The following is a 72089-nucleotide window of genomic DNA, read 5'->3' as shown; positions in this document are numbered from 1 at the left end:
TTGTTTTTCTGGCTGCGACTCATCTTTCATTCCTGCACCCAATATCTCCCACTGGGTTAGGTTGATTGGCCATGCTAAAAAATTGCCCCTTAGTGTCCTGGGATGCATGGATTAGCGGGTAAAATATATAGGGATATGGGGGTAGAGCCTGGGTGGGATTGTGGTCGGTGCAGACTCGATGGGCCGAATGGCCTCTTTCTGTACTGTAGGGTTTCTATGATTTCTTTCTATGATTTCTATGCCTTTTAGCTTTGACAAAGGGTCATCTGGACTCGAAACGTCAGCTCTTTTCTCTCCTTACAGATGCTGCCAGACCTGCTGAGATTTTCCAACATTTTCTCTTTTGGTTTCAACACCCTTTCTTGTTGGACTTGCTGCATACTGGCCAAAAAGGCTCTCCCAAATGCACATTAAGAATTCTGTTTCCTCCACTCCTTTCGCAATAAAATTATCCCAGTTAATATTGGGATAGTTAAAATCCACGACTTACTGCCCTATTGCTTTTGCACTTCTCAGAGATATGTTGACGCATTTGCTCTCCTAACTGTCTGTGGGGTCTATAGCACACTCCCAGTAGTGTGACTGCCCCTTGTGTGTTCCTAAACTCAATCCATGTGGCCTCAGTTGATGATCCTTCTAACATATCATCCCCCCCCTCACAGCTGTAATTGCATCTCTGTTCACATAATTTACTTAAACCGCATTTACTGGCTACTGCACACAGAAGGTGACAAGTTCTCCATCTAACTGACATTTGGCCGGTCTAACCTCACTCTCCGCACTACTTCTGGGACCAGTTCCGCCGATCACATGTTCACCTCTATGCCGGCAGGTCAAAAGTTCAAATCGCATTCCAGAATTTGAGCACCTGATAGAGGCAGACACTTCACTGCGGCACTGAAGGAGAATTGCACTGTCAGGTAATCTGTCTTTTGGACGAGATGTTAAGCCAAGGGCCATCGTCTGGAGGTTGCCCAATTTGGTCAATATTCTCCTCTGAACCAAAATGAACTTCAGGAGGAAGTTAGCACACAAGAGAGATTGAAACCTTTGGACTTTCTTCTCTTGAACCTCAGTGTTGCCTGTCCACACTCTTCACCTTAAGATCCAGAGAAACAAATGCTGTGACATGCTCAAGCTCAATGGTGCCAGGGTCGCAGACTGCCAAAGTTTTAATTGAACACAACTGACTGCAAATGGACTCGCATAGAGTCTGCAGACACTGCACCCAGTCAGGAAGAATGAGAGGGGGGATCCAGGCCAAGACTGAAACCGCAAAAAAAGAAACGGCAAAGTCATAGAGAAAAGGCAGCTGTGTATCATGGAATGGAGGGTAAACAATAAACAAAAATACTACCCATGCTGGAAATCTGGAAACAATAGGAAATGCTGGAAATAATCAGCTGGTCAGGCAGCATCTATATAAAATATACACAGGAAACTGTCAACGTTACAACCCTGAAAATCCACAAGGCCCGAAAACATTGACAGACTTCGACACCCCCCCCCCCCCCCCCGCCCCCAACCCCCCCCAAACCCCAAGATGCTAACCAAGTCTCAACAACATTTTCTGTTTCCGATACAGGATCCGGCACTGTGAAAAGGCACAGCAGTGCCCTGTAAAAAGATGCATTCATGTGTTTTACTGTTTATATTAAGACATTGTAAAGATGAAGCACGAGATCTGATGAGCATGTTCGGGTCCCTTGACCTTGATGGCAAGAGTGATAAGAAGTCTTTATTGGGAACAAACTGCAGCTGTAAAAGTTACGATCGAAGTGACTTAGTGAAGATTTAAGTGAGGGGTCAGACAGGGGTGTGCTTTGTCCCCAGATTTATTCAGCTTGCATAGCGAAAATATTCAGTGATTGAAGAGTTTCCTAGTGGTTACAGCTTTAATAATATACGCCGATAATAGTGAGTGGAAGCGAGGAAAAAGAGCTGAACATCAATTATAAATAAAATATCTAGTCCTGTCCACGAAGAAAATCACACCAGAATGTAAGAACATAAGAAATAGGAGCAGGAGTAGGCCATCTAGCCCCTCGAGCCTGCCCCGCCATTCAATAAGATCATGGCTGATCTGAAGTGGATCAGTTCCACTTACCCGCCTGATCCCTATAACCCCTAATTCCCTTACCGATCAGGAATCCATCTATCCGTCATTTAAACATATTCAACGAGGTAGCCTCCACCACTTCAGTGGGCAGAGAATTCCAGAGATTCACCACTCTCTGAGAGAAGAAGTTCCTCCTCAACTCTGTCCTAAACTGACCCCCCTTTATTTTGAGGCTGTGCCCTCTAGTTCTAGCTTCCTTTCTAAGTGGAAAGAAATTCTCCACCTCTACCCTATCCAGCCCCTTCATTATCTTATAGGTCTCTATAAGATCCCCCCTCAGCCTTCTAAATTCCAACGAATACAAACCCAATCTGCTCAGTCTCTCCTCATAATCAGCACCCTTCATCTCTGGTATCAACCTGGTGAACCTTCTCTGCACTCCCTCCAAGGCCAATATATCCTTCCGCAAATAAGGGGACCAATACTGCACACAGTATTCCAGCTGCGGCCTCACCAATGCCCTGTACAGATGCAGCAAGACATCTCTGCTTTTATATTCTATCCCCATTGCGATATAGGCCAACATCCCATTTGCCTTCTTGATCACCTGTTGCACCTGCAGACTGGGTTTTTGCGTCTCATGCACAAGGGCCCCCATGTCCCTTTGCACAGTAGCATGTTGTAATTTTTTTCCATTTAGATAATAATCCAATTTGCTATTATTTCTTCCAAAGTGAATAACCTCGCATTTGTTAACATAAGATCACAACAAAGAATGAAAAGGTTAAACAGGCAGACAAATTTTGTTACCTCGGAAGTATGTTAACATCGGATGGAGAGTGTGACCGAGTATTAAGACCAAGGTTTGGAATGGCCAAAGAATAGTTTCAAAATATGAAAAAGATTAATGATCAACTCAAAATTAGCCAAAACCAGTGTTTACAGCTCAGTATTTCTGAGAATACTGCATCATGCCAATCCATCACGCCAACTTTGTCACATGGAATTGAGTGTTGGGCGATCACTGAAGCAATGCAGAGAATGAAACTGCTTAGCACTGCTGCCTCACAGCACCAGGGACCCAGGTTCAATTTCCAGCTTGGGTCACTGTCTGTGCAGAGTTTGCACGTTCTCCCCGTGTCTGCGTGGGTTTCCTCCGGGTGCCTCCCACAGTCCGAAAGATGTGCTGGTTAGGTGCATTGGTCATGTTAAGTTCTCCCTCAGTGGACCCGAACAGACGCCTGGATGTGGCGACTGGGGGATTTTCATAGTAACTTCCTTAGTGTGAATGTAAGCCTACTTGTGACTAATAAACAAACTTCAAAAAAGACGAATCGAGGCTGCAGTGTTGTGGTTTTTGAGGCAAACAACGAAGATATTTTGGATAAGTCACACTACCAATGAAGAGATGCCAGTAAAATCCGAGACCTGCTGACCAGGATCAGGGAGAGAGTTGGAGTTTCTTGGGCACATAAAAAAAACCATGATCTTGACAGTCTGATGCTGATGGTAAAGATTGTTGGTAAAAGCGATCAAGGGAGACAAAGAATGATTTTTAAGAGCCTCGCGAACTGGGATGTTCGCACCATTAATAAAGATAATCACACCTCCGGAGCTAGATTAGCATGGAAGCCCATGGTCACCAACACCCTCTGAGGGTGTGGTGCCTGAAGAGATAATGTGTCTGTGGTCATGTGAAGTGTTGTCAAAAGCAGTGCTTACATCCCAGCTAAGCTGAATGCATGATAGCTCAAGTGGACATTATGAAAAAAATCATGTGCTTCTCATAGTACAGTTATAGGTCTTGTCTTCCTGGATTTGGACTGTGCCGAGAGACACCATTATGACTTATATAGCATTTGATGCATACATGCAGTGGTAATATTCAAAGCAATATAATTGAATTAACAGCAAAGATGCCTGTTGCTCAACATTAAACCACATTGGCTTCTGTATGTTCCTTCCTACACTGAACCATCACTAAGAACTAAATAAACATGGTGACAACATCCCTACATCAGGTTGTCCAGTCAGCAACACAGGAACTCAGCACCTTCACAGGATAAAGATCGAGATGTCAATCTCATTCCAGAGTTACTCAAGAACTTAGGAAGGTGGCCTTGTGTTCTAAGCAAGTACAGTGTTATTGCCAATCTACTTTCGCGGTCACTGCTTTGTGCAAAGTTTATTCACAGGGTTGAATCAGGTTCCTGCTGAACAGAACAGCCACACGTTTATCTACATCGTGTTAAGCATGGAACCAAAGCGTTAATATTTCAGCAAAATTGCTCAAAATTCCAGCCTATTGATTAGGCCTCTAGTAGACACGGAAACTGCTCCGGGCGGCAATCCACTCTTCCTGGGTTCAAATCATGAGAGTATACCATCTATTGCTCTTCAGAATAAGTTATCCTGTGGATGCACAACCAAGAACATAATTTCCTTCAAAATGAAGGAAAAAGGAGACCCAGAGCTTTTTGTGATTCAGGGCTGCGTGTAAACAGGTTTCATAGCTCTTCTGTTTTTGCAAGAAGATGGTTAACTTCAGATAAATGAAAGCTAAGATGGGCAATAACCTCATGGCTTTGACTGCACATTTTCAAAAATAAAATCAGGGATACCAACTTTGTATCACTGGTGGGCACTGCTGCCTCACAGCGCCTGGTACCCGGGTTCAATCCCGGCCTTGGGTGACTGTGTGTGGAATTTGCACCTGCGTGGGTTTCCTCCGGGTGCTCTGGTTTCCTCCCACTGTCCAACAGATGTGCAGGTTAAATGGATTGGCCATTCTAAATTGCCCTTTAGTGTACAAAGATGTGTAGGTTAGGGGGATTAGCGGGGTTACTAGTAGAGTAATGGGGATAAGGCCTGGTTGAGATGCTCTGTCAGCGAGTCGGTGCAGACTCAATGGGCCGAATGACCTCTTTCTGCACTAAGCGTGCAATGAACATCTGACATCATTACTGTAGCCTTGGGAGGAAAGACAGGAAACGTGCCATTTTTATTACAGCAGTGTGAGGTTTAATCCGAATAACTGCAATGGTAATGACATTTACAACATATAGTGTTGAGAGAAGTATATTATTCCAACCATAATTTAACATATGGTTGATGAGTTCACGATTATTTGATTGGAAATTATTAAGACACAAACTCTTTGATCAATTCCTTCTAAACGCCAACATGAAGAGCATTCACAATCAGACATGCATAAATTTTCATCCTTCGGAAGCAAAAAAACAGATTGCAGGCGCTCATTTGTGGCAAGATGTACTCAGCGAGACCAAAACAGCATCAATGGCAGCTAAATAGTGTCACAATCGAAAACTGCCAGACTAATGCGATAACATGTTAAAAACCATCCATAGGGGTCGGCGAGAGAATTATTTAGCAAGTCAAAAATCTACATTTCAGGGTTATTTTTCAACGTCAGTGCTGCCGGTGGGGAGCCTCCCACGTATTAGAGACTCAGGAGTGTGCGACACGTGAGCTTTAACCATGAAAATTAAATGGTAAGGAAATCCCACGCGCCGCCATCTGCTCTGAGTCAACAAGGCTGCCCGGTGGATGAACAAAATCAGAAATGTACCATCATGGTTCACGTAGGAGAACAAATAGTTAACCCCAATAGAAAAAACATCGGCATTTATACCAGATGTCCCAAAGAGATTTTACAGCCAACAAAGTGTAGTTACTGTTGCAATATGGGAAGCGTGGCAACAAACAGCAATGTGACAATGACCAGATAATCTGTTTTTGAGATGTTAGGGACCAGGACGCCAAGGATAACCCCCCCCTGCTCTTCTTTGATATAGTGCCATGAAATCTTTCATGCCCACTTGAGAGAGCAGGTAGGGACTCAGTTTAAGATCTCATCTGGAAGAGGGCACCTCCGACAGTGGAGCATTGATTGGGCGGCACGGTGGTTAGCATTGCTGCCTCACAGCGCCAGAGACCCGGGTTCAATTCCAGCCTCAGTCACCGCCTGTGCGGAGTCTGCACTTCCTCCTCCATGTTTCTGCGTGGGTTTCCTCCGGGTGCTCCAGTTTCCCCTCTCAGTCCAAAAATGTGCGAGTTAAGTTGATTGGCCACGCTAAATTGCCTCTTAGTGTCAGGGGGATTAGCAGGGTAAATGTGTGGGGTTACGGGAATAGGGCCTGGGTGGGATTCTAGTCGGTATAGACTCAATGGGCCAAATGGCCTCATTCTGTATTGTAGGGATTCTATGATTCCCCCCCAGCTCAAGGCCCACAGAGGGATTTGAACTCAGAACCTTGTGACTCAGAAAATAGTGTGCTACCAAATAAGCCACGGCTGACACTATATGATTAATAAGTCAATAGTTAATCTCAAGGCATTGTGGGGGTTTGGCAATACCATTAGAAGGAAGTTGGAACAGTTTGCAAAGATAAGGCACTGGATATTGCAATCAAATTTAACAGATAATATGTATCATTCAATGATGCATTGGTAATGGCATGGTGGTGTTATCACTCGACTCATAATCCAGAGACCCAGCGTAATTCTCTGGGGGACCCGGATTCAAATCCCACCAAGTTGATGGTGAAATTTGAAGGGGCTGCCCATTTAATTTGTCCCTCAGTTTGTCCGATTTATTTTAATTGGTTAATTGATTTTCCGCAAAATGGGATAATGAGTTCTGTTGCTGGAGGCCAACAGGAGGGGGAAGTCCATAAAATATTACAGCATTTAAACAGGTGTTTGATTTCAGTTAGAAGAGGTTGTTCCAATAGAAAGTAGTAACATGACAACTTGAAGCACATTTTCCTCAAATAAGTAAAGAGGAGGTTAGTGCAGTTCTGGTCACCACACTACCCGAAGGACGTGGATGCTTTGGAGAGTATGCAAAGAAGGTTCACCAGGATGTTACCTGGTCTGGGAGAGGGGGGGGGTTTAGAAACGAGGAGAGGTTGGATAAATTTGGATTGTTTTCACTGGAAAGACGGAAGCTGAGGGGGCGACCTGATAGAAGTCTGCAAAATTATGAGAGGCATAGATGGGGTGGATAGTCAGAGGGTTTTTCCCAGGGTGGAAGGGTCGAATACAGGAGGAAACAGGTTTAAAGTAAGACGTGGTAAGTTTAGAGGAGATGTGCGGGGAACATTTTTCATAAAAAGGGTGGGTGCCCGGAATGCACTGCCAGTGGAGGTGGTGGAAGCAGGCAAGTTAGAAACTTTCAACGTGCATCTTGATAGACACAGGAACGGTTGACAAACAGAGGGATAGAAACCATGTATCAGCACAGGCTTGATGGGCCGAAAGGCCTGTCCCTGCGCTGTATTGTTCTTTGTTACGATCGCCAAGTGTGCAGAACGAACACCTTTTTAACTTACACCCGTTGAATACAAAGTTGCACAAAGATGTACAAGAACAGATGAAAAGGAGAACTTTGTTCTACTCAATATGCTTTAAACTGCAAATTCAAAAAATTAACTACCTCGATGATAGTCACTGTGCTGTCTGATGTTAGACCTCAGATAACTCTGAACTTTCTTTGAGTTCAAAAATCATTAAAGCCAACCAGTTCAACGTTGTACATCTAATATCAGTTCCATTTCTTTCCTTCCTCAGGCTGAACTCAATCATACATCTGACCCATACGGCATAGCCAATCCATTGCCAAAACTGCTTTTCACCTCTGCCGCTACCGAACCATTTAAAAATGCAGCCATCCCAACACTTCAGTTATTTGAACACCATCCTCCCCTTGTCAATACCTCAACTCACCGCTGATCTGAGTCTTGCTCGCTTGTGTCCTGGAGGTCTTGTGGCACACTGGGTAACGTCCCTGCCTCTGAGCCAGAAGCCCTCAGTTCAAGTGCCACCCCAGGACTTAAGGCCATGGAAAGTCTGTTGACAACGCAGTCAAAGAGGTTGATTATCAACTTTAAGACCTTTCCAACGTACACCAATGACAAGCGGTCAGAGATTCCTGGTCAGCCATGTGATTGAAAGAAATTGGAGCATCTACCGTCGCTATCCTTGCATGTAGAAGTGTACGTGGCCACAGCAATGCTGACTTTTTTTTTGAAGGCTGGTATAGATCAGATTAGTGCAAACAGCACAGGGTTTCCGATCCAGCGGGGATAGATTCAGGACACGACTTCTTGTTCATTTGATTCCAGGGATGAAAGAGCTGTCATACGAGGAGTGGTTGAATAGCTTGGGGTTGTACTCGCTGGAGTTCAGTAGAATGAGGGGACATCTGATTGAGGAATATAAAATGCTAAAGAGGGTTGATAAGGTGGACGTTGAACAGGTGTTCCTCCTTGTGGGACAGTCTAGGGTAAGAAGTCATAGATATAGAGCGAGAGGAGGTAGGTTCAAAACTGAGGTGAGGAGAAACTACTTCTCTCAGAGGGCTGTGAATCGGTGGAACTCACTGTCCCATAGCGCGGTGGAGACAGAATTAATCAACAGATTCAAGAAAGAGATGGATATATTTCTGGTGAAAAGCAGGATAAAGAACTATGGGGAACAGGCAGGAAAGTGGAGTTGAGACCAAGATAAGATCAACCATCATCATATTAAATGGCAGAGCGGGCTCGAAGGGCTGAATTGCCTACTCCCGCTCCTAATTCTTATGTTTGTTCTACCCCTGATAGAGATCACAACATTGTGGGTCGGACATGCCTTCAAGCAGAGTACTCAAGGAGAAGCACTTTGTGTCCTGCACTTTTTTCTGATCTTTAGACTACCGTGCTTGCATTCCTCACACCTCTCTCTTCCTCCCACAACCCCAACTGCTAACTCCACTATCAGTGGAAAAGCCACTAGCCATTACATAGTCAAAGTGAGTAACAAATTACTGGCAGTTTTGTGCTGTACACCCATAGCCATGGAGGTCCAGAGCATGCTTCCTCTTACAGCCTTTCCAATGTTAAACAGCATTGCCACAATGCTGGTTAATCACCTTTCATATCAACCAACAATTTTGTCTGGATGTGCCCAGTGGTTTTATAACTCAAGTACACCACATCGACAGCCCCCCTTTAACCAATTTGCTCGCCACTTCCTCAAAATAAATTAGCAAAACGCAATTTCCTTTTTCACAAAACTACGTTGACTCTGCTGGCTTGCATTGAGATTTTCCAAGTGCCCTGCTATAACCTCAATAATAGATTCCAGCATTTTCCCTATGAGAGATGTCAAGCTAACTGGTCAGGAGTTTCCTGCTTTCTGTCTCCTTCCTTTCTTGAATAGAGGAGTTCACATTCACTATTTCCCAATCTGATGGGACCTTTTCCGAATCCAGGGAATTTTGGAAAATCATATCTACAATCCCAGCAATCACTTCTTTTAAGACCCAAGGATGAAGTCCATCAGGACCTGGGGACTTAGCCTTTAGTTCTAATAATTCCTTAGAACCAGAGGTCACAGTCTGAAGATTCAGGGTGGACCATTTAGGACAGGGATGAGGAGACATTTCTTCACCCAAACAACGGCGAACCTGTGGAATTCATTACCACAGGAAGTAGTTGATGCCAAAACATTGAATGTATTCAAGAGGTGGCTGGATGTAGCACTTGGGGCGAATGGGATCAAAGGTAATGGAGAGAAAGCAGGATTAGGCTATTGAGTTGGATGATCAGCCATGATCGTGAAGAATGGTGGAGCAGGCTCGAAGGGCCAAATGATCTCCTCCTATCTTCTATGTATGTTTCTATCTACCCTTTCCTTGGTAATTGTAGCTGTTTTAAATTCCTCCATCCCTTTCATCTCTTGATTTGTTGGGATGTCATTTGTGGCTTCGACAATGACGACAGACACAAAATAGCTGTTCAACGCATCCACCAATCAGTTCCCCAGTCTCATTCTCTTGAGGACCAATGCTCACTTTAATAATGCTTTTGCTTTTTAAATACAAAAAGAGCAAAGAAAAGTACAGAACAGAAACAGGCCCTCCAAGCCCAACTTGGTCCATATCCCTCTATTCCCTCCTTATTCATGCACCCATCCAGAAGCCTCTTAAATGTTGCCAGTGTGCCTGCTTCCACCACTTCCTCTGGCAGGGCGTTCCAGGCACCCACCTGCAGAATCTCTTACTATCTGCTTTTTATATTTCTAGCCAGCTTTCTCTTGTACTCTAACTTCTCCCTTTTACATCATGCTTTGCTTCTTTCATACTTGTTCAATTTTTCAACCTGCCACTAATCTTTGCAGAGTTGCACACTTTTAACTTCCTTAGTTAGTCATCAATGATGTGTCTTTGACCTAGAATCTTTCTTAATTGCTGGAATTTTTGATAAGTGTTATGGAATACCTCCTTACTTATCTTCCACTGCACTTCTACTAACCCTACTCCTTAACCTAATTTTCCCTTTTTACCTTTAAGTTTTAAACACTAACTTTAGACCCACTCTTCTCTCCTGCAAACTGAATACAAAATTCAATCATGTTATGATCAAAGGTTGCCTTTACTATTAAGCCATGAATTAATCCTGCCTCATTATACTTTAAGAAGTTTAACAACACCAGGTTAAAGTCCAACAGGTTTATTTGGTAGCAAAAGCCACACAAGCTTTCGGAGCTCTAAGCCCCTTCTTCAGGTGAGTGGGAATTCTGTTCACAAACAGAGCATATAAAGACACAGACCCAATTTACATGAATAATGGTTGGAATGCGAATACTTACAACCAATCAAGTCTTTAAGAAACAAAACAATGTGAGTGGATAGAGCATCAAGACAGGCTAAAAAGATGTGCATTGTCTCCAGACAAGACAGCCAGTGAAACTCTGCAGGTCCACGCAACTGTGGGGGTTACAAATAGTGTGACATGAACCCAATATCCCGGTTGAGGCCATCCTCGTGTGTGCGGAACTTGGCTATCAGTTTCTGCTCAGCGACTCTGCGCAGAGTCTTTGAATCTCTTAGAATCTTAGAAACCCTACAGCACAGAGAGAGGCCATTCGGCCCATCGAGTCTGCACAATCCCACCCAGGCCCTATCCCCATATCCCTACATATTTACCCATTAATCCATCTAACCTACACATCCCAGGACACTAAGGGCAATTTTAGCGTGGCCAATCAACCTAACCCGCACATCTTTGGACTGTGGGAGGAAACCGGAGCACCCGGAGGAAACCCACGCAGACACGAAGAGAATGTGCAAACTCCACACAGACAGTGACCCAAGCCGGGAATCGAACCCAGGTCCCTGGAGCGGTGAAGCTGCAGTGCTAACCACTGTGCTACCGTGCCGAGTCGCTGAGCAGAAACTGATAGCCAAGTTCCGCACACACGAGGACGGCCTCAACCGGGATATTGGGTTCATGTCACACTATTTGTAACCCCCACAGTTGCGTGGACCTGCAGAGTTTCACTGGCTATCTTGTCTGGAGACAATACACATCTTTTTAGCCTGTCTTGATGCTCTATCCACTCACATTGTTTTGTTTCTTAAAGACTTGATTGGTTGTAAGTATTCGCATTCCAACCATTATTCATGTAAATTGAGTCTGTGTCTTTATATGCTCTGTTTGTGAACAGAATTCCCACTCACCTGAAGAAGGGGCTTAGAGCTCCGAAAGCTTGTGTGGCTTTTGCTACCAAATAAACCTGTTGGACTTTTACCTGGTGTTGTTAAACTTCTTACTGTGTTTACCCCAGTCCAACGCCGACATCTCCACATCATTATACTTTACCAGGCCTAGAATAGCCTACTTTCGAATATACTGCTCTAAGAAACTGTCCTGAAAACACAGGCTACCCTTGTCAATCTGTTTCATCCAATCTATATATAGATTGAAATCAACCATGATCATCACCATCCCTTTATTATAAGCCTGCTTTATTTTTTCCTCTGTGCCCCATTCTGAAAGGTGGAATTGGATTGAAACTCAAATTTCAGGGGTCTAGTAATCCAGAGGTTTGGTCTAATGATCCAGAGGCATGACTCCAAATCCCACCATGGCAACCAGAAAATTGAACAAGAAATGTCTCAGAAATGGTAATCATAAAACTAAAGTTTATTTATTAGTCACAAGTAGGCTTACATTAACACTGCAATGAAGTTACTGTGAAAATACCCTAGTCGCCACACTCCGGTGCCTGTTCTGGACATGGAGGGAGAATTTAGCATGGCCAATGCACCTAACCAGCACGTCTTTCAGACTATGGGAGGAAACCGGAGCACCCGGGAGGAACCCACACAGACACAGGGAGAACGTGCAAACTCCACACCGACAGTGACCCAAGCTGGGAATCGAACCCTGGTCCCTGGTGCTATGAGGCAGCACTGCTAGCTACTGTGCCACCCATACTGTACCACCGTGCTGCCCTTGGCAAAACTACCATGCCATTGTAAAAGCTCATCCGGTTCACCATGTCCATTAAGAAAGGAATTTTGCTATCTTTCCCCGCTCTCTCCTGTATATGCCTCCAGGCCCACAGCAATAAACTTGACCATTAGATGCCCCTGAAATGGCCCAGCAAACCTTTCAATTGCAGTCAACAAGGTGACTCACCACCTTCTCGGGGCAGGCAATAAACACTGACCTTACCAACTATGGCCACAACCTAAGAACAAATAAAGAGAGTGCCAATGCAATACATCTCCCCAAGAGCCATATATTCAGAATTAAAGCCAGTGCTTAAAATTAATCTGTTAACTTTGGAAGTAATGCCAGGAAATGTGCCCTCAAAAAACAATTATTACACCATTAAGCCTGAATAACTATATTAGTAAGAGATCTGACATTACATTATGTAGCATTGAGAAAAGCATACTATTCCAACTTGCGATATTATATCACAAGACAAGTTAATGATTATTACTTGAGGAGAAGCTACTTTCACTTAAAAAGCCAAATCCCTTTAAAATTACACAGTTGAATCACCAGATTATACAAATTGAGTTTGTTCATCAATTACATAAACCAACTTTAAGGCTTGGGTGCCACAGAGGTTAGCACTGCTGCCTCACAGCGCCAGGGACCCAGGTTCAATTCTGGCCTCGGGTGACTGTCTATGTGGAGTCTGCACATTCTTCTTGTGTCTGTATGGGTTTCCTCCGGGTGCTCCGGTTTCCTCCCACAGTCCAAAGATGTGCAGGTTAGGTTGATTGATCATGCTAAATTGCCCCTTAGTGTCAGGGGATTAGCAGGGTAAATACCCGGGTTATGGAGATCGGGCCTGGGTGGGATTGTTGTCAGTACAGGCTCAATAGGCTGAATGGCCTCCTTCTGCACTGTAGGGATTCTACGATTCTAACACTTCAAGGGAGGTGCAGGTGTGGATGCTATTTTCCGATATAACGTGGTTATGATCTTTCTCAAGATCAGCTGCGAACAGGGTTTCTTTTTGTGAGGTTCAGAGGAATAGGAACCAGCTGCTGAGGTAGGCAAATTCAATCCTTCGAGCCTGCTCTGCCATTCATTCAGATCATGGCTGATCTCTCCCTGGGTCTCAAATTCACCTCCCCACCTGTCCCCCATATCCCTTTTTTTTAAAAATTAGAAATATAGCTATCTCCTTCTTGAAACCATTCAAAGATGCCTCATAACTTAATAGAAATAATACATGTGTGGACAACACAAAGTCATACTCACACAATGTATGGGTTGTAATCTATGACTCTAAACATGACTGTACTGTTCTATAACTCTATGAGTAAGAGGCCTATGCTGCCATCATTTTGAATGGACCTACCTGGTATGAAGTTGCTCTTTCTCTATAGGTCAGTGTAAACAGGTCAATGTAAACAGTTCCCACCCCCCAATATCACACACCAACAGAAAGTTATCTCCTCCAGATATTAAATGAGCAGCCTGGAGGCCAGTGTGTGCGCGCTGGCAGCTTACCATGTCAGCATAGTTGCGGTTGCCAGCGGCCAGTCGGGGGGACATTCACTCCTCACCCGGGGCCCCGCTGCCGCAGAAAGGGACAAGTCCAAGTTTGAGACGGCCGGAAATGACGCGCCAGGATCACCGCGCCTGCGCGTTCGCCAGTCTCTGATCGCGGACGCCGGGGGGTCAGACCTTACTCCCGATGGTCGCACACCGATGACGCCACTGAAGGGGGGGGCCACGCGCGGGGCTCAGCACACATGCGCAACTCTTATGAACCAGTAACAATGATGGCGGCGCCCAGACTTTTGTGCGCATGGGCGCTACGGTCAGAGTCGACGGATGATGGGAATGGCTGGAGGGCGTGGGGGGAGGGAGATGCGAGCGGCCGGGTTACCCGCGGAGGAGAGAGAGAGAATGGGAGCCGGCCTTTGAATGGAATTGCGGGGGAGGCTGCGGATTAACAAAATCGGGAAGGTTCTCTCTGTGAGGTTAGAGACGGCGGGACAGACTGTCAGTAAACGGATGAACGGGGGGGCGGGGGAAGAGGTCAGAGTGTGGGTCACGTGAGGGGGGGATGGGTAGAAGTTAGGGGAGGAGTCACGGGGATGGAGCTCGAGGAGAGGAGCGGTTCACATGAGGGGGGCGGTGCTAGCTGCTGCTCACGCGGGAGGGGCGGAGTTAGGGAGTGGGCTGGGCTAGCGGCGGATCACGCGGGAGGAGGCGGGGCTAGCGACTGGTCACGCGGGAGGAGGCGGGGCTAGCGGCTGTTTACGCGGGAGGAGGTGGGGCTAGCGGCTGCTCACGCGGGAGGGGCGGGACTAGCGATTGGTCACGCGGGAGGGGCGGGGCTAGCGGCTGTTCACGCGGGAAGGGTGGGGCTAGCGGCAGTTCACGCGGGAGAGGCGGGGCTAGCGGCTGTTCACGCGGGAGGGGTGGGGCTAGCGACTGTTCTCGGGGGCGGGGCTAGCGGCTGCTCAAACGGGAGGGGGCGTGGCTAGGGGAGGGGCCAAGGGCCGGGTCACGCGCATGCTCCCATTGTTGGCTGCAGACACCAGGACGGAGGATGAATGATGAGGAGCAGAGACCCTTATTGCAGCCAGCTTCCCACAGCGAGCCTGAGGAGCAGCAGCATCATCTCCTGTGAGTGTCCCAATTACAACTCATACACACTGTCCAGCACTCTGAGTGTCAGAGTAACTGAGGAGCAGCTGCTCCCAGTCAGGGTGCAGAATGTGGGGGCTCAGATTGACAGTAAGTGGCAGCAGTGACATTAACAGAATGCATTGCCACACAGCAAGGTGGGTCAGGGACTGGGCTGAGCTGCCTGAGAGTCTGGTGGTGGAGGCAGATGCAATCACAGCTTTCACAAGGAAATTAGGCAGCAATTTGAAAAGGAAGAATGTGTAGGGAAATGAGAAGAAGTGTGGGAGAATGGCACTGAGTAAAATTACTAATGTGCAGAACAGGTGCAGACGTGAAGGGCCAAATGGCCTCCTCTGTGCTGCATCACTGCTTTGATTCTGTGTCCCTATTGTGTTTCATTTACACTTTATTTTCACTGAGTTTGCCAGCTGACTTTATATATTGCATACACTTTTCAAGTCCAATATGACTAAGATTCTGAAGAAGAGTCATGTTGGACACAAAGTTAACTCTGTTTCTCTCTCCTGATGCTGCCAGGTTTTCTAGCATTTACTGTTTTGATTTCAGGTTTCCAGCAGCTACAGTATTTTGCTTTTATGCTTGGATTTTATATATATTTTTCATTACTTTCATTGAGTGTCCCAACTACATTTTATCTTTTTTCGTTCAGTGAGTTTGCCAGCTGCATATTGTGCCCATTTTCTGAAGATCATGCTGAATGATTTCCATCAGCGTATCTCTGCATGATAGTCATGGCAGTGGATGCATGAAGGTTTGCAAGCTTGTTCTGCCTCTCCCTCTAAGTCTTGTCAGTGGCATATGAAAAATGTAATATTCTTGCTTTCAGTTTGTATGAGGTGTTGCTTCAAATTAAGAGAGGCAATTGTGATTTTAGGGTAACTTTCTTCCTCTGGAGTATGAGAATTCACAGCAGATGTAGTTTATTTCCCTTGCAAGGATGTTCCTTTTGGGACAGGGTTAAGTAAATATAAAGGATCCTGGGGTGGCACAGTGGTTAGCACTGTCTCAGTGCCAGGGACCTTGGTTCGATTCCTGGCTCGGGTCACTGTCTGTGTGGAGTTTGCACACTCTCCCTGTGTCTGCGTGAGTTTCCTCCGGGTGCTCCAGTTTCCTCCCACGGTCCAAAGATGTGCGGGTTAGGTTGATTGGCCATGCAAAATTGCCCCTTAGTGTCCCGGGATGTATAGGTTAGCGGGATTAGTGGGGTAATTATGTGGATAGGGCCTGGGTCTAATTGTTGTCGGTGCAGATTCGATGCGCCAAATGATCTCCTTCTGTACTGTAGGGATTCTATGTAGGCAGGAGTTATGCTGTTCCAATGTAGCTATAATCTGACATCTCACACCCTATGTCTGTAAGTTTGCAGCTGTCATTTACTTATGGCACAGCAGAAACACATTTCACAGTGTACTCATTCTTAGTTTGGCTGTGTCATTGGCAGCAACACTCTAGGGTAAAGAAGTCTGCATGTCTAGTGAAGCACGTGATTATTTTGCTGGATTTTCAGATCTACCCTCATCAGCGTAAAAATAAGTCTATTGTTTCTAATGGGAATGGCAACAAACAATGTGCACAGCTTGCACATACTTGGATCAGTGTCAAAGTACATGCAAGAAAGATCAGACTCGCATTTAACGTGTGCACCCTCACGCTTTCAAAGCCTTCCTTCACTTCAAAAGTTGCAACTGTTGTAATGTAGATAAACACAGAAGCCAAATTACACAAGAGTCAGAGTACAGCAGAATAAGGGTGGCACAGTGGTAAGCACTGCCCCCTCACAGTAAGTCTCACAACACCAAGTTAAAGTCCAACAGGTTTATTTGGTAGCTTTCGGAGTGTTGCTCCTTCTTCAGGTGAGTGCAGAGTTGTGTTCACAAATGGGGGATACATACACCGACTCAATTTACAAGATAATGGTTGGAATGTGAATCTTTACAGGTAATCAAGTCTTTACAGGGTGCAGACAATGTGAGTGGAGAGAGGGTTAAGCACAGGTTGAAGAGATGTGTATTGTCTCAAGCCAGAACAGTTAGAGATTTTCCAAGCCCAGGCAAGTCAAGGGGGTTACAGATAGTGTGACATGAACCCAAGATCCCGGTTGAGGCCGTCCTCGTTTGCGGAACTTGGCGATCAGTTTTTGCTCAGCGATTCTGCGTTGTCGTGTGTCGTGAAGGCCGCCTTGGAGGGTGTCAGGGACCCGGGTTCAATTCCAGCCTTAGGTGACTGTGTGAAGTTTGCACGTTATCCCATGTCTGCGTGGGTTTCCTCCGGGCGCTCCGGTTTCCTCCCATACTCCAAAGATGTGCAGTCACTGAAAGCAAGCTTGTAGGTTCAGCAGTAATTAGGAAGACAAATGGCATGTTGGCGTTCATTGCAAGAGGACGTGAGTCCAGGAGCAAGAATATCTTCGTGCAGTTGTACAGGGCCTTGGTGAGACCACACTTGCGGTATTTTCTGCTGTTTTGGTCTCCTTTTTATCTAAGAATATTCTTGCCATAGAGGGAGTGCAATGAAGACAGATTCCTGAGGTGGCAGGATTGTCATATGAGGAGACAACCAGTCCTGTATTCACTGGAATTTAGAAATGTATAAAATTTTGACAGGGCTGGACATTTTGGATGCAGGGATGATCCTCTGGCTAGAGTTCTAGAACAAGGGGGTCACAGTCTCAGGATATGGAGTTAGGGCATTTAGGGCTGGGATGAGGAGAAGCGGCGTTGCTCGGAGGATGGTGAACCTGTGGAATTCTCTACCACAGAAAGCTATGGAAGCCAAGTCACTGAATATGTTTAAGAAGGAAATTGGGTAGATTTCTAGACCCATGCCCTCACAATTCAGTCCTTTGAGCCCTTTCGCTTACTCCACCCCTGTCCAGTACAATTTTCCTGAAGGTGCTCAAACCCGAATGTAACGCAGCTCTACATCCAACTTGGTGTGTTGAGTCTGATTGCACAAGGCGTGAACAGATGTCATCTTCAAGCAGAACGTTTATTGTTTATCAAAGTACAGTATCTTCCGTAGATTGCATAAGCACACACAAATGCTAAGTAGTTATTGATCTCATGCATATTCTTGTTTTAACGCCCTTGCTACAGTTCAAAAACTGTTCCGTAAAGCTCACTGGCTTACAGCCAAAATCCATTATCCATTTACACAACTAACTTGTACACAACATCCTGTTTGTGCAGATTTCCGTCTTCTCCCTTACAATATTTACTTTGATCGTTGAGGCTGTTATCGGGTGCAGCTGTTGTAATGTGATTTTAAAATGTGTTTAATTGGTGAAATATTGTGTCCTTAATGGTTAATGGTTCCTGTGAAGCCACCAGCAGAGATACCAGCTCCTCTTCCCCCATCTCCAACATTGCAAATTCAACACTGACCTTAGTTCCCATGCAGCTTTGGTGCTGCTCTGTCCCATGTTCTTGTTAATGGCTGGCACCCATCTTTCAGCAACTTATTTGCAGCTTATTTCATGATTCTGTTACGCAGACGGGTTGATACTAAGGAATCACCGAAAGTAACTTAGATTATTCATCTTGTTGTAAACACCTGTATAAGTAAACTGCCTAACTTATGGATTTCAATCTCCATGAAATAGTTTAAAGTTTAAGTTTGTTTATTAGTGTCACAAGTAGGCTTGCAATAACACTGCAATGAAGTTACTGTGAAAATCCCCCCCGTCGCCACACTCCGGCACCTGTTCGGGTACACTGAGGGAGAATTTAGCATGGCCAGTACACCTGACCAACATGTCTTTCGGACTGTGGGAGGAAACTGGAGCACCCGGAGGAAACCCATGCGGAGAACGTGCAGACTCCGCACAGACAGTGACCCAAGGCCAGAATTGAACCCAGGTCCAAGGCGCTGTGAGGCAGCAGTGCTGACCACTGTGCTGCCCAACCTTTTTTGATTTTTAAAAAAATATACCTATGTACTTGGCTTTTGGGGATTTTAGTACACGGACACCTAAATCCCTTTGCTCCTCCACAGGTCCCGATCTCTCTCCATTATCAAAATATTCAATTTTTTTCATCTTGGATCCAAAGTTGATAGCCTCACATTTCCCTCCATTGTCACACATCGATCATAGTTTTACACACTCACCATGTGTGTCTATCTCTTTGTAACTTCCTGCTCTCATTGTTTACACAACAGCACAGTGTGCCTCTTAAACTTCCATCTCACTTGCAAACTTTAGATACAACTCTCCTGCTCTGTCCAAGACCACAAGAAACTACAAAGGGTCGTGAATCAAGCCCAGTCCATCATACAAACCAACCTCCCATCCATTGAGTCTGTCTACGCTTCCCGCTGCCTTGGAAATGCAGCCAGCATAACCAAGGACCCCACGCACCCCGGACATTCTCTCTCCCACCTTCTGCCATCGGAGAAAAGATACAAAGGTCTGCGGTCACGTTCCAACCGACTCAAGAACAGCTTCTTCACAATTCGGTTACGTTCACCTTAGTGAAGCTGTCAGACTTTTGAATGGACCTACCTCGCATTAAGTTGATCTTTCTCTGCACCCTAGCTATGACTGTAACACTACATTCTGCACTCTCTCCTTTCCTTCCCTATGAACGGTATGCTTTGTCTGTATAGCGTGCAAGAAACAATACTTTTCACTGTACACTAACACGTGACAATAATAAATCCAAAGCCCATCCTGACTCTGATCAACTGATACCTGTCCAAATCTCACTGATTCCTGTTACCTCCCCACAATGATGTTAAGATGACAGGTTTGCTGTAACCTGATTATTCCCTCCCTCCTTCAATAATGGAATGGCATTCGCAAGTTTCTAATCCAGTGAATAATTGTAAATCAAACTAACGGGGATAATGGTAAACAGCACAAAGAATGAAGTGTTTGTCTGAAAACAATGATTACATTAGCATATCTAAATCATAGAATGAATGCACTGTTAACCTCCAGTCTCAGCATGTGACTCACTATTCGGAGTTGGACGTGTCTGCAGAGCAAGAACAGTAAATGTCTTGATGTTACATTTCATTGTTTAAAGAACAGATGAAGATCTTCACATGATGACTGTGCCGGATCCACAGGAATGTGACTGATTCTTTGCTCCCCTCTGAAATAGCAAAGCCACTCGGTTGATTCAAACTGCAGAAACGTCAATTAAAAAGAAATGAAACTGGACGGACCACCCAGCATCGACCGAGGCACTGGAAATGACAGTGGCAAATTCAGCCCTGTCAATCCTGCAAAGTCTAGCTAACATCTGGGGGCTTGTGCCAAATTGAGGAGGGCTGTCACGCCCAGCAGCGTGACGTGGCCGTACTCGTGGAATCATATTTGTTCAAAGCGTGCAGGAAGGTTTTTTGACTCAGTATGTAGACAGGCCAACTAGAGGTGAGGCTATATTGGATCTGGTGCTGGGAAATGAGCCAGACCAGGTGCTAGACTTGGAAGTTGGTGTGCATTTTGGTGATAGTGACCACAATTCGGTTACGTTCACCTTAGTGATGGAAAGGGATAGGCATGAACCTCGGGCCAGTGGTTTTAGCTGGGGGAAGGGTAATTATGAGGCTATTAGGAGAGAATTAGGAAACATAGGTTGGACTAGGAGATTACAGGGACTGGGAACGTCCGACATGTGGAGTTTTTTCAAGGAGCAGCTACTGCGAGTCTGTGATAGGTATGTCCCTGTCAGGCAAGGAGGAATTGGTAGGGCTAGGGAACCGTGGTGCACCAAAAAAGTTTCTTTGTTGGTTAAAAAGAAAAAGGAGGCTTATGTTCGGATGAGACGTGAGCACTCGGGTAGTGCACTAGAAAGCTTTAGATTGGCTAAGAGGGAGTTGAAGAGCGAGCTTAGAAGGGCTAAAAGGGGACATGAGAAGACTTTGGCGGATAGGGTTAAAGAGAATCCTAAGGCGTTCTATAGGTATGTCAAGAACAGAAGGTTGGTTAGGGCAAGTTTAGGGCCAGTTATAGATGGCAGAGGGAAGTTATGTGTGGAACCGGAGGAGATTGGTGAAGCATTGAACCAATATTTCTCTTCGGTGTTCACGCAAGGGGACATGAATATAGCTGAGGAGGACACTGGGTTGCAAGGGAGTAGAATAGACAGTATTACAGTTGATAAGGAGGATGTGCAGGATATTCTGGAGGGTCTGAAAATAGATAAATCCCCTGGTCCGGATGGGATTTATCCAAGGATTCTCTGGGAGGCAAGAGAAGTGATTGCAGAGCCTCTGGCTCTGATCTTCAGGTCGTCGTTGGCCTCTGGTATAGTACCAGAAGATTGGAGGTTAGCGAATGTTGTCCCATTGTTTAAGAAGGGGAACAGAGACTTCCCCGGGAATTATAGACCGGTGAGTCTCACTTCTGTTGTCGGCAAGATGTTGGAAAAAATTATAAGGGATAGGATTTATAGTTATTTGGAGAGTAATGAATTGATAGGTGATAGTCAGCATGGTTTTGTGGCAGGTAGGTCGTGCCTTACTAACCTTATTGAGTTTTTTGAGAAAGTGACCAAGGAGGTGGATGGGGGCAAGGCAGTGGACGTGGTATATATGGATTTTAGTAAGGCGTTTGATAAGGTTCACCATGGTAGGCTTCTGCAGAAAATGCAGATGTATGGGATTGGGGGTGATCTAGGAAATTGGATCAGGAATTGGCTAGCGGATAGGAAACAGAGGGTGGTGGTTGATAGTAAATATTCATCATGGAGTGCGGTTACAAGTGGTGTACCTCAGGGATCTGTTTTGGGGCCACTGCTGTTTGTAATATTTATTAATGATCTGGATGAGGGTATAGTTGGGTGGATTAGCAAATTTGCTGATGACACCAAAGTCGGTGGTGTGGTAGACAGTGAGGAAGGGTGTCGTAGTTTGCAGGAAGACTTAGACAGGTTGCAAAGTTGGGCCGAGAGGTGGCGGATGGAGTTTAATGCGGAGAAGTGTGAGGTAATTCACTTTGGTAGGAATAACAGATGTGTTGAGTATAGGGCTAACGGGAGGACTTTGAATAGTGTGGAGGAGCAGAGGGATCTAGGTGTATGTGTGCATAGATCCCTGAAAGTTGGGAATCAAGTAGATAAGGTTGTTAAGAAGGCATATGGTGTCTTGGCGTTTATTGGTAGGGGGATTGAATTTAGGAGTCGTAGCGTTATGTTGCAACTGTACACAACTCTGGTGCGGCCGCACTTGGAGTACTGTGTGCAGTTCTGGTCCCCACATTACAGGAAGGATGTGGAGGCTTTGGAGAGGGTGCAGAGGAGGTTTACCAGGATGTTGCCTGGTATGGAGGGGAGATCCTATGAGGAGAGGCTGAGGGATTTGGGATTGTTTTCGCTGGAAAGGCGGCGGCTAAGAGGGGATCTTATTGAAACATATAAGATGATTAGAGGTTTAGATAGGGTGGATAGTGATAGCCTTTTTCCTCTGATGGAGAAATCCAGCACGAGGGGGCATGGCTTTAAATTGAGGGGGGGTAGTTATAGAACCGATGTCAGGGGTAGGTTCTTTACCCAGAGGGTGGTGAGGGATTGGAATGCCCTGCCAGCATCAGTAGTAAATGCGCCTAGTTTGGGGGCGTTTAAGAGATCCGTAGATAGGTTCATGGACGAAAAGAAATTGGTTTAGGTTGGAGGGTCACAGTTTTTTTTTTACTGGTCGGTGCAACATCGTGGGCCGAAGGGCCTGTTCTGCGCTGTAATGTTCTATGTTCTATGTTCTATATGTTACAGATAGGCCCAGGCCACCACCCTTACCAACTGTGAGTACAATCTGTCCCACTGACCGAACACAGCTAGCTGAGGTGGCAGCACAATGGGATACAGTCAGGATGGACCTGCCCTGGAGTCCTCAACATTGGCTCCGGCACCTATGAGGTCTCACGGTATCAGGTCCCACATGGGAAAGGAAATCGCCGGCTGATTACCATGTGCCACACCCTCGGCAGCTGATGAATCAGTGCTCCTCCATGTTGAACATCACTTGGCGGAAGTACTGACGGTGCCAAGGGTGCGGAGTGTATTCTGGGTGGGGGCTTCTGTGTCCATCACCAAGAGTAGTTCGGTGGTGCCACCAGAGACCCAGCTGGCCAAATGCTAAAGGATGAAGCTGCCAGACTGGGCAACAGGTGATGAGGGAACCAACAAGAGGAAAAAATATACTTGACCTCATCCTCACCATCCTGCCTGCCTGTCACAGATACACCTGTCCATGACAGTATTGGTAGGATTGACCATTGCACAGTCCTTGTGGAGACAAAGTCCTGTCTTCAAATTTGTGAGGAACTGGATAGAGTGGATAGGGTGTAACTGTTCCCACTCGTAAAAAGATCGAGAATGAGGGGGGAATGGATTAAGTGATTTGCAAAATAAGCAAATGCAATGTGCGAAACAACTTTTTCAGAGTGTGGTTCAGATCTGGAATGCGCTGCCTGGAATGTGGCGGAGGTTGATTCAGGGGAGACATTCAAGAGGGCATTGTTTGAATAGAAATCATCTAATGTGCAGGGGTACAGGGGAATGGCACTAGACCATGATGCTGGTTTGGAGAGCTGGTGCAGACATGGGCCAAATGGTGGCCTCCTGCACATATGTTTCAATTATATATGGTCTCTTAATTCAAAGTTTGCTAATCGTGTTTGATAATTTAAGTGCTTTGTTCAAATGTGAATCACCATTTCCTCGTGTGGTTTATGCAGGCCTATCCCTTAGATCACTGATAGCTCCAATAAATTCTCTGCTCTGGGCTTGGAAGTTTTCATTCATGGAGCTCGACGCTCAAACTGTCCCAAATATAAAGTTTTATGTTAGAATATTCTAACGCCAGTTACATTTTCCTGGATTTTTGACCAGTCATTTCCACTACCACACTGTTCATTCTGAAGATGAGAGCTACGCGGCTGAGAATTAATATCTGATTGTTTGGAAAACCAGTCTGGCTAATTGAGGCCCTACGTCCAGAACAATGTTTATTGTGTTTTTTTTCAAACTGAGCTGTGACTCATTTCTCTGATGTATGAAACATTTTATCAACTGCAGCCTACTGCTGTTTCCCGATGCTGCTCGGTGAGTTGACTTCAGAAGCTAAAAGGTTGGATTGGGACCTATTAATGTGTTGCAAAGGTGGAAAATGGGATCAAATTGTAAGAAAATGCCCTGTATTTTATTGGGGGGGGAGGGTTTAAGGCCTCCTTGTGTCCTCTTCACAACTTACCTTAGAATAGAATCCCTACAGTGCAGAAGGAGGCTATTCTGCCCATCGAGCCTACACTGACAACAATCCCACCCATCCCTTTACCCCATGTATTTACCTTGCTAGTCCCCCTGACACTAAGGGGCAATTTGGCATGGCCAATCAACCTAACCCGCACATCGTTGGCGTGTGGGAGGCACCTGGAGGAATTACAGGGAGAATGTGCAAACTTCGCACTTTCCTACCTATCTTCATGTCATCAGCAAATTTAGCAACCATAACTTTGGCCCCTTCATCTTAGTCATTTTATATAAATTGTAAACAGTTGAGGCCCCAGCACTGATCCCTGTGGCATACCCCAGGCTACATCTTGCTCACCTGAAAAAGACCCATTTGCGCCTACTCTCTGCTTCCTGTTAGCCAGCCAATCAGCTGTCCATGTCAGTATGTATACAGCCATGATGCCTTGTTATAGTCCTTCACCAACCCTTGGAGGAAAGGCCTGTTTCTAAAACAGGATTAAGTTTAGTTTTTTACTCATTATTGTGCATCCTTTGGCTCAAGTTTATTGCAAAGTATTTTTGAATCAAATGTTTTGTTTATTTATTAGTATCACAAGTAGCCTTATGTTACCACTGCAATGAAGTTACTGTGAAAATATCCTAGTTGCCACACTCGGGCACCTGTTCGGGTACACTGAGGGAGAACTTAGCCTGGCCAATACACCTAAGCAGCACATCTTTTGGACTATGGGAGGAAACCGGAGCACTCAAGCCGGGAATCGAACCCTGACACTGAGGCAGCTGTGCTAACCACTGTGCCACCCTGACATTGCTCTGATATGTTTGAAAAATCTTTTACATTTTTTTCAGCAACTGATCCAATAGGATATAATCCACTGTTCGTTGTTACTATGGTCTGTCTTTCAGCATTTAACATTAGAATAATTATCATTTTTGATATGCATCTTTCCCACTAGAATGCAGGAAAATAATTGAGTTTAATTCACTTTGGAACGTAGGCATGTTGGGGAAGCAGTGGTATTGTCACTGGACGGGTAATCCAGAGACCCAGGGTAAAGATCTGGGTTCAAATCCCACTATGGCAGATGGTGAAATTTGTATTCAGAATTTAAAAGCCTAATGATGACCATGGAACCATTGTCAATTGTCATTTTAAAAAAAAAAACATCTGGTTCATTAATGTCCTATAGGGAAGGAAATCTGCCGTCCTTGCCTGGTCTGGCTTACATGTGACTCCAGACCCACAGCATTACCTCTGAAATGCCCTCAGGGATGGGCAATAAATGCCGGCCCAACCAGCGATGCCCACATCCCATGAACGAATTAGCCATGAGGAGAGGTTGGATAAACTCGGTTTGTTCTCACTGGAACGATGGAGGTTGAGGGGTGACCTGATAGATGTTTACAAGATTGAGTGGCATGGACAGAGTGGATAGTCAGATGCTCTTTCCTAGGGTGGAAAAGTCAAGTACTAGGGGACATAGGTTTAAGGTGCGTGGGGAGAAGTTTAGAGGAAATGTGCACGGCAAGTTTTTTTTTTGCACAGAGGGGGTGAATGTCTGGAATGCGCTGCCCGTGGAGGCGGTGGGAGCAGGTACGATAGCAGCATTTAAGGGGCAACTAGATGAATACATGAATAGGATGGGAATGGAAGGATACAGACTCTAAGTGCATACGGTTTTAGTTTAGGCAGGCATCATGGTCAGCACAGGCTTGGCGGGCTGAAGGGCCTGTTACGGTGCTGTACTTTGAATAAAAAAGAAAGTAGGTATGTCTGAAAATGCCACGGGGATCATTTCAGTTGTTGTGTAACAGACAATAAATAGTTTCAAACAGGACACTTAATGATCCATTTTTCTTTCTTTCTTTTAATTCTTGTCTTTCAAAATAAAATCTCCTCTACAGCGTCACGTGGACATTTCTACACGAGAGGCTCAAAAGGAACGTTGGTTCAGGGTTGTGAACAGACACAAGCGGTATAGAATCCTTACAGTGCAGAAGGAGACCATTGAGTCTTCACTGACAGCAATCCCATCCGGGCCCTGTCCTTGTAACCCCATGTATTTACCCTGCTAATCCCTGACCCTAAGGGGCAACTTATCATGGCTACTCAGCTTTATCCTATATTTCCCAATGGATTGAAAAGGGGAAAGTAGAAAGTATTGTCGCTGCAAACCCGACTCTGACACGCGATTTGCAAATAACTGTGCTTAGCTCAACATCTCTGAGCCTCAGTTTTTCCCTCTGCTCATGTCTGATTCTTTTGAAAGTTCCATGTGTTCCTCCAAATCGTTGTTGTTATGGAGATGATTTTCTGCTGGTTAAATAGCAGCTTTTGTGTGTGACAAATCTTGCTTGCTGTGCCACACAGTAATTTCAAACTGCGGCTAAGAGGTGAACAATGAATTTTACACTCGGGACATTTACAGTTTACAGTGCTTGTTCCAGTGTTAAATGTCCAAACCTTCAAGCATTTCTGGATTAAAAGATGCCTCTTTTTTTCCCCTGTCTTTCCACAGCAACGTGCGTAATAAGAATCTGTACCTGGCCACATTTGCTGCTGTTTTGGGACCTCTTAGTTTTGGATTTGTCCTTGGTTACAGTTCTCCTGCCATTCCAGAATTGGAAATGGATCCAAACCCATCTCTGAATCTTGATTCCAGTCAGGCTTCCTGGTTCGGGGTAAGCAATAACTGAATAATCTATGGATGTCCTGTCAACCTTTGCATGTGCTGCAGTTAATCTATGGATGTCCTGTCAATCTTTGCATGTGCTGCAGTTAATCTATGGATGTCCTGTCAACCTTTGCATGTGCTGCAGTTAATCCATGGATGTCCTGTCAACCTTTGCATGTGCTGCAGTTAATCCATGGATGTCCTGTCAACCTTTGCATGTGCTGCAGTTAATCCATGGATGTCCTGTCAACCTTTGCATGTGCTGCAGTTAATCCATGGATGTCCTGTCAACCTTTGCATGTGCTGCAGTTAATCCATGGATGTCCTGTCAACCTTTGCATGTGCTGCAGTTAATCCATGGATGTCCTTCAACCTTTGCATGTGCTGCAGTTAATCCATGGATGTCCTGTCAACCTTTGCACATGCAGCAGTTGAGCAAATTCTTAAAGTTCTATTTCAGTTCCCCTTCATTGCTGTACTTCCTGTTGCTGAACTCGACTCAGGATGTTTGATTTGCCTCTTTAATTTTCCATTCCCCCACCCGACATCATTAATAGAATCCCTGCAGTGCAGAAGGAGGCCGTTTGGCTCATCGAGTCTGCGCCAACCCTCTGTCAGAGCACCTCACCCAGGCCCACATTGCACCCTATCCCCGTAACTCCACACACACTCCCACTAATCTCCTAACCCACACATCTCGGGATACTAAGGGGAAATTTAGCATGGCCAATCCACCTAACCTGCACATTTAAGGTTGTTGGTGGTTAAGATGGGCTTGAGGGATAGCACATTAGCAGTCCATTATACTGTTCAGACGCAATTCTTGGGTAAAGGCAAAATACTGCGGGTACTGGGATCTGAAACAAAAAACAGAAAATGCTGGTAAATCCAGCAGGTCTGACGAAGCATCATCCAGACTCGAAACATTGGCTCTATTCTCCCTCCACAGATGCTGTCATTCCTGCTGAGATTTTCCAGCATTTTCTGTTTTTTCTCTATCGGAACTTTTAGGTAGCTTATTTATCATCTCCATATTCACACTTCTTCCTCTGTCAGTCATCATGCTGTGCCTCGAGTTAGTCAACTTTTTGAACTACTGGAATAATGAAGTCGAAAGCTGAACACTAGACTTTTTAACATGAAGATTTATGTCACTTTGATTGCAGGCAGAGACTGCCTGAATCCAGAGTGGATTAACTTAAATTGGTTGATTGCATGTCTGGTTTCCTTATTGAGGGTTACGGATGTTTACCCGCCCACCCGATATAAATCTAAATGGAAGAATTGAAATGTTTGTTTGAAATGAAGTTATCTAACTTCTTTGTAGTCCTTAGTTACGATCGGAGCAGCCGTGGGTGGCATCGTTGGAGGATGGATTGTTGATAAAATTGGCAGGAAGCTAAGCCTAATGATCTGTGCTGTTCCGTATGTCGCTGGCTTTACGCTGATCATTGCAGCACAGAATGTCTGGATGCTATACGGTGGCCGAGTACTCACTGGATTGGCCAGTGGAGTGACCTCGCTCGTTGTGCCAGTAAGTACAATGTCTTCACGTTGAGCCCGAGTGGGTTTCTTTTTAAACTTGAGCACCTCTGAATTATTGACAGAAACGACCTACTTTAAATCCGTAAAAGTGCAGTATGCAAAGTAAATTTCAACCGCACTCCCCCACGCTATTTGTGATCTATCCTGAAACTCGCCCACTTTCTCTGTCTCTAACCCTTCCGTTACTTGCCGTGCCTTCTGGCAACACGGTTAGCACTGCTGCCCCGGGGACCCGGGTTCGATTCCCGGCTTGGGTCACTGTCTGTGCGGAGTCTGCACTTCTCCCCGTGTCTGCGTGGGTTTCCTCCGGGTGCTCCGGTTTCCTCCCACAGTCTGAAAGACGTGCTGGTTAGGTGCATTGGCCGTGCTAAATTCTCCCTCACTGTACCCGAGCAGGCACCGGAGTGTGGCGACTAGGAGATTTTCACAGTAACTTCATTGCAGTGTTAATGTAAGCCTACTTGTGACTAATAAATAAACTTTAAACTTGGGATGTGTGAGTGATTGTTCGTGTGATGTTTGCTCTTGATTCCATTTTGTGGCCTGCGAACAATGTCAAAGATGTATTAGGCTAATTTAGTAACTACTAGGTAGCTTTGCTTCAATGCCTTTTTTCAGTTAATCAGCACTTAATCATTTGTGGTTGATATAAAACATTGCAAAAATTCCACATTTGATATAGAATCATAGAATTCCTAAAGTGCAGAAGGAGGCCATTTGGCCCATCGAGTCTGCACCAACCACTATCCCACCCAGGCCCTAACTCTGTAACCCCACATATTTATCCTGCTAATTCCCGACACTAGGGTCAATTTAGCATGACCAAACCACCTAACCTGCACATCTTTGGAATGTGGGAGGAATCCGGAGCACCCGGAGGAAACCCACGCAGACACGGGGAGAATGTGCAAACTCCGCACAGACAGTGACCTGCGGCCGGAATTGAACCTGGCTCTCTGGCGCTCTGAGGCAGCAGTGCTAGCCACTGTGCCACCGTGCTGCCCCATATCATATCAATATGCATTGAGTTATTTGCTGCAGGCTGACCCTCTATCTTATTGTTCTGTACAAGAAATTTAAATTGTAATTTTAGAACTATGTAAAAGGCCAAACCAGTGAACAGCACATTGCAGCCACTCAATGTGTAATGAGCTGCTGTATTTTGTCAATTATTGGAATTGCGTTAACCACTCTCTCCTGTTCTGTCTTTCCATTCGCTCAAAGCTTGACAATGGAAATGAAATTAAATTGTTGCCTCTTTGAAAACTGTCACGTAAGGACTTCGTTGAAGAGAGAGGTGGCCGGTGATTAAGTTTCATCTCATCAGAAACTCTTAAGATAAATAAGTTGTAGTTTGCTGTCGGCAGTTTCAGTACAATTTCAGCCTCAAGTGAGGTGTCTCCATAATATTTTTATATTATTTCATCCATATTTGCACATTCCTTTTGTGAGGCAGATTTGGGACAGACCAACTGCCCGCAATTTTACTCTCCCTTGAACAAATGAATAACAACAAGCAGTGTGTAAAACAGACATGCGAAGCAAAGCTCCCCACTCAGTTACCCACTTTCCTCTTGTGAGGAATGTCAGCAGCTCAGAAATTGAGTTTTCGCATTCTCCCTGTGTCTGCGTGGGTTTCCTCCGGGTGCTCCAGTTTCCTCCCACAGTCCAGAGATGTGCAGGTCAGGTGGATTGGTAATACTGAATTGCCCCTTAATATCAGGGGGAAGAGCTACGGTAAATGCACGGGGTTATGGGAATAGAGCCTGGGTGGGATTTGTGGTCGGTGCAGACTCGATGGGCTGAATGGCCTCCTCCTGCACTGTAGGGATTCTATCTATGATATCATATCATTGGAAGTGAGCCAGGGCCAACAGCTCAAAGAGCAAAGCACAGAATCAGTGACCAGCAGGAGACTGGGTAACAAAGTGGGTAACTGAGTGGGGAGCTTTGCTTCACGTGTCTGTTTTACACACTGCTGGTTGTTCATTTGTTCAAGGGAGAGTAAAATCGCATGCATTGTAAACCCAGTGTCTGTCCCAAATCTGCCTACACTCCGCACAATAAAGACAAACATGAATAAAAAGGGAAGAACGCCAGGAGACAAGACAGCAAGCCACAATATCAGGGCAAGGCATCACAAGGGGCAACGAGGGTTGGACGTGAGCTGAATGAAAAGTGACAGGGCAAGTGGAAAAGGGGACATGTCCTCACTCTGTCCAACCCCAAAAACCAAATCTGCCTATTTGAGCAAGTTAGGTTAAAGCTTCCCTCAAGAGTTGCTTCCTTTATTGAGAGTTTCTCATGTGATTTTTTTTTTTGCTAAGCATGATTGTCAAGTCACAGTCCAGAAGCAATATAATGGGCCATCCTGTTCACCCTGTTTTGCACACATTTCACAACATAATTGGTAAATAAAGTCTTTGAGTTTTGGACAAGAAAACAACTGCCAAATACCGAAAGCTTAACTGCATAACAATTATGTGGGTTGTCTAGTTTAATGTTTTGTTATTTTAAAAAAATATATACATTAAAATCTCATTGATCCCCCTCAATCTAAACGTTAATAGGCCATCTGCAGAATGGTTTGATGGAAAGTTATTCTAAACCTGGATAAGGGTATTTTAGTTCACACACTTATGATCACAGCTAAACTCTGCATGTTGAGGTCAAAATGCTCCAATTATTAACCAGGATTGTCTGCACCGGAGTAATTTCATGACCTTTTGGCCATTTCAAAGTTCTTCATAGCCTGGCCTACAGACAGAAATGGCTTTGATTGCGGCTTTTTATTTTACAACTTTCACCCAGATGATCGTATACCAAACTTTCCAAATAAATGAAACATCACCAGATCAAGTTCCTAAGACGCAGGAGCAGAATTAGGCCATTCGGCCCATCGAGTCTGCTCCATCATTCGATCATGCACCCATCCCCATTTTCTTGCCTTCTCCCCTAACCCTTTAACCCATTACCAATTAAAAATCTGTCTAACTCAAATTTACTCACTGTCCCAGCATCCACGGCACTTTGGGGTAGCAAATTCCACAGATTCACAACCCTTTGGGAGAAGTAGTTTCTCCTCAACTCTGTTTTAAATTTGCGACCCCTTATCCTAAGATTATGACCTCTCGTCCTAGAATGCCCCACAAGAGGAAGCATCTGCTCCACATCTATTTTATCCACACCTTTTATCACCTTGTATACCTCGGTTTGATCTCCCCTCATTCTTCTAAATTCCAGAGAGCGTAGGGCCTAAACTGTTCAATCTCTCTTCACAAACTCTTCACACGACAAACCCCTCATTGCTGGAATCAATCTAGTGAACCTCCACTTGCCTGGACTGGCTTCTTTCTGGACTTTACTGGACACCTTTTCAATTCGAGAATAAATTGCGTGGAAAGTGTGCGCCAGAGCAGTCTTTCCAAAACTGAATCCTTTCAAAACAAACCAGAACCAAAAATGTTGCACTGTTTTCCTGTGCAGCATGAAGATTGAAGTGGCCAGATTTCCCCTTTTTTTTTTCTTCGCTTGTTTCATTTTGTCCCCACAAAACCCTCCTGGTTTCACGTGCTGATGACTCGTGTATAGGGCGTGGTTAAATGCATGCCAGCAATTCTGTGCCCTTCTGATCATTTGGTGCGTAAACAAGCCAACGCCACTGAGATCACCGGCTTGGGTCACTGTCGTGTGGAGTTTGCACGTTCTCCCCATGTCTGCGTAGGTTTCCTCCCACATTCTGAAAGGCGTGCTGGTTAGGTGCATTGGCCCGAACAGGCGCCAGACTCTGGTGACTAGGGGAATTTCGCAATGACTTAATTTCTGTGTTTAATATAAGCCTTACTTGTGACAAATAAATAATAAAATTTGGATCAATGGACGTGCCACTGCTTAATGTAAAAAGGCAGCAGCTTCTCCACTTGCCTGGACTGGCTGCGTTTGGGGCAATTTCCAATTCAAGATTTCCTTGAAGAGCGAGCTTTTAAACAAAAAAAATCAGAACCTCTAATATTTAAACTCTTCGGCCTACTTGAAGCCTGTAGGAACCCTGCTCACCAGTAGAGGGCAAGCCTAGCTGAGAAATTGATAACATAGAACCAATCTAATGCTGAGTTCCTGAAAACTGGTTTATAGAACATAGAACATAGAAAGTCACAGCACAAACAGGCCCTTCGGCCCACAAGTTGCGCCGATCACATCCCCACCTCTAGGCCTATCTATAGCCCTCAATCCCATTAAATCCCATGTACTCATCCAGAAGTCTCTTAAAAGACCCCAACGAGTTTGCCTCCACCACCACCGACGTCAGCCGATTCCACTCACCCACCACCCTCTGAGTGAAAAACTTACCCCTGACATCCCCCCTGTACCTACCCCCCAGCACCTTAAACCTGTGTCCTCTCGTAGCAACCATTTCAGCCCTTGGAAATAGCCTCTGAGAGTCCACCCTATCCAGACCCCTCAACATCTTGTAAACCTCTATCAGGTCACCTCTCATCCTTCGTCTCTCCAGGGAGAAGAGACCAAGCTCCCTCAACCTATCCTCATAAGGCATGCCCCCCAATCCAGGCAACATCCTTGTAAATCTCCTCTGCACCCTTTCAATGGCTTCAACATCTTTCCTGTAATGAGGTGACCAGAACTGCGCGCAGTACTCCAAGTGGGGTCTAACCAGGGTCCTATAAAGCTGCAGCATTATCTCCCGACTCCTAAACTCAATCCCTCGATTAATGAAGGCTAGTACGCCATACGCCTTCTTGACCGCATCCTCCACCTGCGAGGCCGATTTAAGAGTCCTATGGACCCGGACCCCAAGGTCCTTCTGATCCTCTACACTGCTAAGAATGGTACCCTTCATTTTATACTGCTGCTCCATCCCATTGGATCTGCCAAAATGGATCACTACACACTTATCCGGGTTGAAGTCCATCTGCCACTTCTCCGCCCAGTCTTGCATTCTATCTATGTCTCGCTGCAACTTCTGACATCCCTCCAAACTATCCACAACACCACCTACCTTGGTGTCGTCAGCAAACTTACCAACCCATCCCTCCACTTCCTCATCCAGGTCATTTATGAAAATGACAAACAGCAAGGGTCCCAGAACAGATCCCTGGGGCACTCCACTGGTCACTGACCTCCATGCAGAGAAAGACCCCTCCACAGCCACTCTCTGCCTTCTGCAGGCAAGTTTGTTTTGCCTCTCGTGAGGAATGTCAGCAGCTCCGAAATGGAGAACTGAATAATAATAACATATCACTGAAATAACATTGTGGCTTATTTGAACACAACTGGCGCAGCCTTCTCCATTTAGAGTTTATAGAATCTCGACAGTGTAGAAGGAGACCGTATGGCCCATCGAGTCTGCACCGACAACAATCCCACCCAGGCCCTATCCCCATGACCCCACATATTTACCCTGCTGATCCCCCTGATGCTAAGGGTCAATTTAGCATGGCCAATCCAACCTAACCCGCACATCTTTGGGCTGTAGGAGGAAACACATGGGGAGATGGTGCAAACGCTGCACAGTGACCCGAGGCCCGAATTTAACCCGGGTCCCTGGCGCTGTGAGGCAGCAGTGCTACCCATCGTGCCACCCAATTTCAAACTGCATAATACAATATTTTTGGATGTGAAGATGCTGGCGATGGACTGGGGTAAGGCACAGTAAGAAGTCTCACAACAACACCAGGTTGTATACCTGCTTTTTGGAGTGTCTCTTAATCGATGCGCTGTAATGTTTTCACTAAAAACCGTTTGGAAACAACGGGTGATTTCAGGTGGGTTTTTATATTTGGGGCATTTTCTTTTCCAGGTGTACATTTCTGAAACAGCTCACCCTAAAGTCCGAGGGCTGTTAGGATCGAGTGTTCAGCTGATGGTGGTAACCGGAATCATGGGTTCATATGTTGGTGGTATGAATTGAGTTTTTCTTTTTGAAGTTGATGGGTGTTTTAAAAGGCTGAGCTATTGTACAGTGTCATTGTGCGTTCCCCTGTCACATCCATCCAGCTCCTTCTCTCCTCACCCTTACTTCATCTTTGGCTTTTCCTTTTCCACTTAACAGTTGTCACTTGCTCAATTTTCTGCTATCCTCTTGTAACGTGGTATGGAGATGTGCAAAGGTTGTGGTGGTAATCATCGAATATACAGTGCAGAAGTAGACCATTTGGCCCATCAAACCTGCACCGACGACAGTCCCACCCAGGTCCCATCCCCGTAACCCCGCACGTTTACCCTCCTAATCCCCCTGACACTAAGGGGCAATTTAGCATAGCCAGTCAACCTAACCCACACATCTTTGGACCGTGGGAGGAAACCGCAGCACCCAGAGAAAGCCCACGCAGACACGGGGGGAGCGTGCAAACTCCACACAGTGACCCGAGGCTGGAATCGAACCCGGGTCCCTGGCGCTATGAGGCAGCAGTGCTAACCACTGTGCCGCTTTACCTGCAATTTATTTTCACTCTTGTTTGTTTAATTAATTTGAAAGTGCTGATTGGCCAACCACACTTCTTCCAAAGAAAAGACATACCCTGTTTAAGCTTGCTTGAATGTCTTATCTACAAGCCAGGCAGAATTCCTGCTCTCTGGCCACCCCTGTTGTGACAGTAAATAGCATTGACGAGGAATGTTATATGGATAGAGAAATAGAGTTGCAATAAAAGAGATTTGATCTTGCGATCAATTGGCATGTTTTGCAGGTTGCATTTGAACTCCTGTGGTGTGAAACCAGCCTGGGTTCAAGCTCATTTACTCTACAATCAATGGGGGCTCAAATACAAGCCTTAACGGCTTTTTGATGAGCAGCTCGGAAGCACTACTTTCCTGAACCTCAAAGTCAGGCCACTGAGCTCCTGTGCACTTGCATTAGAGAGGAAGCGTGCACACAGAGGGACTGATAAATTAACCACCAAGTACACGGAACACCATGAGTTCATCAAATATCATTACAACACGTGCAGCTTGTACAGGATGGGTGACATGCATGTGATTTTATCAAGCAGATACGTTTCAACTGTTTTATTGCCAGCAGTGTACTAGACACAGCTAGATCAGCAACACTCCAAAGACTCAAAAGCTGATCTTCCTGCTGTGAACTGTAAGAACTCCCAGTCAGCAATTAGAAATGTATTTTTGGAGTTTCAATCTTGAACTTGATCTCACCTCCGGTCCTGTTTAAAATTATAACGAGCATTACAGTAGCCCAACTGGATTATGATTGAAAGTTTGTTTAATTTTTTTTTATCAGGAATGTTCTTATCCTGGCACTGGCTTGCTGTGCTGTGTTCCTTACCACCAACCATCATGGTTGTATTAATGTGCTTCATGCCAGAAACACCGAGGTATCTGCTGTCCAAGAATAAACGTGCTGAAGCACTACAGGTCCTGGCGTGGCTTAGAGGACCTGACGTGGATTCTGAATGGGAATGTCGGCAGATTGAAACCAGTTGCGATGAACAGGTAATTGCATTGATCCAGAGCTTGAACCTTTTCAGTAGATGTTCGCATATGCTGGTACTTTGAATTGAAATTCACACCCTCCTTACCCCCCCCTGTCTTTCAACAGGCACCTACTGTGAAACATAGGAGCCGGGGGAGGCCACCCTTCGAGCCTGCTCCGCCATTCATTACGATCATGGCTGTTCATTCAACTCAATAGCCTAATCCTGCTTTCTCCCCATAACCTTTGACCCCATTCGCCCCAAGTGCTATATCCAGCCGCCTCTTGAATGCATGCAATGTTTTGGCATCAACTACTTCCTGTGATAACAGGCTCACCACTCTTTGGGTGAAGAAATGTCTCCTCACTTCCGTCCTAAATGGTCTACCCTGCAGCCTGGTAAACCTTCGCTGCACTCCCTCGAGAGCAAGAACAACTGCGAGCTTTTACAATTTAAAAAGAAACCGGCAACTTATCACGTGGACAATGAAGCGATGTAGCAAATGGCAGGTTGTTTCACTTGTATTTCAAGCCAAATGGTCTATAGCTTTAACAATTAGCAAACATAATGATGAATTCAGATCACCTGCACAATTTGCCTGGATTAGCCAATCACACATACAGTAATGTTTGTCTGGACTTTGTGCTCATCACTGGCCATTGAGATGGCCTCGAGCGAGAACTTGAAACAATGCAATTGCACTGTGAATGTAAAGGGGGAACCCCATAGAGCTACAGTGATGTCATCTGGCTGTCCAAGCAGCCAATCACATTAATGCATTCTCACGGGCAGCCAACCAGGAAGTGAAAAGCAGTAACAGTCAGATCACTTTACAATCGTTGTGTGTAAAAAGAAGCTGAAATTTAATCCAAAAAAACCTGAGTTCAATTAAATTCTGATTTTTAAAAAATCTATCAAATTAGAACAGTATTTCACACACTTTGCACAACCAGCTCACCTGTTCAACAGTTGTTGTTAGTCAGATTGCCATTAAAACCCCAGTTATTCCTAATTGAGCCAGGCTTAACTACTTTTATGGTTTCTAACCGTGATATGGGAGTGAAAGTTCTGGTGAAATCAGTTGGTTTCGCTACCAGCTTTGTTGGGTGATGGAGGGGGGGCATAGGGTAGGGGTGTGGTTGGCACAGTGCAACCTATGTTGGAGCAGCGAATGGCTGATCGCAACTTCAGGAATTCCCCTGTGCTTGCGTTAATTCCTGAAGTTGTGATTCAGTTCAGAAAGGTTTTGGCAGCAAACACTAGTCGGTTTGCTATCAAAACCCTGCAAATTTCAGATCAATGTTAGAGTAAGAAACTGCCGCAGTTCTGGCGATTTTCTGATCCATTTTGCCTTAACTGATTGTGCTTTTTCTGCTTCGTTCACAGGATACCAAATTTGCACTTTCAGAGCTTAAAAATCCAACAATTTACAAACCCTTCCTGATTGGAATATTTCTGATGCTATTTCAGCAGTTAAGTGGAATCAACGCCGTTATGTTTTATGCAGAATCCATCTTTGAACAAGCAAATTTTAAGGTAATAATGTTGGAGAATCAGAGACAAAATATTCATATTTTTTTATTAGATGTTGTGTTCAGCAGTTGTCTATCGCACTGTTTTATTAATAAGGTTTGCGTATGTAAGGAATCCAGTTATTGCCCCGGAGCCTAGAATTTACAAGCAGTCAACATGCGTGTGATCCCTTACATGACAAAGGAACTCCGCTACTGCAAATTGTTGTTGATAAGCCTGAGGGTTTTATAAGTACTTCCAGTTACCTTGCATCATCTCATCAAAGCAGTGACTTTAAAGGAACAGACCAAGTGCCACGGAAATGTATACAGCAACATCATGCTGAGCAGAGCATATAAAAACTGCATTCATCGTGGACCCAAATGTATGGATTTCATTTTTGATGAGACTTTGTAGAAATGGAATAGTTATTTCAAATTTCCCAAATGTGAGCAAGGATTACGATTAAATGATGCAGTAAAGACAGAGTTCCCTGCTTATACTGGACAGCCATCGATAATTGGAAACTGGCACTAACCATTTGCAACGACCAGGGACGCGTGGAAGCACAATGGTTGGCACTGCTGCCTCACAGCGCCAGGGACCCGGGTTCAATTCCCGGCTTGGGTCACTGTCTGTGTGGAGTTTGCACGTTCTCCCCTCGTCTGCGTGGATTTCCTCCGGGTGCTCCGGCTTCCTCCCACAGTCCAAAGATGTGCGGTGTAGGTAGATTGGCCATGCTAATTTTTCCCTTGGTGTCAGGGTGACTAGCTAGGGTAAAAGTACAGTGTTATGGGGGTAAGGCCTGGCTGGGATTGTGTTCGATGCAGACTTGATGGACTGAATGGCCTCCTTCTGCACTATATGATTCTATGGGTGTCGTTTACAAAGGTGTCTCTTAAGCGCATTGACTATTTTCTGTAGTTGTAAAACAAAGGTATTATTGAGATATGTGATTCTCCATATGCCCCTCTTGAGCATCCCTGATTTTTACCACTCCGTCCTTGGTGTGTTTACCTTGGCTGTCAAAGTCTTAAGCTCCAGATTTTTTTCTCTAAACATCTTCACCCCTCAACCTCTTTCCTGGAAGATACTGCCTAAAGCTTCCTCCTTTGACCAAGCTTTTTATCATCTGCCTAATAGCTCCTTATATGTCTTGGTGTCACGTTTTGTTTTGTACCACTCCTGCACAGCACCTTGAGATGTTAGTGATGCAGCGTACAGGCTGTTCTGTTCCATAGCCTTGTATGTCAATATTCGTATATCGCGCACAATTTTCACTGGATTTGTGGACAGGAATCATCATTAAAGTTCCTTTCTTTTTGTAAACTAATTTGTTAACGCACTGCTACATTGTTTAGGAAAATATTTTTACTTAGTTCCCCAATGATGTCAACAGTGAACTAAATTGTCAATAACCCCATTTATCAGAATGTTCTGGCTCATGCAGTTGGACCTCATTACTGATGTTTGGCATGGTCTCAACTCATTTCATCTGCTTTTCTCTTCCCCAACCTCTAACCACCATCAAAATCTACTTCTGCCAGACTTGCTTTCAATCATCTCACTGCTGTATGAAGTTATCTATTCCCCCTCGTGAAGTAGATTAGGATTTTAGCTTAGTTGAACATGTGCTTTACGATAGTTAGATGTTGACTGAGGTAAGTGTGCTATATGTATGTTGGGATTTGGGGTGCATACTGCCCCAGTGTGGGTCAGGTGACCCCTGGGGGACAAGCTGCTCCTTGTGTGGGACCTGGTTGTGCAGTCTTAAATCTGACTGTGGAAGAGTGCAACCAACAGGGGATTTTTACAGTAACTTCATTGCAGTGTTAACGTAAGCGTCTTGTGACACTAATAAATAAATCTCCTTTGAACTTTCCCCCCTCACCGTAAGTGCATGGCCGCTCGTTTTGGGGCGGCACGGTAGCACAGTGGTTAGCACTGCTGCTTCACAGCTCCAGGGACCTGGGTTCGATTCCTGGCTTGGGTCACTGTCTGTGTGGAGTTTGCACATTCTCCTCGTGTCTGTGTGGGTTCCTCCGGGTGCTCCAGTTTCCTCCCACAGTCCAAAGATGTGCAGGTTAGGTTGATTGGCCAAGCTAAAATTGCCCTTGGTGTCCTGGGATGCGTGGATTAGTGGGTAAATATGTAGGGATATGGGGGTAGGGCCTGGGTGGGATTGTGGTCGGTGCAGACTCGATGGGCCGAATGGCGTCTTTCTGTGCTGTAGGGATTCTAAGAACAATAAAGAGCTCCCAGAGGCATGGTGGCACAGTGGGTTAGTACTGCTTGATTCCCAGCTTGGGTCACTGTCTATGTGGAACTTGCGCGTTCTCCCCGTGTCTGCGTGGGTTTCCTCCAACAGTCCTAAAGACATGCTGGTTAGGTGCATTGGCCATGTTAAATTCTCCCTTGGTGTACCCAAACAGGTGTGGGCGTGTGACAACTAGGGTTTTTTTACAGTAACTTCATTGCAGTGTTAATATAAGCCTACTTATGACACTAATAAATAAGCTTTAACTTAAAACCTATCTCGTGGTTCTTTGGGCACCATAAGTCAAGAGATGATTACAAAATAGTAAGAAAATGTATTTTTGCCTTGTCTTCAAAACATCACCTGAGTCATTAAAAAGTAACCAACTTTTGTAAATGATCGTGAAAGCAAAAATAACAAATTTAGCTACGGGAAATTGAATAGAAATGCTTCCAGTCACTGCTAAGTGGTTTAAGAAATCTTTTCCCATAAAATGGAAGCAAACCAATTTTGTTCCTGCCCATTCTCTTCCAGGACAGTAGTGAGGGCTCAGTGATAGTTGGTGTGGTTCAGGTAGTTTTCACAGCTGTGGCAGCTCTTATCATGGACAAAGCTGGGAGGAAACTTCTTCTTGCAGTATCAGGTGAGCCTTTTCTTTGTTTTAAGAAAAGCAAATGCCTCTCCAGTTTATTCCAAACTCTGTGTAAGCGTACACTTGAAACCCAAGCGACAGCATGAACTGAAGAAAAAAGATTGATTGTCAGAACTGCAGGCTGTTTAAATGTGTGGTTAAAAACTTTCAAAGCAGCAATGCAGTCTTGGTATTCTGAAAATGACCTGAACCAAAGCTCGAATCATTCTTTGTGTGTTGTCAGAACCCAAATATTGTTACTGGCCTAAACTCAGTGCCAGTTTGTAAGTGATGTGTACATTTAAAGGGTCTGAGTTTGAGATGCTGCAACCAAATTGAAAAGTGAGAGATCACGGCGGCACAGTGGTTAGCACTGCTGCCTCACAGTGCCAGGGACCCGGGTTCGATTCCCGCCTTGTGTGACTGTCTATGTGGAGTTTGCACATTCTCCCCGTGTCTGCATGGGTTTCCTCCGGGTACTCGGGTTTCCTCCCACAGTCCGAAGCTGTGCAGGTTGGGTGGATTGGCCATGCTAAATTGCCCCTTTGTCTTGAGATGTGTAGGTTAGATGGATTAGCCATGGGAATGCGTGGGGTTGTGGGGATGGGGCGGGAGAGAGGGCCAGGCTGAGATATTCTGTCAGTCGATACAGACTCGATGGACCAAATGGACTCTTCTGCACTGCAGGGATTCTGTGATAATGATCAATGATCTCTCCCCAGTGAGAACTGGGGATCTCATTGGGGAGAACTGCATCCCAGTTAATTCTGCATCATTTCTTTCTTGAGCACTTGCTTGCTGTCCAAGACTTGCTGCTCATTGCCATTTTAAAACCAGCTGGTGTTCCAATACCATACCATGGTTGATCTTATTAATTTAGCACTTGCTTGTCATGTGTGGATTTTGATGTCAGAGTGAGAGTGGTAACATAGGACCATGCCTAGTACAGTATCAGCAGGTCTGCAAGAATTGTATCCTCAGATAGTTCAGCAGTTGATAGAATCATAGAATCTTTACAGTGCAGAAGGAGCCCATTGAGCCTGCACCAACAATAATCCCACCCAGGCCCTATGGGGCAATTTAGCATGGCCAATCAACCTAACCCTCACATCTTTGGAGTGTGGGAGGAAACTGGAGCACCCGGAGGAAACCCACGCAGACACAGGGAGAACGTGCAAACTCCACACACTGACCCCAGGCCGGAATTGAACCCAGGTCCCTGGTGCTGTGAGGCAGCAGTGCTAACCACTGTGCCACCATGTTCCCGTTAGAAGATTTGTGTGTCATTAATCTGCACTGAAACATGAGTTTCCTTGATGACTAGATTAGTTCAATGATGCATCCTGTCAAAGCACTTGTCGCTTGCTTACATAGCCCCACCCCCAGGGCAAAAGTCTCCTTTCTGCCAGTGTTGAATGGATGTAGATTTATGCCAGTAGTATAGGTGCAGCACAGCCCAGAGTCATCCAATATCAACTCAACACGTTTCTGGGTGCAAGTCCCTGCCTGACATTCCAGTGGCATTGAGGAATATAGAAGTGCCAGGCTGTGACTAGTGAAGAAATGCTTGGTGATGTGAGCTTTCATCCAGTCAATAATTGCTGTTTTGTGTTTGTTTTCAGCATTGATCATGTCTGTCAGTGCAGCAGTCTTTGGGGTATATTTCAAAGTCTGGCAAGCAAGTATCAACAACTCCTCACTTCATAAAACTGACACTTTAATGGTTGAGAATTCAGTCTCTGAGGCAATAAGTGCTCCGACGTGGTTACCTCTCGTCTGTCTGGTTGTCTTTATAGCAGGTAAGTTTAACATTTGCTGCAATAGGGCTTTGAGAAGTCCTAGATTTTAGGGAGGGGATCAGAAGAAGCTTGTTTCCAATTTCGGTGTTCACAGGGTTTGAAATTCTCTTACCGTTACGGAAAATGTATATATCAATGGTATCCCCTCCACTTCACTCTGCTCTTGAAGATACAGACTCATTGGCACGTTGGACATCCTTCTAAAGTAGCCTGTCTTCATATGTAAGCTTTGATTGTGACTGCAGAAGAGATCAAAGTCAAACCTGATCCTTTTCTCCCCTGATGTCCTTGTGCACAATTCTCTATTGTGGTTGTTGATTGGCCAGCTGGAGCTGGATCCCTCTGCCTCACGCTGCTGAAGTGAATTGAAGCATCAACTACCGTGGACCTTAAAACATCAGGGGAGGCAGTGGCCCAGTGGTATTATCACTAGACTATTAATCCAGAAACTCAGCTCATGTTCTGGGCACCTGGGTTCGAATCCCGATGTGGAGATGCCGGCGTTGGACTGGGGTAAACACAGTAAGAAGTTTAACAACACCAGGTTAAAGTACAACAGGTTTATTTGGTAGCAAAAGCCACACAAGCTTTCGGAGCCTTAGTGACTCACCTGAAGAAGGGGCTTAAGGCTCCGAAAGCTTGTGTGGCTTTTGCTACCAAATAAACCCGTTCGAATCCCGCCATGGCAGATGGTGGAATTGGAATTCAATAAAAATATCTGGAATTAAGAATCTGTTTTGCTTGTAGGCCACACAGTGGTTAGCACTGCTGCCTCACTGCACCAGGGACCCGGGTTCAATTCAGGCTTCAGGTGACTGTGTGGAGTTTGTACATTCTCCCTGTGTCTGCGGGGGTTTTCTCAGGGTGCTCCGGTTTCCTCCCACACTCCAAAACTGAGGGTTAGGTTGATTAGCCATGCTAAATTGCCCCCCAATGTCAAGGGAAATGCAGGGTAAATAATGGAGCTACAGGGATAGGGCCTGTGTGGGATTGTTTTGGTGCAGGTTTGAAGGGCTGAATGGCCTCTTCACCGTAGAAATTGTATGATTAAGCTACTGATGACCATGAAACTATTGTCGATTGTCGGAAAATGTCCTTTAGGGATGAAAATCTGCTGTCTTTGCCTGTTGTGGCCTACATGTGACTCAAGAGCCACAGCAATGTGATTGACTTTCAACTGTCCTCCAAGAGCAACTAGGGATGGGCAATAAATGCTCGCCAGCCAGTGACACTCATGTCTCGAATGAATAAAAAAACAAATCAGTTAATTCACCAAGGGTGTGAAACCAGAGACCTTTGTAATGTGTTTCTCAACTAAGCATCTTCTTGAAAGCTGCTTGAACTCTGAAACTGGATAAGGAGTGCATGCTGGCTTTGGATGATCTTGTTTTCATATACATAGAATCCTACAGTGCAGAGGGAGACCGTTCGGCCCATCAAGTCTGCACCGACCACAATCCCACTCAGACACTATCCCCGTAACCTCACATATTTACCCTAGCTAATCCCCTGACATTAAGGGGCATCTTCGCATGGCCAATCCACCTAACCCCCACATCTTTTGGACCGTGGGAGGAAACCGGAGCACCCAGAGGAAACCCACGCAGACGCAGGGAGAACGTGCAGACTCCACACAGTCACCCAAGCCAGGAATCGAACCCAAGGTCCCTGGTGCTGAGAGGTAGCAGTGCTAACCACTCTGCCACCGTGCCGTTGACACTCTGAGAGATCAGCTACTTATCCCTGGATCGCTAACTGATCATTGTTTTCATTGCACATGAGTTGTGGAAGCTTGAAGTTTTAGTTCCTTCAATCCACCATGGCTAGAAATAGTGGCCCTCACAGGAATATTGGGGAATAGTTTGAACTGAGCCACAATGGTGCCACTTACGCTACATGTGGAGTCACGGTCAGTCACCTTGATCTGCTGAGTTCCCAGTTACTGATCTTTTGGGAAATATTTAAACAGTGACATTGGGTGATTATCATGTGCCTCTTTGCACAGTGATTCAGGATGGTGAATGGAAAGTGCTACCATAAAAAGGATCAGAACCAGGTCACGTGGCCTCTTGAGCCCACTCTGCCAATTCACATGATCATGACTGATCTTCAACGTCAACTGTACTTTCCTGCCCGCCCCACATATCCCTTGATTCATTGAGAGTCCAAACATCCATCAATCTCAGCCCTGGATTGCTCTACAATTGAGCGTCCATAGCCTTTTGTCTTTAATAATTCTCAGAATGTAACAAAACTAACACTTACTGCCCTTGAGAAGGTGGTGGTAGCCACTTTTTATAAAAACAGCTGTATTGCTAGGCCATTTCATTGGGCAGTTCAGAGTCATTGCTCCGGATTGTAAGCCATGTATGCCAAGCCAAGCAAAGACAGCTGATTTCCTTCCCTAAAGAATATTAACGAACCAGATGGATGTTTTACAACCAATCCAATAGTTTCATGGTCACCATTACTGATTGGTAGCCTTTTGTTGAAGATTTTATTTAAAGATTTAAAATTTTCTAGCTTCCATGGAGAGATTTGAACTCCTCTCCAGATCATTCATCCAAGTGTCTAAATTTAATCCAGTGAAATAACCACTGTGCCTCTGAGATAGAGAATTTCAAAGATTCGCAACTCTGAGTGAAGGAATTTCTGCTTCATCTCATTCTGAAATGGTGGACCTGTTGAAATTATCCCCCGAGTTCTAGACTTGATGCAGGTAGAAGCAAGCTTGACACCAAAGATAGTGCTGGAGTGAAGCAGTTTCTTGTGAGCTGTCCCCAGCATTCCCTCTAATTCCATCTTTTACTCTCGTTCTGTGCTCTTAAAACTTAACTCTAACTCCTTTAAGCTGTCTAATGTTCAACACTATATTCTGCACCCTTTTCCTTAGCCCCTATGTACTCCAAGAACGGTATGCTTTGTCTGTATAGTGCACAAGAAACAATACTTTTCACTGCATCCCAATACATGTGACAAATTGTGGGCGGCATGGTGGCACAGTGGCTAGCGCTGCTGCCTTATAGCATCAAGGACCCGGGTTCGATTCCCGGCTTGAGTCACTATGTGTGTGGAATTTGCACATTCTCCCCGTGTCTGCGTAGGGGTGCTCTGGATTCCTCCCAGAGGCCAAAGATGTGTGGGTTAGGTGGATTGGTCATGCTAAATTGCCCCTTAGTGTCAGGGGGATTAGCTAGGGTAAATGCATGGGGTTGTGGGGATAGGGGCTGGGTGGGATTGTGGTCGGTGCAGACTCGATGGGCCAAATGGCCTCCTGCACGGTAGGATTTTATGATTCTAAATTGCAAATGGTGAATATTCCGAGCGGCGGTGAGATAAAATGTATACTTGGAACATGAGCTATTGAGAAATTGAACAAAAATGTAAACTACTTTTTGCAATGCTTATAAGAAACAAGATACATTAAAAGCCGAAATGATTCACCTCAGGTTTTGCACTTGGCTGTGGCCCTATTCCGTGGTTGGTGATGTCAGAGATATTCCCTGTCAGAGTGAGAGGCATAGCAAGTGGTGCATGCGTCCTAGCAAACTGGTCAACTGCATTTCTGGTAACCAAGGAGTTCCATGATCTCGTTGTGAGTATGACCATCTTTCATTGTGTGACTGTCCAAAGTTACATTCTTGTTTAGTATCAGGTTGAATTGACATAGCGTTTTGAAAGTATTTCATACCAGGAATGTAGTAGCATGAGAGCTCGTGAATGTGTTTGCCAAGTCATTTCTAAATCTATTACTACGTCGTTTTCCTACATATTAATCATTTGAGTCCCCAAAAGTCTGTAAATCTAGGCCTTTGAAAAGTATTGATGCCTCCACTGTCACCAATTCACATCCCTCCCTCCAGCCCTCCCAAAAAGGAATCTCGAACCTATCCTGTGTCCCTTTGCAGACGCATAGACAGTAATGTATCAGCTGTTCCAAATAGAACACACGTGGCTTGTTTCAAGTTTGAGGTCACTGCAGCATTTAGAGAAAGGGACAAAAATGTGCTACCATCATTTTGTATTAATAAATGTCGTGCAATGATTTGATGTACTTGTTCGTCTTGTGCAGAAACATTCAGGCGTTCCTTTAAATGTTTGCATATAGATGCATTATTACTGGGAAGTCACAAACTTTTTCTCTTTTTGTTTTTTCAGGAGAACATTACTCAATATGGAACCTTCTGGCTCTTTTCCAGTTTCTGTTTCATGAATCTGCTCTTCACAATCTTCTTTGTTCCTGAAACGAAAGGGAAAACGCTAGAAGAAATTGAGGCCCATTTTAAAGCAACTGCTTAAGGGCAGGCAAACTGAATTGTTTTTACAGCTGCTTTTGTTCAGTCCTGTACACGGATCTTTTTAAGTGGTACCACACCCGGGCCCCCACTGATATTGCAGCTATCAATATCATATCACCATTGTTTGTCCCCTTTCATCGGTCCACCACTCGCCTTCCACTTGCTCCTTGTAACATGAAACAGAAATTCTAGGACAAAGAGAAGACATGCTTCACCAACATTCATGGAAGTTGCAGATTGGGCATGTGCTTATAACACTGTACTGATTAATTTTTAATGTTTCAATTTTTATGTTTTAATCAACTTTTATTCTAGTTTGTCTTAGCAATTGTCCATCGTCGCTACTAAATTTTTGAGTGATTTGGTGAAAGTTTATATTCAAACAGTTATTAAGGGTAATTTTGGGGGCATTGTAAACTGGGAGCCAGCAAATGGGAAGTCTATATTTAGCATCTCCCAACTTGCTACAGTCCAGAGTCAAAATGGCCCCCATAGTGTTTGCACTACACGTTGCACACTATTTTTAAAAGATAATTTAAGGCACATTGTCAAAAGCAACTGCTTGGTGCAGTTGTTACCTGATTTAAACACAAAAAAAACAAATTGCGCACAGCAGTATGGTATGGGGCACAGTAATGCTTTTAGAACACAAAGTATTTATGTATGTCCCGTATCGGGGAGGAGAGGTGGTGCAGGACGCCAAGGGCAAGGCCTGAGAAAATGCAGAGCAGATTCTGCAGCGCCACAGCCAGAGACAAATTGCAGAGCAAATTGTTTGCCTTGTGAGGGGATGGTTGACAGGGTTGGATGATGTAAAGGACGGAAACAACATTAAAATGGAAAATCCATAGCAGTTTTAAAATAATTATTCCTAACCAGTGGATGAGAATGAGCAGAAATTCGCCATTTTAAAAAGCTTCACTGTACCGTAAAGTATTTGGAAAGTGTAGCCTCGAGCTTGGTATGTGTCTTTCCCAGTTTGATATCCAATGGATATGGCCCCATAACATTTTGAAATCAAGATTGCAGAATCCAGAAATTGATCTTTTAATTGTGCTATTTTAGTATCATAGAATCCCCACAGTGCCGAAGGAGGCCATTTGACCCAGCAAACCGACACTGACAACAATCCCCACCCAGGCTCTATCCACATAAACCCCAGGTATTTACCCTGCTAATCCTCCTGACGCTAAGGGTGGGATTTTACGGGCTCGGGCGAAATCGCAAAATCCTGCCCAAGGCCAACGGAGATTTCCGTTCTGGGAACCTCGCCCGCTCCGGTAAAGATTCAGCTGAAGTGACATGGCCGATCCACCTAACCTGCACATCTTTGGATTGTGGGAGGAAACCGGAGCACCCGGAGGAAACCCAGGCAGACACGGGGAGAATGTGCAGACTCCACACAGACATTGACCTGAGTCCGGAATTGAACCTGGGTCCTTGGCGGCAGCAGTGCTAACTGTGCCGCGCACAGTTGAAGGTAGAGTTGAGGAGGATGTATAGTCCTTATTGCTTTGATATATTGCATGTTTTAACAAAGAATGCATACTTGTATTTTCCATTTGAATTTGATTAACACACTACCTCGCTGAATAATGTCAACAGAATGTAGCATCACTGGTAATTCCATATTTGCCTTGTTTGCTCAAATGCAAATTTAGTTTTGAATAATTACGTTGAACTTGCAAATCTTGTAATAAATTGATTATAATGGTATCTAGGTCATTGTGTATCTAATCCACTCCATTCGTTTAAACAAACAACTGTTGGTTCATTGAGATTTCACTGCTTTTACTCCACAAACAAGAGTAATGTTATACTTTGACAAAATAACCCTTGCCACCACTTTCAAGGTAGGTAGAAAAGTTCCAGTGACAGTTATTCCCCAGGAAGAAGAGAGGGTGCTTCAGTTAGATGGGTTCATGAGTAAGGTCAGAATTCAGGAAGAAGCTTCCTTTTCATCCCCCAAAAATAACGTTTATGTAAACAGCTTCACAGAAAGATTAGGTGATTTAATGATCAGTTTTAGACCAAGCTCGATAGATAGGTTGAGAAGGAAGCTTGACTTGCATAGACACTAAGTGCACTGCTCCATTCACAGCCCAAGCATCAGTGTCCACAGCGGGACAGGGAAAGGAACAGTCATCCTAGAATATGACTCAACTTGGGAGGTGGTGGTGTAGTGGTATCATTGCTGGGCTAGTATCCCAGAGACGCGGCAAGGCTCTGGGGACCTGGGTCCAAATCCCACCACAGCAGATGGTGAAATTTAAATTCAATCAAAATCTGGAATTAAAAGTCTAGTGATGACCATGAAACCATTGTTGACTTATCATTAAAAACCAACCTGGTTCACTGATGTCCTTTAAGGAAGGAAATCCGTCATGCTTACCTGGTCTGGCCTACGTGTGACTCCAGATCCACAGCAATGTGGTTGACTCTGAAATGTCCTCGGAGATGGGCAATAAATGCGAGCCCAGCCAGCGTCACCCACATCCCATGGACAAATTTAAAAAAATTGTGGGGTGGAGAGAAATGTAATCATGTCTTGTTATTTACTTGGAGAGTTTATTGATGAGCACATTACCAATGCTTTTGATAGATCTTAGACCAGTTCTAAATCTAATGCAAACAGTTTAATATTGTATGCTGTAGGAATAATTTTTTTCCAGCATCTATCCTAATGCAGTGGTGTCTCTTTTTTAAAAAAAAGCTTTATGGACCGGCAAGCTACAGGGGTTGGTCCTTTTGATGGAGACCACAAAGTTGTCTAATGAATTGCTCAAGATGCATAAAATTAACAGCTCCAATTAAAGTAAATTAGGTTCCCTGGCAGTAAGACATATACTGTGTAGTCCAAGGACACAATGTTTTATCACTTGAGGCGCTATTTCTGCCTCGGCCAAATTAAAGTAATAAAATAAAAACTCAAACCTCCATTTCCAAGTGCGATTGCCTTCTCGAATAAATAAATCATATTGCGCAATAGATGTGGACATTTTATTGGCTATTTTTTTTAAGTTGCCTCTTCTGATGCTGCCCAGATGTTGGTGACCTCTGCCTGCCCCTAGAAACTTGAGTATTTCAGTTAAACCTTTAGTTTAGCACGAAAGCAAAACATTACAGATGCTCAAAATCGAAAGAGAAATAGAATGCTGGGCCAGGCAGCATCTGTGGAGAGAGAAACATTAACATTTCACATCATTGTCCTGGAACATTAACACTGTTTTTCTCTTTCCACAGATGCTGCCCAGCCTGCTGAGTATTTCCAGCATTTTCTATTTTTATTTAAAACACTTCTAATATTTGATAAATATCCCTGTGTTAGATTTAAAGAGGAGCCAATGGACACAAAGACCTTAAGAGACTTGAACATGAAATCCAAGTCGGCACTGAATGAGTGCTGTATTGGCAGCAATACCTTGCATTTGTTTTCCTACACCCAGAAGTAAGTGAGGAAGAGGTTGGTGAGGAGGCTGCTGTATGGGAATCAGAAGACCGCTGTCTTTCTGCAGCTGTCCAGAGGGGTTAAAAGGCTGGAAACAGCACTCCGTCTGTTTTTGGTGCTAATTGGTTCTGAAGTAGGATTAATGTCTACAGGGAATATTGTTTTAAGTGGAACTATAGGGATAGATAACTTAATTATTCTTTGTCATGTTTAAGTATTTTAATTGGTCGGTTATGCTGATTTTTGTTATATTCTAACTTTTTAAAGTTTGTTTTAATAAAAGCTTCCTAATGGGTCAATAGAATTACACCCTGGAGTGAAACAGCTCGCCCTAATGCCAAAATCAAATAAAGTTGGTCTAGGCTAAGTACTTTGGAGTTTCTGATCTGGTTCCTAACACAACTCTGCATTGAAAAGATACAGTGCCAAGGATTAAATGTACATTCAAACTCAAAGCTACGGTACAGTTTGTCTATAATCTCTGAAGGTTGCCATAGATGTATGGCAGTCTCTGATCATTGGTTGTGATCATCTATTAGCAGTGTATTTATTGCCTTATTGGTATGGTTCAGCCACTCTAGCTGGTCTGGTCATAGATACTAAAACAAATAGTTTGTCAAAGATGTGTTTATTAAACCTTGGATGCTCTCCATTGGTTAGCCCACACCTGTTGGTTTTTTTAAATATTAGTTTGCAGTTGATTTCAAAGTTTTTTTTTCAGTTTATTTATTAGTGTCACAAGTAGACTTGCAGTAACACTACCATAAAGTTACTGTGAAAATCCCCTAGTCACCACACTCCGGCGCCTGTTCGGGTACACTGTGAGGGAGAATTTAGCATAGCCAGTGCACCTAACCAGCACGCCTTTGAACTGTGGGAGGAAACTGGGAGCATCCGGATGAAACCCACACAGACACTGGGAGAATGTGCAGACTCCGCACAGACGGTGACCCAAGCCAGGAATCGAACCCAGGTCTCTGGCACTGTGAGGCAGCAATGCTCACCATCGTGTCACCCTGTGTTGTACTTGATGGTGCCAGAGAATACAAATGCAAGTGCTTAATTTCCAATTGCATTAACTACTACCCCTTCCCGCTCAACATTTTATTAAAGTTAAAGGTAAATGTGGGAAAACATTAAAATTTAATCATTTAAAGCATAGTATGATTCAAAAGGTAGTCATTTTCATTGAAGAGGTAAGTTTTACAGTACAAAAAGAGGCCATTCGGCCCATCATGTCTGCACTGGCCATCAAACCTATTCTAATCCAGTTTTTCCAGCACTTGGTCCATAGCATTGTATGCTATGGTGTTTCAAGTTCTCATCTAAATATTGCGGGTTCCCACCTCTATCACACTTTCAGGCAGTGAGTTCCAGATTCCCACCACCCTCTGGCTGAAAACATTTCTTCTCAAATCCCCTCTAAATCTCTTGCCCCTTGCTTTAAATCTACCCCTTGGTTATTGACTCCTCCACTAAGGAAAAATGTTCCTTCCCATCTATGTCCTTCATAATAATGTGCACCACTAGTCTTGCATTGGCTTCCAGTGTAAGCCTTATTTCATGCGTTCCGCAGATGCAAGTAGCCTGTTGAGGATAAACAGGCTACTCTTCATGTTTCTGCTGTCACTTCACAAAGGATTACGTTGATGCTCGTACCATCATGCATCACTGCTCAACAACTCGTGCAGTCAGCTGTGAAATTTTCCAAGCTGTCGACGTTAATGTTAGATTACTGGAGGATGTCTTTGTCTCTGCTGTTCACCCTGCCTTTTACTGTTTCCAGGTCACAGTACCAGCCACCTTTCGCATGCTGTGGTTTTCTTTTGCAAAACAACCTATCCTGACTAAAAACAGTGCTGTGATCAGCGTGACCTCTATGCCAAACCAAATGCTCTTTTGTTTGTAGAAGCAGGGATATTTAACAGCCTATATTGTTAACGCCCTCTTTGGGGGTGCGTTTATAGATCACCAACAAATAAATTTGGTTGACGAATCTCAAATGTTGGAAGTGGAAATACTCATTCATACCTTGTCAGCTGTAACCAAACCATATAGAAGGATGGCAACTATTGCTAAATATTCTTGCTATAATAACATTGGATCTGTTTGCACCATTAAAAATAATTGCTTCATAAAAAAACTCTTTCTGCACTGTAGTAATTCTATGATTGTGCTGTCAAACCAACTCCACCACGGGATATGGCACTAAACCCCCAGGTGCATGATTAATGAGGTCGCAACAGAAGATATGCCGTTATTTCCCATTGGCCTCCACAGCAGGAAACATTCTTTCTCTTCACCCTTGCCACGAGTCTGAATCCCAGATGTGCGAATTCCACTCCCCAATCTGTGTTGTGTATGTTACATGGGTTTCCTCAAGTTGAATATCTTAACCTTGAGCTTCACTTCAATGTGTTTCAACAAATCTGGAGGGGAAATGGTTATCTGTTGTAAAAATAGAACCTTTGACTAGGTATTCTCCACAAGCTAAGGTTTCTCGGGCAGAATTCTCCCTGGTGGGCTGAAGGATGTGGGGCTGGGGTGGGGGGGGGGAGGAGAATTCAGCAGGAGCCCAACAATCAGTTGTATAATGGTGTGAATTTCCCACAGGATCCTCCACTGGTGCTGGCCGTGGCGGATCAGGAAGCTAGCTGGCAGCCAGGGTGAAGCTGATTTGCATCGCTCTAATGGCATGCAGATGAAGGCCCAAGCCGAATCCCAGAATCTTTCCTTCTTCTCCACCCCACCCACCCGAAAACATCTCAATCCTCACAACGCCAGCAGGGAAACGCAGAGGTCCAGAATGTGTCTGGAACAAGGTGATATGCAGAAGTTGGAACTTACCTGAAAAATGGCTGGGGTTGCTACTGGAGTTTGGGATGGAGGCCAAAAGTGACCCTAGAACACCACAGCGCTGGGAGCATCTATGAAGGGGGCTCTTCCAGCCTCAGTGTGTTCCTAGAGATCCATCTTCTTTCTTCAATGGTGGATCAATAATGTTGGGCACCTTTTAAAGAGGGTACCCAGATATGACAGCGGGATGGTGGCACAGTGGTTAGCACTGCTGCCTCTCAGCGCCAGGGACCCGAGTTCAATTCCAGCCTCTGGTCACTGTGGAGTCTGCACATTCTCCCCGTGTCTGCGTGGGTTTCCTACGGGTGCTCCGGTTTCCTTCAACAGGCCAAAGATGTGCAGGTTAGGTTGATTGGCCATGCTAAATTGACCCTAGTGTCAGGGGGATTAGCACGGTAAATATGTGGTGTTATGGGGATAGGGCCTGCATGGGATTATGGTCGATGCAGACTCAATGGGCCGAATGGCCTTCTTAGAAACATAGAACAGTACAGCACAGAACAGGCCCTTCGGCCCACGATGTTATGCCGAGCTTTATCTGAAACCAAGATCAAGCTATCCCACTCCCTATCATCCTGGTGTGCTCCATGTGCCTATCCAATAACCGCTTAAATGTTCCTAAAGTGTCTGGGACTCCACTATCACTGCAGGCAGTCCATTCCACACCCCAACCACTCTCTGCGTAACGAACCTACCTCTGATATCCTTCCTATATCTCCCACCACGAACCCTATAGCTATGCCCCCTTGTAATAGCTCCATCCATCCGAGGAAATAGTCTTTGAACGTTCACTCTATCTATCCCCTTCATCATTTTATAAACCTCTATTAAGTCTCCCCTCAGCCTCCTCCGCTCCAGAGAGAACAGCCCTAGCTCCCTCAACCTTTCCTCATAAGACCTACCCTCCAAACCAGGCAGCATCCTGGTAAATCTCCTCTGCACTCTTTCCAGCGCTTCCACATCCTTCTTGTAGTGAGGTGACCAGAACTGCACACAATATTCCAAATGTGGTCTCACCAAGGTCCTGTACAGTTGCAGCATAACCCCACGGCTCTTAAACTCCAACCCCCTGTTAATAAAAGCTAACACACTATAGGCCTTCTTCACAGCTCTATCCACTTGAGTGGCAACCTTTAGAGATCTGTGGATATGGACCCCAAGATCTCTCTGTTCCTCCACAGTCTTCAGAACCCTACCTTTGACCCTGTAATCCACATTTAAATTAGTCCTACCAAAATGAATCACCTCACATTTATCAGGGTTAAACTCCATTTGCACTGTAGTAACTCCTTCTGCACTGTAGTAATTCTATGATTGTGCTGTCGAACCCACTCCACCACGGGATATGGCACTTAAACCCCCAGATGCACGATTAATGAGGTGCCAGAAGATATGCCGTTATTTCCCATTGGCCTCCACGGCAGGAAACATTCTTTCTCTTCACCCTTGCCACGAGCCTGAATCCCAGATGCGAGAATTCCGCTCCCCAATCTCTGTTGTGTATGTTACATGGATTTCCTCAAGTTGAATATCTTAACCTTGAGCTTCACTTCAATGTGCTGCGCAATGCTGTAGGTGAAATATACAAGATAACTCTGGAAAATAGGCTAGATCGTATTCACTGTAAATTGGCTACCAATTTAAAAAGTAGGGAAACTGCACTCGAGCCAAATCAGCCTTTCTAAAAATGAGTTTTGTGGAAGCCACAATCATGTCAAATTTACAATTCACAGTAATTTTGATCTGTACGTCCCAGAGGCTACAGACAAAACTGCTTCAGTATTGTGAAGGGGTTATTGACTGCGCATGTGCATTTCTAAAAGAAAATTCTTAAATGTGGTTTTAGCCACATTTTTGGAATCTTGAATCAAACCCATCAAGAATGGCTGCTTGCCCTAAACCCTAAACACACAGTCAATTGTGATGATACTGTGCCTTTAAGAAGTGTATTTGGGTCATGTTTCTTGTGCAGGATTTGTTTTAGCAGTTTGTTTTATTATTGGTTGTATTTGTACCAGGCAGCCCCTGTTGTTACTGTGGCAGCATAATTGATCTTAATTGCTAAAATGGTTGTTTTAATCTAGAATGATGCAGGGTTGTTAATTTGGTGTTTTCGCCTGGGGTTTTTCAAAGTGAGGCTTGATTCGGAGTTTGACAGGAAAAGTCTGACAGGCTGAAAACATAGCATTCATGAGAGCATATCTGTTTTTGGTGCTAACTGGTTCTGAAGTAGGATTTATGTATGGTGATATTGCTTAAATTGGAACAATTGGGATGGATAGCTATTAAGAATTATTCTTTGCCATGTTTAAGTATTTTAATTGGTCACAGTTATGTCCATGCTGATATTGCTTATATTGATACTACAGAGATAGATAGCTGATAGATCGAAATATAGCCAGCATAATCAAGGACCCCACACCCCGGACATACTCTCTTCCACCTTCTTCCGTTGGGAAAAAGATAAAGGTCTGCGATCATGTGCCAACTAACTCAAGAACAGCTTCTTCTCTGCTGTCATCAGACTTTTGAATGGGCCTATCATATTAAGCTGATCCTTCTCTACGCCCTAGCTATGACTGTAACACTATATTCTGCACTCTCTCTCCTTTCCTGCTCCCCTATGTACTCTATGATGTGCTTTGTCTGCATAGCGTGCAAGAAACAATACTTTTCACCTGTATCCTAATGCATAAAGTTTTTCAAAGTTTATTTATTTTTGTCACAAGTAGGCTTACCTTAACACTGCAATGAAGTTACTGTGAAAATCCCCTAGTTGCCACACTCTGGCACCTGTTCAGGTACACTGAGGGAGAATTTAGCATAGCCATTGCACCTAACCAGCACATGGGACGAAACCGGAACACCCGGAGGAAACCCACGCAGACTCCAGGGAGAACGTGCAGACTCCACACGGACAGTGACCCAAGCCAGGAATCGAACCCAGGTTCCTGGCACTGTAAGGCAGCAGTTTTAGGTGCCATGAGGCAGCAGTGTTAGGTGCTGTGAGGCAGCAGTGCTAACCCCTGTGCCACCGTACCGCCCCTACTTAATCAAATCAAAAAATGACTAAATTATGTAGACTAGTAAGCACATTTTGAAAAGGAGGAATAATTAGTAATTTGTACATGACTGCAGTAGAAAATTGCCAATAGTTATCCAGTTTGAATATTTTATGGGGCAGCACGGTGCCACAGTGGTTAGCACTGCTGCCTCATTGCGCCAGGGACCCGGGTTCAATTCTGGCCTTGGGTGACTGTCTGTAGAGTTTGCATGTTCTCTCCATGTCTGCATGGGATTCCTCCTGTTTTCTCCACAGTCCAAAGATGTGCAGGTTAGGTTGATTGGCCATGCTAAATTGCCCCTTAAAGTCAGGGGGATTATGTGGGGTTACGTGGATGGGGCCTGGCTGGGTTTGATATCCGTACAGGCTAGATGGGCCAAATGGCCTCCTTCTGCACTGTAGGAATTCTAGGGTTTTATGATACATCAGTGTCATGACAATAATCCACGCTATGGCTGTGCACTATTCTCAGTTCTAAGGGACTTGAATACCAAAATATTAAATAGTCTAATTTTTCCACACGAGAAGCAGTGTCTTCAAGTTTCGTCAAACTTGTCAAATGCCTGGGCACTCATTATTGCGTGCAATGGCTTAATGTTCACTCGCGAAGGACTGAGTGTGCATACAAAACTAGAAGCAGATTACTCTCTCACTTCCCTGCGTCTGCTGCACAGTGTAGAATACTGATGCATTCAACCAGCAGAAACTATCTTCATAGTCCTGGGAAAGAGATGGTGTATTAGATTTGAATATGGGGCAGCGCAGTGGTTAGCACTGCTGCCTCACAGCGCCAGGGACCCGGGTTCAATTCCGGCCTCGGGTGACTGTGCGGAGTTTGCACATTCCCCCCTTGTCTGCGTGGGTTTCCTCCGGGTGCTCAGGTTTCCTCCCACAGTCCAAAGATTTAAAAGTTAAAGTTTATTTATTAGTCACAAGTAGGCTTACATTCACACTGCAATAAAGTTACTGTGAAAAGACGTGCGGTTTAGGTGGATTGGCCATGATAAATTGATCCCTAGTGTCAGGGGGATTAGCAGGATAAATGTGTGGGGTTGCGGGGATGGGGCCTGGGTGAGATTGTTGTCAGTGCAGACTCGATAGGCCAAGACGCCTCTTTCTGCAGCGTAGGGATTCTATGAATATGAGTCTTTGCAGGTGAGTGGAATTCGAGACATAGGCCTAGACTTCATCGGCACACTGTTGAAATCCAGATCTTTGTTCGAAGGGAATTTGTCCGTGATGATAAAGGTCCATTAAAAGACTTGTATTTCTATAGGACCGCAGGACATTCTCACGCACTTCACAGTCAATCAGTTACTTTTGATGTCCAGTCACTGTCATAATGCAGAAAATGTGTGCACTTGATCAAAACTTTCATGATTTTTAACACCGTGATCAAATCTCTTCAGAATCTTCTCTGCTCTGAGGAAAACCACCCCAGCTTCTCCAGTTGTTCCCCATAATTGCAGTTGCTCATAGTTGGCACCATTCTAGTCCTCAAAAGTGTCGTCAGAGGTAGACAGGGTGGTGAAAAAGGCACTGGCACACTTGCCTTCAGCGATCAGAGTATTGAGTACAGGAGTTGGGACATTATGGTAAAACTGTACAAGACATTGGTATGACCACATTTGGAGTACTGCATGCAATTGTGGTCGCCCTGCTATAGGAAGAATGTTATTAAACTGGAAAGGGTGCAAAAAAGATTTACAAGGATGTTACCGGGACTAGAAGGTTTGAATTATAAGGAGAAGCTGGGCAGGCTGGGTCTATTTTCCCTGGAGCGTAGGAGGATGAGGGGTGACCTGATAGAGGTTCATAAAACCATGTGGGATGTAGATAAGGTGAATAGGCTGAGTTTTTTCCCTCGGGTAGGGGGATCCAAAACTAGAGGCCATCGGTTTAAGGTGAGAGGGGAAAGATTTAAAAGGGACCCAAGGTGCAACTTTTTCACACAGGGTGGTGGGTGTATGGAATGAGCTGCCAGAGGAGGTGATAGAGACGGGTGCAATTACAACATTTAAAAGATATTTGGACAGGTACGTAGATAGGAAAGGTTTAGAGGGATATGGGCCATACGCAGGCAAATGGGACTAGTTCAGTTTAGGAAACCTGGTTGGCATAGACGAGTTGGGCTGAAGGGCCTGCTTCCATGCAGTATATCTCAATGACTCTCGTCAATCTCCTCTACAATCTACCCAAGACCTTGATGCCCTCTCAATAATGTGTGCCCAGATTTGGACACCATACACGACCGATATTTTATAAATGTTTAGCCTCACGCTCTTGGTTTTGTACCCCGTGCCTCTCCAACAATAAACCCAAAAATCCCAAATGCTTTTTTTGTTGGTAAACAGCCTTATCAATTTGCCTGCCACATTCTAAGTTTGAGATACAGAAACTCCCAGGTCTTTCTGTTCCTTGAACCTATTAAGGACCAAACAGAAGATTTGTTGGGGCTTGGAATGTTTGTGAAATCAATTAAAAGTTAGAAATTCTTGCGAACTAAAAGGCAAAGATGCTGAAAGTCTGAAACAAGAAAACAGAGCATGCTGGAAACTCTTGGTCCATCAAGCAGCATTCGTGGATGGAAGAGCATAAGATATAGGAGCAGAAGTAGGCCATTTGGCCCATCGAGTCTGCTCTACCATTCAATGAGATCACGACGGATTTGATAATCCTCAATTACTCTTTCCAGCCTTATCCCCATAACCCTTGATGGCCTTATTGATTAAAAATCTGTCTATCACAGCCTTGAACATGCTTAATGACCCAGCCTCCACTGCGGTAAAGAATTTCAGATTCACCAGTGTCTGAGGGAAGAAATTCCTCCTCATCTCCATTTTAAATGGGTGGCTCCTTACTCTGAGATGACATCCTCTGGTCTTAAGGCTTTCCACAAGAAGAAACAACCTCTCAGCATCTACCCTGTTAAGCCCCCCCCCCCAGAGAATGTTATGGGTGGGAAGGTTTTTCAACAAACAAAATAAGCTTTAACAAATATCATTCTTCACTGATATTCATGTGAATTCAGCTCGTTATGACAAAAATCAAAAGCATCATTTGATGTGCTTCAAAAGACTCGTGGAATATCTGAGAAAGACAAAAAAACTCACAAAGGTCAAGGGCTGGCAGAGTTCATTCTCACAAGAACTGGATATCATGTTTTATGAGGGTGGCATAATGGCACAGTGGTTAGCACTGCTGCCTCACAGCGCCAGGAGTCCGAATTCAATTCCTGGCTTGGGTGACTATCCGTGTGGAGTTTACACATTCTCCCCATGTCTGAGTGGGTTTCCTCCGGGTGCTCCAGTTTCCTCCCACTGTACAAAGATGTGCGAGTTAGGTTGATTGGCTATGCTAAATTGTCCCTTAATATCAGGGGGAACTAGCAGGGTAAATAAGTGGAGTTATGGGGACAGGGCCTGGGAGGGATTGTGATCAGTACAAACTCGATGGGCCAAATGGCCTCTTTCTGCACTGTAGGGATTCTATGGTTCTAGTGGTGATGGCAGGATGGGAAACATATGATGGGAGCTTTCTAATCACGTACTTCTGCAGTTGTCTTTGAGTTACTAGTTAGAGGTCGGCACGGTGGCACAGTCGTTAGCACTGCTGCCTCACAGCACCAGGGATCCAGGTTCAATTCTGGCCTTGGGTCACTGTGTGGAGTTTGCACATTCTCCCCATGTCTGCATGAGTTTGCTCCAGTTTCTGCCCACTGTCCAAAGATGTGGAAGTTAGGTGGATTTGCAATACTGAATTGCCCCTTAGTGTCACAAGATGTGTAGATTAGGGGGATTAGCAGGGTAGATATGAGGAGTTATGGGGATAGGATCTGGGTGGGATAAAAAAGTGGGTCGGTGCAGACTCGATGGACCAAATGGCCTCCTTCTGCACTGAGAGGATTCTAACGAACAGATTAGGTCATGAATTCTATTCTATCGCACAGCAGTGAAGCAATTGGGATGATAGTGACGCAAAGCAGACAACAGACAGATAACCACTTTCACCAAAGGAAATGATAGCACAGTAATCATTGGAAACATGCACACAAAGGGTTCTGACACTGTCAGCCCACTTGTACAGATAGATCAACCCAAATGATCTACAGCACTTTGAGGGAGGTCTGGGATTAATCATGAAAAACCATCATAATTCACCATTTTTGAGCTGCCAAATGCCTTCTATACGTCCCGCAGTATGAACAGAGCATTAGTTTGACACTTTGAGGGAGTTAAATTAAGATTTATAGCGGGTACAGCCATTAACACAAGACCTTTCAGCAATGGTGTTATTTTAATTGTGCACATTAATTTAGCCTCTTCGTCTTGTCAGGTTTAAGGCCAGCTCTCTGAATGCTTTGAAGCCATTGTCTGGTACACCAGAGTAATGCATAATTCATAATAAGGTAACCTCAATCACCATGGACATGTCTCTGACACCTCACATGTTAGTCGCAGCTTGCAATAAGTATCCTTGAAGCTTAACAGAATTTAGCTGCATTTTGATGTTCTTGCAGTGATATGGATCAATGTTCGAATAAAAGCAGACTTAGTATATTAAGTTATAAATGAAAAGAGAAAATGCTATGGAGGGAGAAACACAGTGAATGTTTGAAGCTCTGTGGAAGGTCCAATGTGCTCGAAACATTGACTCTCTCTCATTGACTCTCTCTCCACAGATGCTGAGTTTTTTCAGCATTTTCTGGTTTTATTTCAGATTGAGCAGATTTCCACTCCATCTGACGAAGGGGCAGCGCTCCAAAAGCTTATGGTATTTGCTACCAAATAAACCTGTTGGACTTTAACCTGGTGTTGTGAGACTTCTTACTTTATTTCAGATTCCCAGCATCTGCAGTATTTTGCTTTGATATATTTTACATTAACTCATTACAACTTGATCCGTTTCTTTAAACAAAACTGCGTAAAGTGTAAAATGTTTTTAACACGTAGCTTTAACTCTGATTGAAAAGCAAGACTTCGGACGTAGGTGTTTTAACTTATCTCAACTGAAAGTGCCCAACTCTGTTTTATCAGTGTGTCAGCTACTATTTTTTTTAACACACATTTATATAATATCATATCGACTGAAAAAATACAATTTTAAAAATTCACCGCGGTGAGTAGTTGAACAAGAGACAGTTGCAATCTTTAAGGGGAAACGGAGCAGCATTTAAAGCAGAAATACAGGCAATGGGGGGAGAGCTGGGCAATAAGATTTGTTGATTGGGCTCCAGTGAAGTTGATACGGTTCCAGTGAAGATGACAGAGCTCCAGTGAAGTTGATAGGGCTCCAGTGAAGATGATACTGCTCCAGTGAAGATGATAGAGCTCCAGTGAAGATGACAGAGCTCCAGTGAAGTTGATAGGGCTCCAGTGAAGATGATACTGCTCCAGTGAAGATGATAGAGCTCCAGTGAAGATGACAGAGCTCCAGTGAAGTTGATAGGGCTCCAGTGAAGATGATACTGCTCCAGTGAAGATGATAGAGCTCCAGTGAAGACGACAGAGCTCCAGTGAAGTTGATAGGGCTCCAGTGAAGATGATAGGGTTCCAGTGAAGATGATAGGGCTCAAATGAAGATGATAGAGCTCCAGTGAAGATGACAGAGCTCCAGTGAAGATGATACTGCTCCAGTGAAGATGACAGGGCTCAAATGAAGATGATAGAGCTCCAGTGAAGATGATACTGCTCCAGTGAAGATGACAGGGCTCAAATGAAGATGATAGAGCTCCAGTGAAGATGATACTGCTCCAGTGAAGATGATACTGCTCCAGTGAAGATGATAGGGCTCCAGTGAAGATGATATGGTTCCAGTGAAGATGATAGGGCTCAAATGAAGATGATAGAGCTCCAGTGAAGATGATAGGCTTCCAGTGAAGATGATACTGTTCCAGTGAAGATGATACTGTTCCAGTGAAGATGATAGGGCTCCAGTGAAGTTGATAGGGTTCCAGTGAAGATGATAGGGCTCTAGTGAAGATGACAGGGTTCCAGTGAAGATGATACTGGTCCAGTGAAGATGACAGGGCTCCAGTGAAGATGATAGTGTGCCAGTGAAGATGATAGGGCTCCAGTGAAGATGATAGGGCTCCAGTGAAGATGATAGGGCTCCAGTGAAGATGATAGTGTGCCAGTGAAGATGATGGGGCTCCAATAAAGATGATGGAGCTCCAGTGAAGTTGATAGAGCACCAGTGAAAATAATAGGGCTCCAATGAAGATGATAGGGCTCCAGTGAAGATGATGGAGCTCCAGTGAAGTTGATAGAGCACCAGTGAAAATAATAGGGCTCCAATGAAGATGATATGGCTCCAGTGAAGATGATAGGGCTCCAGTGAAGATGATAGAGCTCCAGTGAAGATGATATGGCTCCAGTGAAGTTGATAGGGCTCCAGTGAAGATGATAGAGCTCCAGTGAAGATTATATGGCTCCAGTGAAGATGATACTGCTCCAGTGAAGATGATATGGCTCCAGTGAAGATGATATGGCTCCAGTGAAGTTGATAGGGCTCCAGTGAAGATGATAGAGCTCCAGTGAAGATGATATGGCTCCAGTGAAGATGATACTGCTCCAGTGAAGATGATATGGCTCCAGTGAAGATGATAGAGCTCCAGTGAAGATGATATGGCTCCAGTGAAGATGATACTGCTCCAGTGAAGATGATACTGCTCCAGTGAAGATGATAGAGCTCCAGTGAAGATGATAGGGCTCCAGTGAAGATGATACTGCTCCAGTGAAGATGATAGAGCTCCAGTGAAGATGATAGGGCTCCAGTGAAGATGATAGAGCTCCAGTGAAGATGATAGAGCTCCAGTGAAGATGATAGGGCTCCAGTGAAGATGATACTGCTCCAGTGAAGATGATATGGCTCCAGTGAAGATGATAGAGCTCCAGTGAAGATGATAGAGCTCCAGTGAAGATGATACTGCTCCAGTGAAGATGATACTGCTCCAGTGAAGATGATACTGCTCCAGTGAAGATGATATGGCTCCAGTGAAGATGATATGGCTCCAGTGTTGTGCACAAGTCCATTAATATAAGAAACATAAAGAAACAAATAGGCTGACAGTCAATATTGTGCTTTTAAATCAATCAGACAGGCACTTAGTTCTGCAGTAGCTGTAATTAATTATGGCAGCCTCCAGACTTAGATGCCTGCGATGAAGTAATTCTACTGGCCATACTCCAGAATGTAATAGTGAGAGAGAAAGTTGGCACTGATTCTGGGGGAGGAGGGAAGGGAGGTCTTCATTCACTGGGTTCATTAATCTTATGAACAATTTGTGAGTGGATATTATTACAAATGCAAGACTTGATAAGTTTTAAAATGTTTCATTTAACTTAACATGAAGTAGAATGTCCTGAATGAGTGGGGTGGGGATGGGGATGGGGATGGGGGGCGGGGGGCGGGGGGCGGGGGGTGGGGGGCGGGGGTGGGGGGGGGTTGCTGATGAGATGATCCTTAACTCTGCCTGGAGACAGGCCCATGTCACCTCATTGTGGAATGTTCTGGAAGCTGTATCCACGGCCCCGACAGAGAGATACTGGAAAACACAAGACTGGACTCAGTGCATTTTGAAACTCACGTGTAAATGGCACCATTTATACAGTTGAGTGTGTACCATTTACATCTTTGACCAGCAGTAATGCCAAGGGTTTCAATATTGTTCATGAAATTTCCCACTAGATAGACTGGAGAAATCAGGAGTATATCATGTGGGGTTTCTTAAAATTTATTTTATGGGATGTGGGCATCGCCAGCTAAGACAGTATTCATTGCCCATCGCTGGTTGCCATTCAGAAGATGGTGGGGAGCTGCCTTCTTGAATGACTGCAGTCCCTGAGGTGTAGGTACACCTACAGTGCTGTTGGGGAGGAAGTTCCAGGATTTTGACACCGCTACAATGAAGGGACTGCAATATATTCCCAAGTCAGGAGGACTTTTACAGATGCACCATAGAAAGCATCCTTTCTGGTTGTATCACAGCTTGGTATGGCTCCTGCCCTGTCCAAGACCACAAGAAACTACAAAAAGTTGTGAACAAAGCCCGGTCCATCACACAAACCAGCCTCCCATCCATTGACTCTGTCCACACTTCCCGCTGCCTCGGAAAAGCAGCCAACATAATTAAGGACTCCACGTACCCCGGACATTCTCTCTTCTACCTTCTTCCGTCGGGAAAATGATACAAAATTCTGAGGTCACGTACCAACTGGCTCAAGAACAGTTCTTCCCTGCTGCCATTAGACTTTCGAATGGACCTACCTCGTATTAAGTTGATCTTTCTCTCCACCCTAGCTATGACTGTAACCCTACATTCTGCACTCTCTCATTTCCTTCTCTATGAATGGTATGCTTTGTCTGAATAGTGCACAATAAACAATACTTTTCACTGAATACCGATACATGTGACAGTAAATCAGATCAAAAGTGAGTGACTTGGAGGAGAATCTCCAGGAAGTGGTGTCCCCAGGTATTTGCTGCCCTTGTCCTTCAAGATGGAAGTGGTTATGGGTCTGGAAGGTGCTGCATAAGGAGGCTTGGTGAGTTCCTACAGGGCATCTTGTAGATGGTACACAGTGCTGCCACTGTTCATCAGCATCGGAGGGGGTGAATGTTTGTGGAAGGAGTAACAATCAAACAGGTTGCTTTGTCCTGGATGCTGTCGAACTTCTTGAGTGTTGTTGGAGCTGCATTCATCCAGACAATTGGAGAGTATTCCATCACACTCCTGACTTGTGCCTTGCAGATTGTGGACAGACTTTAGGGAGTCAAGAAATGAGTTACTCACTGCAGAATTCCTAGCCTTTGATCTGCTCTTGTAGCCAGAGTACTTATATGGCTCATTCAGTTCAATTTCTGGTCAATGGTAACCGTCAGGATGTTGATAGGGGGGGGATTCAGTGATGGTAATGCCTTTGAATGTCATGGGACAATGGTTAGATCATCTCCTGTTGGAAATGGTCATTGCCTGCCAATTATATGACACAAATGTTGCTTGCCGCTTATCAAAAAATGCGTAGGTTAGAGGGATTAGTGGGTAAAAATATGGGGGGGTAGGGCCTGGGTGGGATTGTGGTCGGTGCAGACTCGATGGGCCGAATGGCCTCCTTCTGCACTGTAGGGTTTCTATGATTCTATGAACCCAAGCCTGGACATCATCAGGTCTTGTTGCATTTCAAGAGATGATGGCACCTGTACAAGAAGAACGGGTTACACCTAAACTGGAGGGGCACGAATATCCTAGCTGGGAGTTTTGCTAGTGTGGTTCGGGTGGGTTTAAACTAATGTGGCAGGGGGGTGGGGATCAGAACAATAGGTCAATAAGCATAGAGGCTGGGGACGAGGTTGGGGCCAAGACAAGGCTAGCTAAGAGGAAGAGTATTCTGGGGGAGGATGACCTCAGTGGGCCTGGAGGTCTGGAGTGCATCTGCTTCAATGCAAGGAGCGTCACGGGCAAGACAGACAAGCTTAGAGCCTTAATGCTTGCGCGGAACTTGGATGTGGTTGCAGTGATGGAGACTTGGTTAAAAGAAGGACAGGACTGGCAGCTGAATATTCCAGGGTATAAGTGTTTTAGGCGAGACAGAGAAGGGGCTAGGAGAGGTGGGGGAGTAGCAATGCTGGTTAGGGAGCATATTACAGCGGTACAGAGGGTGGACAATTTGGAAGGGTCAGGTAACAAGTCACTGTGGGTGGAGCTCAGAAACAGGAAGGGCGCAGTCACAATGCTGGAGGTATACTACAGGCCTCCCAACAGCCCACGGGAAGTTGAGGAACGGATATGTAAGGAGATTCTGGACAGGTGCAGAAAAAATAGGGTTGTTGTAGTGGGAGACTTTAATTTCCTTCACATAGACTGGAAATCGCTTAGGGCTGGGGGCCTGGATGGGGAAGAATTTATAAAATGTGTACAGGAAGGCTCTTTGGAACAATATGTTGACAGTCCAACTAGAGAGGGGGCTATACTGGACCTAGTACTGGGGAAGTGAGCCCGGTCAGGTCATCAAAGTTTCAGTAGGGGAACATGTGGCAAATAGTGACCATAATTCTGTAAACTTTAGGATAGTAATGGAAAAAGATGAGTGTTGTCCTATGGGTAAGGTGCTGAATTGGGGGAAGACTAACTACAGCCGGATTAGGCAGGATTTGGTGGCTGTTGATTGGGAGAGGCTGTTCGAGGGTAAATCCACATCTGGCATGTGGGAGTCTTTTAAGGAGCAGTTGATAGGACTGCAGGACAGGCATGTGCCTGTAAAGAGGAAGGATAGGAAAGGTAGGAATCGGGAGCCGTGGATAACCAGTGAAATTGTGGGTCTAATCAAAAAGAAAAAAGAGGCTTACATGAGGTCCAGGCAGCTAAAAACAGATGGAGCACCGGAGGAATACAGAGAAATTAGAAAAGAACTCAAACAGGGAGTTAGAAGGGCAAAAAGGGGTCACGAAATGTCCTTGGCAGACAGGATTAAGGAGAATCCTAAGGCATTTTATACATACGTTAGGAACAAGAGGGTTGTCAGGGAAAGAATCGGACCTCTCAGCGACAAAGGAGGGGAATTATGCTTAGAACCAAAGGAAGTAGGAGAGATCCTGAACGAATACTTTGCATCAGTATTCACAAAGGAGAGGGACATGTTGACTGGTAGTGTCTCAGAGAGATGTGTTGACCCGTTAGAAAAAATCTCAATTACAAGGGAGGAAGTGTTAGGTTTTTTAGGCAACATTAAGACAGACAAATCCCCAGGGCCAGATGGCATTTATCCTAGACTCCTCAGGGAGGCAAGAGATGCAATTGCTGGGCCTCTAACAGAAATCTTTGTCTCTTCACTGGACACAGGTGAGGTCCCAGAGGATTGGAGGATAGCAAATGTGGTCCCGTTATTTAAGAAGGGTAGCAAGGATAACCCGGGTAATTATAGACCAGTGAGCTTGACGTCCGTGGTAGGGAAATTGTTGGAGAAGATTCTTAGAGATAGGATATATGCGCATTTAGAACTGAATAATCTCATTAGCGATAGACAGCATGGTTCTGTACGAGGGAGGTCATGCCTCACAAATTTGGTTGAGTATTTTGAGGAGGTGATGAAAACGATTGACGAGGGAAGGGCCGTGGATTTCGTCTATATGGATTTTAGTAAAGCGTTTGACAAGGTCCCTCATGGCAGGCTGGTGCAAAAGGTTAAATCTCACGGGATAAAAGGTGAGCTAGCTAGATGGGTGGAGAACTGGCTTAGCCATAGAAGACAGAGGGTAACAGTGGAGGGGTCTTTTTCCGGTTGGAGGTCTGTGACTAGCGGTGTTCCGCAGGGCTCTGTACTGGGACCTCTGCTGTTTGTGATATATATAAATGATTTTGAGGAAGATGTAGCTGGTGTGATCAGTAAGTTTGCGGACGACACAAAGATTGCTGGAGTTGCGGATAGTGATGAACATTGTCAGAGAATACAGCAGGATAAAGATAGGCTGGAACATTGGGCAGAGAAATGGCAGATGGAATTTAATCCAGATAAATGCGAAGTGATGCATTTCGGTAGATCTAATGTAAGGGGGAGCTATACAATAAATGGCAGAACCATCAGGAGTATAGACACACAGAGGGACCTGGGTGTACAAGTCCACAAATCCTTAAAGGTGGCAGCACAGGTGGAGAGCGTGGTCAAGAAGGCATATGGCATGCTTGCCTTTATTGGACGGGGCATAGAATATAAAAGTTGGCATATGATGTTACAGCTGCATAGAACGTTGGTTAGGCCACATTTGGAATACTGCGTCCAATTCTGGTCACCACACTACCAGAAGGAAGTGGAGGCTTTGGAGAGAGTACAGAAAAGGTTTACCAGGATGTTGCCTGGTATGGAGGGTCTTAGCTGTGAGGAGAGATTGGGTAAACTGGTGTTGTTCTCCCTGGAAAGACGGAGGATGAGAGGCGACCTAATAGAGGTGTATAAAATTATGAAGGGCATAGATAGGGTGAACAGTGGGAAGCTTTTTCCCAGGTCGGAGGTGACGAACACAAGGGGTCACGGGTTCAAGGTGAGAGGGGCAAGGTTCAACACAGATGTCAGGGGGACGTATTTTACACAGAGGATGGTGGGGGCCTGGAATGTGTACAGGACACAGGTGGGCAATTTTCCACATTGCCAGGTAAATGCCAGTGTTGTAAGTATATTGGAACAGCTTGGCTGGGGGAACAGCAAGTTCTGGAGCACAAGTCTTCAGGACTATTGCCGGAATATTGTCAGGGCCTGTAGTCTTTGCAGTATCCATGTGATTGTGCGAAAATCTGGCCTGAGGAAAACAAAATAAAATCAGTGAAATCAGCCAAGCAAAACTGTAGAATTCGAGCACTTCAACAACATACCAGAAGGTGGTGGAAAAGTACCTCAGATCAAGAGGGGCTGAAGCTATTTAAAAACAAAGGCTTTCACACACATTGTGTGTGCTTTGTTTAGTATTTGACACCATACCAGATCCCTTTCATTGAATTTATAATAAATTATTTCAAAAATGAATACTACAGCAGTTCCTAAAATATATGTTCATCTGATGAAGTAAATCTTTTATAGTTTCCCTTCAGAATAAAAAAAAACATATTAAGCAAAATACAGGCTGTTGAGAAACTGTCGAATAATAAGATGCAGTGGAAATGTGATTAAGAGATGGCTGAATATGGTACTGAGCTAAATTAAAGGCTGACGTTTAAGCCTGTGGAGAACTCCTTGAAGGAACAATCACCCTTCAAAGAAAAAAAATCGTATGCCAATTTAATCGGGGCAAGTGGTGTCCTGGGAACTGAGGTAAATAGACAGTGTTTATCTTTTAAACTAATTTTCGATGTATGTAATGGACTGAAGTAGAAATATTTCCAATACTATTTTAAATGATAATCAGTCTGATAAGAGCACTCTTCACCTCATTATCAGCTTACATAGCTGAAAACATACATTACATACTTTACGGTGATGAAGTAGAGATGGTCGAGAGCTTCAAGTTTCTAGCTGTCCAGATCATCAACAACCTGTCCTGGTCCCTCCACGCCGACGCTTTATTTAAAAAAGCCCACCATACTTTTTCAGAAGGCTAAAGAAATTCAGAATGTCCGCTACGACTCTCACCAATATTTACAAATGCACCATAGAAAGCATCCTTTCCAGATGTTTCACAGCTTGGTATGGCTCCTGCTCTGACCAAGACTGCAAGAAACTACAAAGGGTTGTGTACGTAGCCAAGTCCATCACGCAAGTCAACCTCCCATCCATTGACTCCGTCTACACTTCCCGCTGTCTCGGAAAAGCAGCCAGCATAATCAAGGACACCACGCACCCCGGACCCACCTTCTTCCGTTGGGAAAATGATGCAAAAGTCTGAGAACACATACCAACCGACTCAAGAATAGCATCTTCCCTGCTGCTGTCAGACTTTTGAATGGACCTACCTTATATTAAGTTGATCTTTCTTTACACCCTAGCTATGACTGTAACACTACGTTCTGCACTCTCTCCTTTCCTACTCGCCTATGCACTCTATGAATAGTATGCTTTGTCTGTATCGCGCACAAAAAACAATACTCTTCACTGAATAATTATACATGTGACAATAATAAAATCAAATCCAATACATCGAGAATCAAAGAAGCAGTGAAGCAGGAAATCAGGTCTGATCGATCATGGGTTCAGGTCCTGGTTGGAGATTGGTCAATGCAGCAACAAGCAACCTCAACTCAGGATTAAGGAAGGCCTCCCACTCGCCACTGGTTTTTAGGTGGTCCTGGCGGGACATTAGATGGGGATGGAAACAGACTCGCCTCTGAGTCCCTCCACAGTCCTACACCCTCTGTAAGGGCTCACAGCTTCCTGGCCTGCACACCATTTAAAATGTGGCAACATTGAATATATTATACACGATGTGGTTCTGAAGCACTTTATAAACTGACCAATCTGCTCAAAACAAACTAAAAAGAATACACGCATGATCTCAATTCAATCAGCTGTTAAAGGATAATGAGAAGAGAATCATTGACAATCGAGCTGCACGAGGCCTCTTGGGGATGAGCGACCATAATATGATAGAATTTTTTATCAAGGTGGAGGGTGAAGTAGTTGATTCAGAGACCAGGGTGCTGAATCTTAATAAAGGAAACTATGAGGATCTGAGGCTGAATTGGCCAGAAAAATGGTGTAAATTGCGATTGTTTTCTCCAGTGGGAGTTCTGACTCGAATCTCCCTCACTCTGTGCAATGCAGAGGTCACAATCATGAATATCATTAAAAGCTCTGGGAGGGAGGGGCCTATTCACACCAGATTCTGACAGTTTCGGGCCTCTGCCCAAGCGCAGTGGCCCTGAACTGTCACAATGGGCCCTGCCACTTTCCCCCCCCCCTCCCTCTGTCCCACTCCTTGGCCCTGGCCTCTGTGCCCCACCACTTTTCCCCATAGGCCCTGCCCCCTTGACCCCAACCCCCAGGCCCTGCCTCCTAGGCTCTGCACCCTAAGTGTGCCCCCAGGCCCTGCCCCCTTACCCCCAAGTCCTGCCCCCTCACAGGCTGGCACTGCCAGGGTGCCCATGCCTAGGGGGCACTATCCCCCTGCCGCCCAACCCCTTGGGGGGGCACCAATCACCCCTTCACTCCGGCGGGGTCTCCTGCTAGTTCCCGCAAGTGGGGAGCTACTCTAAACCCCGCCGGAATGAGATACTCCTGGTGGGGTGGGGTGCTATTGGGCCCGGAGAATTCTGTGCCGGGCCCGATAATGACATTTAAAATACATTAAAAACAGATTTAAATCATTTACATTATCTTCCCGCCAGTTTCCAGCACAGTCCTGACTGCGCCTGCTCCCCAGCTATGGGAGACGCGCATGCGTTGACAATGCATGCGCGAATCCCGTGAAATGGTCGACATGCAATTCTCCCATCCTGACGCATTAAAAAACTTGAGTGTCGGGATAGGAGAATCGGGCCCAAAGAGTTTCTATAGATATGTGAAGAGAAAGAGGTTGACGAAGACAAATGTAGGTCCCCTACAGACAGAAGCGGGGCAATGTATAATAGGGGACAAAGAAATGGCTGAGCAACTGAATACATACTTCAGTTCTGTCTTCACAAAAGAGGACACAAATCAAATGCCAGGAATGCTGAAGAATGTAAGATTTAGTTAAGGGAAGAACTGAGGGAGATCAATATTCGTAGAGAAATGGTCCTGGGAAAATTGATGGCATTGAAGGTGAATAAATCCCCAGGGCCTGATAATCTACATCCCAGAGTACTTAAGGAAGTGGCTCTAGAAATAGTGGATGCATTGGTGGTCATCTTCCAGGATTTTACAGACTCTGGAACAGTCCGTGCAGATTGGAGGGTAGCTAATGTCACTCCAATATTCAAAAAGGGAGGTAGAGAGAAAACAGGGAATTATAGACCAGTAAGCTTAACATCGGTAGTGGGGAAAATTCTCAAATCCATTATCAAGGTCTTTATAGCGGAATATTTAGAAAGCAGTGGCAGGATCAGACAGAGTCAGCATGGATTTATGAAGGGGAAATCATGCTTAAGAAATCTGTTGGAATTCTTTGAAGATGTAACTAGTAGAGTTGACAAGGGGGAGCCAGTCAATGTGGTATATTTGGACTTTAAGAAATCATTTGACAAAGTCCCGTGTAAGAGATTATCGTGCAAGATTAAAGCGCATGGGATTAGGGAAAGTGTATTGAGATGGATAGAAAACTGGTTGGCAGAGAAGAAACAAAGAGTAGGAATTAATGGGTGCTTTTCAAATTGACAGGCAGTAACTAGTGGGGTGCCACAGGGATCAGTGCTGGGACCCCAGCTATTCACAACATATATTAATGATTTGGATGAGGGAACAAAATGTAACATCTCAAAGTTTGCAGATGATCCCAAGTTGGGTGGGAGGGTGAACTGTGACGAAGATGCAGAGACCCTTCAGAATGATCTGGACAGGTTGGGTGAGTGGGCAAATCAATGGCGGATGCAGTATAATTTGGATAAATGTGAGGTTATTCACTTTGGAAGCAAAAACAAGAACAAAGAACAATACAGCACAGGAACAGGCCCTTCGGCCCTCCAAGCCTGCGCCGCTCATGTGCCCAACTAGACCATTTGTTTGCATCCCTCTATTCCCAGTCTGTTCATGTGAAGGCAGATTACTACCTGAATGGCTGTAAATTGGGAGAGGGGAGTGTGCAGTGGGACCTGGGTGTCCTTGTGCACCAATCACTGAAGGTAAGCATGCAGGTGCAGCAGGCGGTAAAGAAGGCAAATGGTATGTTGGCCTTCATTGCGAGAGTACAGGAGCAGGGATTGTT

At 44.9% G+C, this 72089-nt stretch overlaps 2 protein-coding genes across 2 annotated transcripts in view; one reads left to right on the top strand and one right to left on the bottom strand.

Moving 5' to 3' along the window:
- The window catches only part of fbxw2 (F-box and WD repeat domain containing 2), a 34243-nt gene extending 20240 nt beyond the window's left edge, over positions 1-14003 (bottom strand). Inside the window, exon 1 of the mRNA XM_078226414.1 lies at positions 13885-14003. The gene's annotated coding sequence lies outside the window, so the exon portion shown is untranslated. The remainder of the gene's footprint in view (positions 1-13884) is intronic.
- Positions 14004-14880: 877 nt separating this feature from the next.
- Positions 14881-48113, top strand: slc2a8 (solute carrier family 2 member 8). The gene is made up of 10 exons (XM_078226413.1): positions 14881-15012; positions 26753-26915; positions 28236-28442; positions 34272-34371; positions 35709-35920; positions 37288-37437; positions 40205-40313; positions 41924-42100; positions 45550-45695; positions 46259-48113. The coding sequence occupies exons 1-10, from the start codon at positions 14936-14938 to the stop codon at positions 46397-46399; spliced, it is 1482 nt and encodes a 493-aa protein (XP_078082539.1). The 5' UTR covers positions 14881-14935; the 3' UTR covers positions 46400-48113.
- Positions 48114-72089: the final 23976 nt, after the last annotated feature.

The sequence above is a fragment of the Mustelus asterias genome, chromosome 13 (genome assembly GCF_964213995.1).
Source record: "Mustelus asterias chromosome 13, sMusAst1.hap1.1, whole genome shotgun sequence".
In the NCBI taxonomy this organism is placed as follows: domain Eukaryota; kingdom Metazoa; phylum Chordata; class Chondrichthyes; order Carcharhiniformes; family Triakidae; genus Mustelus; species Mustelus asterias.
The sequence above is the reverse complement of the archived record's forward strand: the minus strand, read 5'-3'. Positions and strand labels throughout refer to the sequence as shown.

What these genes read in the sequence shown, in the direction of transcription:
- slc2a8 (XM_078226413.1), top strand. Translation starts at nt 14,936, where the DNA reads ATGAATGATGAGGAGCAGAGACCCTTATTGCAGCCAGCTTCCCACAGC. An exon ending in AAACCAGTTGCGATGAACAG is followed by an intron (nt 35,921 to 37,287) that starts GTAATTGCATTG and finishes CTTCGTTCACAG; the next exon opens with GATACCAAATTTGCACTTTC. An exon ending in TCTGGTTGTCTTTATAGCAG is followed by an intron (nt 42,101 to 45,549) that starts GTAAGTTTAACA and finishes GATTCACCTCAG; the next exon opens with GTTTTGCACTTGGCTGTGGC.